This window comes from Saccostrea cucullata, unplaced genomic scaffold (genome assembly GCF_032062105.1).
Source record: "Saccostrea cucullata isolate Sc308-1 unplaced genomic scaffold, CSIRO_AGI_Scuc_v1 ctg1439, whole genome shotgun sequence".
NCBI lineage: Eukaryota > Metazoa > Mollusca > Bivalvia > Ostreida > Ostreidae > Saccostrea > Saccostrea cuccullata.
In genome coordinates, this window is record NW_026919810.1 from 93108 (window position 1) to 165196 (window position 72089).

General features: G+C 32.1%; 5 protein-coding genes across 10 annotated transcripts; 3 read left to right on the forward strand and 2 right to left on the reverse strand.

Annotated features, from left to right (window-relative positions):
- The first annotated feature begins 11938 nt into the window (after positions 1 to 11938).
- On the forward strand, positions 11939 to 13475 carry LOC134238476 (uncharacterized). The gene is made up of 3 exons (XM_062720607.1): positions 11939 to 11996; positions 12752 to 12943; positions 13151 to 13475. Exons 1-3 carry the CDS (start codon positions 11939 to 11941, stop codon positions 13456 to 13458), a joined length of 558 nt encoding a protein of 185 aa, XP_062576591.1. The 3' UTR covers positions 13459 to 13475.
- A 1491-nt stretch (positions 13476 to 14966) lies between these two features.
- Positions 14967 to 16457, reverse strand: LOC134238563 (uncharacterized). The gene has a single exon (XM_062720680.1). It carries the CDS (start codon positions 16455 to 16457, stop codon positions 14967 to 14969), a length of 1491 nt encoding a protein of 496 aa, XP_062576664.1.
- Positions 16458 to 28568: 12111 nt separating this feature from the next.
- LOC134238543 (RNA ligase 1-like) lies at positions 28569 to 32952 on the forward strand. The gene is made up of 7 exons (XM_062720664.1): positions 28569 to 28779; positions 29287 to 29441; positions 29857 to 29941; positions 30495 to 30582; positions 31547 to 31656; positions 31891 to 32060; positions 32575 to 32952. The coding sequence occupies exons 1-7, from the start codon at positions 28572 to 28574 to the stop codon at positions 32785 to 32787; spliced, it is 1029 nt and encodes a 342-aa protein (XP_062576648.1). The 5' UTR covers positions 28569 to 28571; the 3' UTR covers positions 32788 to 32952.
- Positions 32953 to 34662: 1710 nt separating this feature from the next.
- Positions 34663 to 57026, forward strand: LOC134238574 (cilia- and flagella-associated protein 43-like). 6 transcript variants are annotated; one of them, XM_062720697.1, is made up of 42 exons: positions 34663 to 34761; positions 35705 to 35955; positions 36154 to 36247; positions 37311 to 37478; positions 37735 to 37993; positions 38202 to 38322; positions 38578 to 38598; positions 39345 to 39427; positions 39694 to 39825; positions 40523 to 40639; positions 40771 to 40851; positions 41101 to 41249; positions 41471 to 41574; positions 41845 to 41988; positions 42351 to 42535; positions 43730 to 43795; positions 44711 to 44854; positions 45249 to 45376; positions 45639 to 45813; positions 46065 to 46169; positions 46345 to 46422; positions 46975 to 47100; positions 47305 to 47409; positions 47775 to 47891; positions 48153 to 48203; positions 49442 to 49514; positions 49879 to 49890; positions 51011 to 51102; positions 51395 to 51601; positions 51981 to 52151; positions 52352 to 52480; positions 52620 to 52739; positions 52940 to 53047; positions 53167 to 53342; positions 53467 to 53701; positions 53929 to 54041; positions 54171 to 54330; positions 54631 to 54704; positions 54805 to 54895; positions 55267 to 55347; positions 55797 to 55950; positions 56377 to 57026. In XM_062720697.1, exons 1-42 carry the CDS (start codon positions 34733 to 34735, stop codon positions 56544 to 56546), a joined length of 5199 nt encoding a protein of 1732 aa, XP_062576681.1. In that variant the 5' UTR covers positions 34663 to 34732; the 3' UTR covers positions 56547 to 57026. The 6 variants fall into 6 exon arrangements, with proteins under 6 accessions (XP_062576681.1, XP_062576708.1, XP_062576673.1 ...); XM_062720724.1 differs by lacking the exons at positions 43730 to 43795; positions 49879 to 49890 and adding an exon at positions 43176 to 43199 and having other exon boundaries at positions 49442 to 49526; XM_062720689.1 differs by lacking the exon at positions 49879 to 49890 and having other exon boundaries at positions 49442 to 49526.
- An 845-nt stretch (positions 57027 to 57871) lies between these two features.
- On the reverse strand, positions 57872 to 66020 carry LOC134238552 (F-box/WD repeat-containing protein 4-like). The gene is made up of 9 exons (XM_062720674.1): positions 65675 to 66020; positions 65312 to 65398; positions 64870 to 65052; positions 64306 to 64438; positions 64021 to 64130; positions 63794 to 63859; positions 63564 to 63704; positions 59349 to 59487; positions 57872 to 59040 (listed from the first exon to the last, which is right to left on the reverse strand). The coding sequence occupies exons 1-9, from the start codon at positions 65899 to 65901 to the stop codon at positions 58924 to 58926; spliced, it is 1203 nt and encodes a 400-aa protein (XP_062576658.1). The 5' UTR covers positions 65902 to 66020; the 3' UTR covers positions 57872 to 58923.
- Between the last annotated feature and the right edge of the window lie 6069 nt (positions 66021 to 72089).

Consider the following 72089-nt stretch of genomic DNA (forward strand, 5'->3'; position numbering starts at 1 on the left):
AATCATAAATGCATAGGAGTTTATTTCTAAAAAAGATGATAAGATTTTATCATTTAATTCCTATGATGAAAATGTTCTTATGAAAAAAATCGTACTGAAAATACAAGAGAAAATAAAATTAGTCAACTGTAAGGACAGCATAAATATGCAATAGATACGTATTTTGCAACGTTTGCTAATTAAAAATAGTAATCACATGTAGTTCATATAATGTAATTGATGAACATGTAGCTGGTTTATGTTCCGTGAAAAAGAGGATTTTTAATTATTTTATTTTATTTTATTTATTTAATAGTTTGTTTGTTTATTTATTTTCATCTTTTTTTGGGGGGGGGGGGGGGGGGGGGGGGGGGGTTAATAAATTTAAAGGAAAAAATGCATAATGCTATCCAACGAAATATTGCATTAGAATTGGAATTTTTAAGTTAAAAGTAAAATGAAAAACAAAAATATTTTTTTTTTACAGAAAAAAGAGATGGAAATAAGAATAACTACCTAAGCTTACAGGATCATTTTTGTAGAACTTTGAATAAAATTGGAATTTTTACGTTAAATTTCAGATTTAGAGAAGATCCCTTTTTTGAAAATACACATGAGTATATTGCTTGTGTTTCTACTTTGAAAAAAAAAGAATTTTTGACACATTTAATTTTATAGATTACAATACTTAGAATAAACGATTGTTTTATTACGTAGCTATGTATTCTCTTTACTTCCGAGATTTCTTTTATGATATTGATTCAAAAAAGAGAGCAGATGAATTTCTCCAAAATCAAAGTAAAAACAGCATGACTTGTACTAATCTTTCTTAATAATGTGTTTCTATTCCAAGGGCTATAACTCAAAAATACAACACCTTACCCATGTCCTTTTCCTCATTTTGCTTTTCAGAGCGTAAATATTTCAGTAGGTGATGCACTTTTGACAAACTTACATGTATATCATCCGTTGCTAATTGATATATTTTTCGGGGGGGGGGGTTCTAGAGAAAATCTAAGTACATAATTATTTTTATGTCTTTCAAATATTTTTACTGATGATAATCATATATAAAGATAAACCTGTAGATTAATTTAAGAACAAGGGTTGTCCTAAAAAAGTCGTAGACATGGAAAACAGTTTAGTTTCTCTTTGCTAGATTAAATTTCTTTTCTTGTCATGGCAAAAAGTAACAGTTTATGATCATGCATTTCAAATTTTATGATGATTTAACATTTAATAAGAAAATTATGAAAAAAATAAAGAAAGCATGTAAGTGTACGTCGGCGCACGAAAGCAAGCGTAATTTACGTCTCTAATTACGTCATAATATCTTTTTCTGCTTCACACGCGTCTATTATCATCCAATAATCTTTTTCTAAAGTGAAAAACCACTCCTGACTAAGTAAGGGACTTTTATTTAAATTCACTACTGCCTTTTTTATTTTGAAGGGTGCCGACTATAGTTTTTTTTGTGTGAAAACTACAATAGCGAAACTCTTCATTTTTATACAATATATAACTTACATTAACTTCAGTGTACATGCAAAGTTTGGGGGATATCTACCGTCTAGGTATTTTTGAGGGACCGTCTCAAAATACAGGTACATTTACGATATTATTATATAGGAAAATGCCAATTTTTAGCACTTTAAGCAAATAATACAAATACTACAATAGACATTTTGTTCAAACTATAATAATTTAATTTTAGTTGTAACACGTCATTTGACTGGATAAAAAGTTTTATCCTTTTTGTATATAACATATATTATATATGCCTACGTCAAAATGAGTGACGTCAAAAACGTATTACTCCGCTTGACGTTACTTTTAAGGTTGCCGACTATAGTTTTATTGTGTGAAAACTACAATAGCGAAACTCTTCATTTTTATACCATATATAACTTACATTAACTTCAGTGTACATGCAAAGTTTGGGGGAAATCTACCGTCCAGGTATTTTTGAGGGGCTGTCTCAAAATACAGGTACATTTACTATAGGATTATATAGGAAAATGCCAATTTTTAGCACTTTAAAGCAAATTATACAAATACTACAATAGACATTTTGTTCAAACTATAATATTTCATGAGTAATACTATATTATACAATATATGTAAGAAACACAAAATTCTACCGTCTTGTTACCAGAGGGGGCATCTCAAAATGCAAAAAATTAGCAAATTTTACTATTTTTATAGAGTACTACAAAATATGACGTACACAATGGATTCACAAAAACATAATAAAAATATTGGAGACATTCTAAATATTCTATGTTTCAAATTTCAAGAGCGTATGTTTATTACTTTTTCTTTAATAATATTTTTATTAACCCTTTCTTTAAGAGCTACCGATTAACATAACGTCAAAAAGACACTGCAGCGACGTCAACCTACCTATCAATTGCAAAATCGGTTAAAAAATCAGTTATATCAAATTGTAATTATATTTTTATACCAATAATTTCTTAATTTTGTTTAATTTTAATAATCATGGGGAAAAAGTTGCATTAAAACAGTAAATACGCTTCATTTTACTATGATGCGCGAAATATTGCGCAATGGAAACTATAGTCGGCCCCCTTAAGCAGATTCAAATTTCAGTGGAATTATAGTCGAAAGTTTGCCTTACATCGTACGCAGCAGAGAATACACATTGTTTGGCGTCATTCATGGCCCAGAAAGTTCCCCACTGTCTGCGTTTAACAAACAGTACTTTACTTCTTACATGCGGTAACTATTTTCGGTATAGAGTAAAAACTATCATTGAATCTCATACCATTTGAGAACAACTCTATAACAATCTAGTTGTTATGTCACTTATGTACTCTTTTTCCGTCTCTGATTCATATAAACTAGGGATAGCAATCGAATACATAATTGCTAACCGGTTAACCGCAAGACGTTCCGACCGATTAACCGGTTAACCGTATCAAAATATGTATATTCTTGACATTCTTTTTTCCTTTGGTAGCTCTATTCATATTCACAAGAAGACTATAAAGTCTACAAGTTTTCAAAATCGTTATATTTGTCTTAATTCTTGATAAGGAAGCTACATTTTATTTTAGTTTCAATATACTAGAAAAAATGAAGAAAACTACGAATCATATCTGAGAAATGAAACAAGACATTGGTGTTTTTTTCTAGGCAGATTTCACCTAGTAAGTTCATTCTGCGCTGTTACCATAATTAAACTGCAAATTAGTATTTTTGTCTTTCGCAGCTATCCATCAAATATATTACAATACAGACATTGAAAATTAAAAGATGTAATCAAAGATTACAGGACGGCCAGGTTAACGACTTGGTTTTTTAATGATAATTAACAATTCGAACACAATCCAGAGAACCATTGGCATAATTACATTATAATCAGTTTGGATGAGTGAAAACGCTGAGTTATCAACGTTTATACAGTGATTTCTTGTTTTAAATAAATAGAAAATTGCGTTTGAATTTACATACCGGTATATTTTTATTTTTTCCGACTAACCGATTACAGAATTTCTAACCGATTGCCAGCGTTCCGACCGAGAAATCGGTTAACTTAACCAGTTACAAATTGCCATCCCTATTCCCTAATATGAACCATATCCAAAACAATTTATTACATCCCCGTGCGCAGGTTTCGCGTTTGACATCATTTTCATTTAACTTTAGTCCAATAACAAATCATGATACCAATCGTCTCTTTCTAATGTTATTTATATGAAAATTTCACGTTATTGAGATTTTGATGCTAGTTTCACTGATTAAATTCTCAATTAATTTTTTTTACATAGTACCAAAGAAATAAAAGCAAATGTAAAACTTATATGCGTATTGTTCATGCGCCGACAGACCATATCGGCCTTCATATAAATCGTCCCGATATTATTAATATGAAAGATATATATTTAAGAATTCACAATTTTAACGAACATTCAATACATTATGTTTTTACAAAATTTGGTTATTATTGATTGCATTTTAACATTTTAAACATTGTCTACGACTTTTTGGGACAACCCTCGTACAGTGTAAGATCTCGGGCCTGAGAGAAAAATGAGCATTCTTGTGACTTTTACACAGTGTTTCTTTATTTTATACAAAGCTCAAAATAAAGCTCCAATAAATTGGAGAACTATGTCAATGTCACATTTTTGTTATTCCACTCTTTTCTAAAACGATGAACAATGAAAAAGGAAGGACTATAAATATTTTTTTTAATTTTATTCAATATCGAAATAGAATATATTTTTTTTTAAACTGAGAGGATAAAATGTATGTGTCGCATCATTTCAAACAGCAAGGTACGTTATTATTGGTCGATTTTCGCCGAAACTTAAAATGTATGCATTCAAATTCTTATAAATGGGAAAAAGAAATCACTTGCTGTGGCCTTAAACTCGACATTCTGAGACATCGACGACGTATTATCAACAATAGTTGTCTCCATTCATATGTCTCCATTCTAGTGAGCTTGAAATTAAAGATACTACAGAATCATTATTAATAGCATTTGTTTCATACTTGGATATTTTACAAGAAAAAGACGCTAATACCAAGCAAAAAAGCTTTATGATAAACGTGATGACTTTAATTTTCCAATCGTCAACATTTCTCACCTACGTATAGCACTATGATACTCTTATCATCTGCAAACGGGGTTTATATCTCTCATTTGCATGTTTCGATACACTAAAGCATGCTCTACGAATAAAAATATTTCTAAAAAGAGGTAAGATAGAGAAAAGCAAGTTGATGACATAGGAATATCAACAGTCACATTTAAAGTCATATCATTTCCTAAGTTATATCATCGATACAATGACCTTGATAGGTAATTGTTTACACCTGAATTGCTGATTATTTCTTTTTAATTATTTCACAATCATGACAAGGAGCACACGGTGGATGTGACAAGTCGACAGGGGATATTCACCCCTTCATGACACCTGATCGCACCTCTGATGTTTTAGATGTCCGTGTTTGCTCAGCTCTTGATTGTTTGAATCAATTTTTGAGCTTGATTCTTTCATTATGTAAAGGTTATAGACCAAAAACTGCCCATTCTTTGAGAAGAAAGAACTGTTGCAGGGTCGTTAGGCCCGACAATATTTCTTTCTTCTCACAGAATAACAGTCTGAGACCAATACTCTACTTAAGACATTTACGCTATTGTGTTCATAATGTACTTTCGTAGAACTTTTTCTCGTCTATTGTATTTGAAAGTAAGTATTGCCTACTTAATGGACTGTCTCAGATGAAGGTTATTAACAATCAAAAGAAACTTACATTTATTGTAATTGTTAACTCAGTAGACAGTTACAGGTAAGTGCAATTTTTAAATAACCGACTAGTGAATAATTAATCACAAGGCATGAGGTTCCAACACCATTTTGTTGTGATTGTAAATGTTGAAAGCATGCCTTCTAACGGGGAAGAAAGCATATGTATGATACAAAACAAATTCAGATGTGAAGCGCGATGCATATGTCATTCGCAAGGAATTTTTTGAATTTTGAGCCTAGGATAGTCAAGAAAATGAAATTTGAACCCAAAGTGAACTTGGTTTCCTTTGGTCTAGGCATGCATTTCAAGGATGCAGAAAAACACAGGGAATATAGAAAGATATCTGTAAATAAATCAGCGATATTGAGATGATTTAGAAGAGGCTAATCAGAGCAAAAATATAAACGGGCAGTTATTGTGTTCTTTAACTGACAGAGAAAATGTTACACAGTACCCAACATCGATGTTTTCATGCAACGAACAGTATTTAAGCTTTAAAGTCCATAAAACAATACAAAATAGGAGCAGAGCAAACACGGACCTCCAAAACATCATAGACGGGATCAGGTGCCATGGAGGAGTGAGCATCCCCTGCCGACCGGTTACACGAATGAATGAATGAGTCTAAATAATTGCCCAGCAATTAGTATGAAAAACGTCAGTAAGCATTTGATCAATCATAAATTGTATTTGCTGATAAGAAATAGAAAGTTTTAAAAGAACAAAAGATAATGTCCATACTAAAATCCAAATATTTCATGTTTAACTGACACATAAATTGAGAACTTTATATTTCTAACGATATATGACTTGCATGTATCTGATCACCTGTAAATGCTATAATACAACTGATTTGTGACACAGACAATGCCAGTGCCTACCTACGTTCGTTCGAATGACACATTTCACACAAAAATATATTTAAAATTCTATTTCATCTTAAAGTTATTGAAACTTCAAATTTTTGGATGGGTTTGATTGACACATCCTTGCACTCTCACAAATTTTACTTTTATTCTTAATACTTAGGAAAAGTGGCAATCTTGTTGTGTATTAATGAAAAATATTAAAACTTTAATCCAGAAAAATAATTATATTCAGAGTAGAAATGTTAGAAAGCAAAAACCATTCACACGTATCGTCATTCCTCACTACAGCTGTAAGTGTTGTGTACAGAGTTTAGCAAATTGATCACACCTATGAAACGTACACAGTTTTTGTAAACAGGGCACGAGCTCTGTTATTGTTGATGTTTACGATTCACCAGGTGCGTTCAATTGTTAAAGCCTGCTCAACACAACTGCACGGACTGACAATTTACTGTGTGTATACTTTGCTTTCGAACTTCTCTACACTGGATTTTCTGGATTACAGTTTTAATATTTTTCATTTATACACAACAAGGTTGCCACTTTTCCTAAGTATTAAAAATAAAATTAAAATTTGTGAAAGTGCAATGATGTGTAAATCAAACCCGTCTAAAAATTGAAGTTTTAATAACTTTTAGATGAAATAAGACTTTTAATATACTTTTGTGTGAAATTCTATCAAAATATTAGTGTTGGCAACGAGTACCCGGTTAACCGGGTAACCGTCGAACGATGCGAGTATCGGTTAGTAAAACTGCTATTCGGTTACTCGAATGATAAAAATCTACATAGTAAATATGCATATATAATGATTGTTTTATAAATTATAAATGTATTTACTTACACATTCCCCTAATTTTAGGTACCGCTAGTCTTGATCTAATACATGGTTGTTGTAGTGGATCAAATTGTTTTGATTAGTTTTCACAGTTTATATAATAAATAGCTTTGATTGTTTGGGGGGTATACAACTTTTGAAGGCCTATGTTATGATTACATTAACTCATTTGATAATTTAACGAAATGCCGCCACAGACAAATTAAGCTTGAGGTTGTAAGAAAAAGCAGTTGAATCAAAATATCAACAAAATAACTATTAATTACGGAGTATGTAGAAAATTATTATTCTCCTAGATAGCGACATATTTCGGGGGCGGAAAAGGAAAGCAATTGTGAGACGGTGATTAACGTCTTTATTTGTCTTCTTTGTGTGTCAAATTCCTTATTTTCTTTAATCTAAAATCAAAATTCGTTGACAATATTTCACGTGTGTATTGTAAATATAGTGTCCATATAAGTATATTTGTGTATTACTACTGCCGATAAGTAAAGCATAAGATAAATAAAAGATGTGGATACTTTTACTAAAAATCATCCGAGTAACCGGGTACTCGATCGGAAGATGAAGCGAGTAACCGGTTACTGAAAATCGTCCGATTTGCCAACACTACAAAATATATAAGTCGCGATATTATACAGAAAATATTAACTTCAAATCTGTGTCCATGCACCTTTAAAGGATTATATGTATAAAAATGATATATAGCTCTCTATTAAAAGAACCAATCGACCCAAAGACATTTTATGAATTTCATATCATTTAATTTCTATAAAATAATCGATTGTGATTGGATAAAAAATTGTTTTGATAACTGCATCAATAGAATCTGGAGTTCACTTGTAATTGGCCTGCAGCCGGAACTACTTTAGCTAACTTTACATGACTATGTATATTTCTTGCTTACATAATTTAATTACTTTGTGAAAGTAAATTGCAATACTAGTACTTTCATTGCGTCATTGAATATTATTTAATAAATTATGGTCTTTCAATATATCAGTAGTTTAACCTACTCATAATCATTTTCCAGGCAAATCTATTTACAAGCACCCGCTCTCAATAATCCTGCTACATTATGTTTAGGACCTCTATATGAACCATTTGTATATTTTTCTATTTCTCATTTTGCTGGGTTTATACAACAGAGTTTCTGCTTAATAAATGTAATAAAAATGTAGAGTAACACTTGTCTATAAGATAATAAACGAATTGGTTTACATGTTCTGTAGTAAAACTTAAAATTAATGCGCCACTGACCCATACCCATATGGAGTGTACAGATATACCAGTCCATATTCAAAATTCTCTGTCATTTCCATAATTGGACAAACAAGCAAATTAAAAGAATTTTGGTACGCCGCTTTCAGCGTCTTCGTGATTGTGAAACCATTTTTATGGCATATTGTGTCAAATATGCACGCATCATCATAATTATGTCAGGCAAAATAATCACACAAGTAATTTTTTTTAATTAGGACAAACATGAAGTTCAATGTCCAAGGCTCAAAAATCAAAACACGTTCGGAACCATCTTGTTACAAGCAAAGTACATGTCTGATATGAAAGCCCCGCCTCTTCTCTATCAAAAGTTTTAAGGAACGATAACATTTTTTGAAAGATCAAACTTCAAGATCAAGATCAAAGGGTCAAAAACGTACCATAGTGTAGTTAGAAAGGCCTTGTCGAGGTAATACAGATGTGTATTCTGAAGGCCCTACATTGTACCTCCTCTCATTCAAAGGTTATGTCCAAGGTTAAAGTTCTTGAAAAGTAGGTCAAACTTCAAGGTTAAGGTTAGGGGTAAAAAATGATATTATATTTTGAAAAGTTTTGTCACAGGTAATACACGTTTAATATGAAAGCCATCAAAACTTAAGTTATGGCACATTTAAAGTACTGTTAAAAGTTTTGAAAAGTAGTTCAAACTTAATGGTCAGGGGTCAAAATCATAGTACACATGTATTTGAAAAGGTCTTGTCACAGGTAATGCAAAATTAATATGAAAACCATGCATGTATCTCTTCTCATTCAAATGTTGAGACGAAGATTAAAGTTTTTGTGACCGTCAGTGTGAGACTGAATGTCCCCTCGCTGTCGCGAAAGCGGGGAAAACTGAATCACACAAATTTTACATTATCTGGAATTGAATCTTGACTATGAAATCATATAAATAAGGATTACTTACAGTAAGCAACCTTTGGCTTTTCAAAACAATTTTTGGACATCGTGAAATGTAGGTAACAGGTAAATGGTAAACCTTGTTTCAAAAAATAAGTTACAGCCTTGGCTTTTGAGATATCTTATTCGACGGGACAAAAGTGTTACATGAAGAAAACATGATTCTTAGTGCTACGGAACCCTATATTTTTGTCACTGGCATAAATGATCTTTCAAATTGTCCTCCATCACTAGGGACAGGTGTCATGAAATGATGAATTAAGTAATCCATCACTAAAAGATCATTCCAACTTCCGGTCAAAGGAACCATTTTCAATATTTCCATTATATTTTTAAAAATATTGTATGAATATATATATATATTTGAAATACATTAATGGTTTTTAAAAGTTTATTCAAAGGTACATGTTGACACATTGTAACTTGTCAAAATCTATTGTATTTTGTTCTTATATATATTATATAACGTGCCGCCTTCGATAATTATATATTTTGACTATAAATATTGAAACTGCATGTTAAACATAACGCTGTCAAAATGCCATAATTACTAATTAAGATGTTAAGATACTCTTATTCTACGTAGGACTTTGAAAATACATGTAGCATCAAACATGGTTATCGATGACGACAAGTTATATAAGATAATACAATTGATGTTGACCAGTTACAATGTGTCATTTACATGAACTTTTGACTTCAATTAGCAGTATATATAGTATAGACAGGAAGGGCATCCCGCTGGACAGGGGTTTCATGTGAGGCAGGAGACGGAATCACACGTAAGTCTAACTTCATGCTCATAACTTTAAAACATAGAGAATTCAGAAATAAGGAGTATTGACATAACACTAACTGAAACTGAAACATGCATGGCAAAAATATGTAAATAAAAATCATGTCTAATAGCATACTTAATGATCTATGTAATTATTGGACTTTGTAAAAGAATTCTATCTGTTGCCACCATACGAGGGCTGTTCAATAAATAATGTCCTGATGCTCGGAAAGAAGCAAAAGAGACACTTTTCAATGATGTGATCTAAATGATTTAAGTTAAATATTCTACTTGAATTAAACATGTAACATTTTTATCCAATGTCTGATTGTTTTTAGAACCCTCTTTTGAGCATAGCCCTTCGTATACTGGATTATGGCAGATCCTATGATTTCCTGGACTTGTTTCTTCTTTCTGAAAGGTGTTTTTTAAGTTTGGAAAATGAACGTAAAAAGGTGACAGATCTGGCGAATAGTATTGTGTGACAAAATATTACCTTTCTGTATATCCCCAAAACTCCTTTACTCTTCATGGCGTGTTGCTTTGGACCTTGTCATGAAGAAATTTAATGTAGTGGATTCCTAATCATAGTTCCTAACTCTCAAAATCCTTTTGATTTTTTGCAAAAACATTTGCTTTCAAGACTCTAACAGAAATTGAACTACTTTCCTGAGTAAGAATTTGAACAACACGACCGCTAATATTTGAGAAAATGGCATAAAACTGTCTTTGTCCTCGTGTAGTTCTTTGCTCTTTCACAGATCTTTGCTGTTTTTGTCAAGTGCATCTTATTGTAAAAATGTTTTAAGGGTAATAAAGCAATGGATTCAATACGACATTTTTCATTATCTGTTTGAATTTCAGACAAACGTGGATAACTACAATTTCTGAGTTTTAAAAAATAATTGTTTAGATATTATTACACGATGTTTTCACTCATTTTTCAAAACATGGGGTGACTATTGAGTACTTTTTTTTACTGTCAAATGTTTCTTTAAAATATTGTTAACTAACCCCAATGCCTATTAAATTTGATATTTGTTTTAAAGTCAATCAAACATCATAAGTGATAATTTGTTAAATTTTTGCAAACAGAACATTGGTTGTTTTAAGTCCTTGTCGCCAAGGACAGTACCCATTTTTGATGCCCATTATATCATTATTGTTCACCGAAATCCACCCTATCTCGTGTCCATAAAACAGGCATTAATTGCAGTAACTTTCACAAAAATCTCAATGAATATTTCTTTGGGATTCTTATCAAGTTTTACAGCAGCTTAAATGAAGCGTTTAATTTTACTCTATTTTACTGATTCTTTACCATTCATTTTTAATGCAGTGTCTCGAATAGCCCTTGTTTTCCAGCTTCTCACAATGAAAATATGAGATAAAAGTGATCACATTAAATGATATAAATTCATTGAAGATTAAATCATGAGAGAAAGTCGAGCTTAGTCATACCGGTATGATATCTGTGATGTATGTCATACTCTTGATACCCACGATTCTGTTCAAATTCTAACTTAAGGATATACGCAACGTACTTTACCTACATGTACTGAATATTTCAAGATATTCCTAAATTGGGATTATAGTGTCACCAGATATTAATTAATAGACAAAAAAAAATCAGCGTTCAGTACCGGGTTTTTTTAAAGATGCCAACTGATGAAAATTCTTGGATGAATCAAGGAAAAATATAAAAAATATACTAAACATATATATATATATATATATATATATATATATATATATATATATATATATATATATATATATATATATATATATATATATATATATATATATATATATATATATATTTTTGATATTTCTTTTTTTTTTAAATTGTTTAAGAAGACGTGAACAACACCATATATAGACATTAAAATATAGCACACAGATTCTTCAACTCTCTTCAACAAAAGACCAAAAAGTTTAAACTACATTGTGTATGTATATAATTCCTGTAACTCTATTATTACTTTACTCTATTGTAGGTTGCCCATCATGGACCTAAAGATTCTGTCCGTCATTTCTATATCGATAGCTTTGGTTTCTCTCCTATGTAAGTCATGTTTTATGCTTGAAATCATGTCTGTTTACATAAAGAGTATTAATATTTATATCAAATTATTCATTTATTAATAGTGTAACAATTTGGATGCCTAAAGTTTGTTGAAAAAGAAAATAAATACTTTTCATTACTTTTCTGACATGGGCATAGTTGTAATCTCTAATGATTTTATTATTATCCACTACAAGTACAAAAAATTATAATCTACTAAAAGGAATCACTGTCTAGTCAATAAAGTACTGGAGTATGCCAGGGCATTAACGATATTTGGAATGGAAACGTGGGATAATTTGCATAACGGGCTCTCATGGCTGCGGACCTATATCTTTGCGAAATTCACATTCCGGTAGATGATCAAGAAATCAGCTCTATTAACTTTCAAAGAGTTAATTCATAGAAAACAAATGTATGGAAATATTGATATCGGAGAAATGGACTCATATTATCGAATGAAATTATCTATAAAAGGTTTTCATCAGAAACTAACATTCGAAAATAGTGAAAGCAGTCGATCAATGAATTTTGAAAAAAAACATTCTAATTTTTTTTTCTAATCTAAACTTAACTTATGTTTTAAGACGTCTCAGTATCATTGACTTTTTCATTAAAAAAATGATCTATATTAATCTTTGTATTCTTCTTCTTAGCATAATTCTAAGCTTACATACCTCAATATCACAAATATTTTTATTTCTTATGGATACCTATTATCACAATTTTCTAACAATAGTTTGCAATTTATAAAGGTATTAAGTCAACATGGGCATCTTATGGAGGCGGGAGTTGTGGTCCAGTTCCTGCAGCGGCCCCTGGAGCGTCCACTTTGTGTACAGCAGCAGAGAACGGGTTCTGTCTCCTAGATACTATCGACTTTGACAAGAAACTCACTACCGGAGTTTGCTATTGCAACCCAGGTTTTACGGGGGAAAAGTGTCAAAGTAAGATATAGGATTACATATTAACCCTTCCTAATTAATAGATATTTCGGTATTGTTCAAAATGAACAATCAATAGAAATATGTCCACTCATGCAACTACTATGACGTACGTACATTTGTACGTAACAAAAAATAAGCAATTTCTCTCTTTTAGCTTAGACTTAAATTTTATTTCATTGTTTTAAAAGCATTAATATTGGACTTGTTTTCTTTTTCTTTTTTTAGCTCCGACATCAACAACAACTACCTCCTCAAGTGGAAAGAACGCAATCCTGGCTCTAGCACTAGGTGGCGCTTTGGCTTATTTATTAAGTAAAGGTTTTGATGGAACATATGGCTACCCGGGATCTAGTGGTGGTTACGGGGCATCAAATATCGGTCTTTATCCTGCAACTAAAGGCTACACTGGATCTGGTCTCTACTCGGGATCTAATATCTACGGAGGTTACGGTACTGGACTCGGATATCAAGCTGCTTACTCCCCTCAAGAAATGTTATACTTTAACAAGCACTAGAGAAATATACTGATGTAATTTTTACGTGTGCAGGGGATTAAATATAAGTTCAGGATTTTAATAAAATTTGCGTTTTATAAATACTTGCATATGGTTCTCTCTGTGTTCGCTGTTTATTCTATGTACTTTGTCTCACACTCTTCATTAAACCATGGTTTATCTTCAGTATGTTTTGAATTAATATTTCTATTTATTTTAATAGAGCTTTTACTCTGTATAATTTTACAGTATGGCAGAATCAAATCACATAAAGTTTTACTAAAATTTTCAACACATTGATTTACTTCTTCTGTGCTATCAAACGAATGAGTCAGACAATTGGAAAGCACGTCATAGTTATTGCTAAGAGTAGTATTTATCTGGAATTGAATCTTGACTATGAAATCGTATAAATAAGGATTACTTACAGTAAGCAACCTTTGGCTTTTCAAAACAATTTCTTGGACATCGTGAAATGTAGGTAACAGGTAAATGGTAAACCTTGTTTCAAAAAATAAGTTATAACCTAGGTTTTTGAGATATCTTATTCGACGGGACAAAAGTGTTACATGAAGAAAACATGATTCTTAGTGCTACGGAACCCTATATTTTTGTCACTGGCATAAATGATCTTTCAAATTGTCTTCCATCACTAGGGACAGGTGTCATGAAATGATGAATTAAGTAATCCATCACTAAAAGATCATTCTAACTTCCTGTCAAAGGAACCATTATCAATATTTCCATTATATTTTTTTTATAAATATTGTATGAATATATATATTTATATATATATATATATATATATATATATATATATATATATATATATATATTCAAAAAATTATTTTTCCTTGGTATAGGGATAAAATAAAATCCAAATTCAAATGATAAACTCAAACTTTTATCTAAAGCGTTTTCGCCCCATGCGGGCTCATCAGTAGATTTGAAATTGTAAACAAGTTACATTATGACGTCATTCTCGTGACGTTATGTAGGCAACGTTAAACATAATGATGACGTGTGAAATGCTGTACTCTTTTCATAGTAATCACAGTTAAATGAGGCGCACAGATAAAGTTTTACAGTTCATCTGATCAAACTTAAGCGCCTATTATAAATGTACAATAATGGAGACATTTTATATAAAATGTACATAATAAAATAATTTGATATAAATTCCTTTTAACAGTTCAATTTTGGTTTAAACAGATTTATAAAATATTGTTCTTTGGCTTTCCGTAATTGTTCATTTTCCTCTTTTATTTTGTAAAAAGGAAATATATAAAAATGTCCTTTGCCACAAGAATCAAAGTGTTCACTACATGGCGTGTTTCGTATGGTCGGATCCTTAATCTGTTGTTTGTGCACGCGAACACGGTCGGCTAATTTGGTTCCGGTTTGTCCTATATAATTTTCCTCACATGTAGGACACGTCATACAGTATATAAGGTTTTTAGATTTACACGTCATAGAAGATTTAACGTCAAACTTCATTCCGTTTTTAAAAATAATGGTTTGTCCGGTTTTTAAACTTGACTTGACAGGTTCCGCATCGTGGATCCAACGCACTTAGAAACCATCGGTTTCTCGGGGTTCGATGTAAATTTGGCAGTGGTAAGAATCTTTTTCAAATTGGGAGGTTGACGCCTGCTGTGTAGTATATCCTTTGGTTTAATAAGGTCCCTTAATGTTTCTGATTGTTGAATAATAGGGAAAAATTGTTTGGCAGTTTTAAAGATGTTGTGATTTCTTGGGTTGTGGGTTAGAACAAAAGGGATCTTTTCGTTGTTCTCCTCTTCGTGATGTCTAATAGTACGTAATTCGTTAATGGGTATTTCCTTTGCCTTTTGTATAGCAGCCTCAATTAATTTTGATGGATATTTTTGTCTAGAAAGAAAAATTCTTAGTTCACACAGTCTTGTATTTCTGCGATCCTCATCAATAACAATAGTACAAATTCGCCTGGCCATATTGAATGGGATGTTTCGTTTAGTATGGGAGGGATGGCATGAGTTGAAAATCAAATATTGATGGGAGTCTGTGCTCTTGTAATAGAGATCCGTTATGATTTTTCTTCCCTCTTTTATAATAAGAATGTCTAAAAATGGCAATTTGTTTTCACTGATTTCCATTGTAAAATGCATACTTTCATGGAGCCGATTTAGAATGCTGTTAAACTGTTGTAGATCTTGTAGAGATTTTGTCCAAAAAATAAAACAGTCATCTAAATAACGTTTCCAGTTTCTTTCAATGTATGTATCAAAATCCTCTCCAAAAAATGTTTTGCATTCCGAAAAAAGTTTTTCCTCCAGAAAACCTAGAACGAGAGTTGCGTAGGTAGGGGCGACTTTTGTCCCCATTGCTGTCCCTTTTGTTTGTAGATAGTACTTGTCATCAAAAAAGAAATGATTATTTTGCAAAACTATTTTAAGTCCTTCGAGGATAAATTCTTTTGAAAATCTCGGCTGGATTACATCTGGGTGCTTGTCAATCCAAAAGGAGATGGCTTCTAGTCCTAAATTGTGGGGAATATTTGTATATAAACTAGTAACATCAAAACTCACTAATTTCGTATTTTCTTCAATACTTTCTGGAATATGGTTGAGAAAATCCATGTCGTCCCGAATAAAACTGGGTACTAATTTGCAGAAAGGTTTTAGTATAATATCTAGCAAATTGCTAAGTCTCTGTGTTGGACAAGAAGGACCAGCTACAATAGGGCGTAGTTTTAAGTCTGTTGGACGTGGCAATTTAATATAAGGTTCACTCATTTCCTGTATTCCGTTTTGAATTTGTTTAGATTTATGAATTTTCGGTAATCCGTAAAAGTTACTAGTTTTTACTTCAAAATTGAGAAGAAAATCTATCTCCTTTTTGGTTAAATTATGGGAAAATTTTGAAGTATATTTTTTCATTGTAGACATCGTCTTCTTGTCTTCATTCGAAGGTAGTTCCTTGTAAAAGTTTATATCATCTAGTTGTTCTAGGACCATATCTTTGTAGTGTTCTTTGTCCATAATAACAATAGTTCCTCCTTTGTCAGCCTCTTTTATGATAATAGTATCGTCACCAGTAATATTTTTCAGTGCTGTTCTCTCAATTTTTGAGATGTTATCTCGCACACGGATATCGCTGTGATTGTTGTATGCAGATTTTTTCAAACAATTAATGTAATCGTCCAAGTGTTTGTCCCTGTTTGATTTTGGTTTAAAATTACTTTTGTTTCGAACTAAGGATTCGTCATTGTAATCCGAATTCTGGAAGAATTCCCGGAGTCTTAGCTTCCGACAAAATTCTTCTGTGTCTTTGATTACATCTACGTCGTCTTTTTTAGGCGTAGGAGTAAATTTTAGGCCCCTTTTGAGTAGTTCTATTTCATCCGTAGAAAAATTCCTTTGAGATAGATTTATAATTTTGGGGTCGACTTTAGATGTTTTTTCTACAGGTATTGGAAGAGGAATTTTTTCATGCGATGTTTGCGAAAGTGGCCCTTCCCTAAAAAAGAATTACTCCCTTCATATTGCTGGTTCATATTTCTGTTATTAGAAATGTTGTTGCTCATTTTGTTTTGCTGTTTGTTGTTCCAAGGTTTTTTCCACTGGACGTTTTCCTTGTTGATATTTGTTTGTGCTCCGTTATTTCTTTTGGTAAAAGAATTTACACGGTGTTCATTTCGCCCCACGTTCTTGTAGTTTGGTTTATTTGGTCCAGAAAAATTACCTCTTTAGATAAAAGTTTGAGTTTATCATTTGAATTTGGATTTTATATATATATATATATATATATATATATATATATATATATATATATATATATATATATATATATATATATATATATATATATATATATATGAAAATTATTTTAAATAAATAAAAACACCCAGAACGAGTAAAACATAAGCGCTTTCATTTCTTCTTCATGATGTTTTACAATACTCATGGTATTACCAAGCGCTTATGTTTTACTCGTTCTCTGTGTTTTTATTTATTTAAAATAATTTTCATATTTATCACCGACCACTGTGATTTTACTTGGATCTATCTATATATATATATATATATAAATATATATATATATATATATATATATATATATATATATATATATATATATATATATATATATATATATATTTGAAATGCGTTAATGGTTTTTCAAAATTTATTCAAAGGTACATGTTGACACATTTTAACTGGTCGAAATCTATTGTATTTTATTCTTATATTTTGTATAATGTCTTACGTGTCGCCTTCGATAATCATATATTTTGACTATAAATATTGAAACTGCATGTTACACATAACGCTGTCAAAATGCCATAATTACTAATTAAGGATGTACAACACACCTACCCAAAAAAATTCCTGTCGTTTAATTTTCGTTATTTTTGTATATTTAGTACATGACTATATCTACTGCATGTATGCATATTTTGGACAAAATCGTTCGAGTGGTTTTTGAACAGGAACTTCCGAAAGTTACCCCCCTTTAGTTGTTTACAAGGAGAGAAAATTTTATATCAATGAACTACTTAAACCTTGATTTTCAATAAAACCAGGTTAGATATAAGTGTCAAATTTCATTGGCTTATTCTTTTAACCATTTAACACAAAAACATAGTCATCTTTTTGATATACATATCATCAAAACAATTTTTAAAGACCTTAAACTGAAAAACTATGAATTTTCTAAGCCTTGAAAATTGCGTATTTTTCAAATTCAAAATTTTTTTGTGAAAAAACCTGTCGTTTAATTTTGGTAAAAAACTTTCTTTAGGTAGCTGGTAGTAAAAATAATCTTCATAATTTTTTGTATAATTTTTGTACGACCAGTTTTGATTTAATAGCGGAAAATTACTCCCTCCCCCTTTCTCAATAAATCACGTTCCCGCGCATCTTTCAGACGGGGGTCGATCACTTTGTTATATGAATCTACAAATACACATTAAAAAAATTAAATTGGAATATTGCTTTTGCTTCAAAAATATATTAACTTACAAATTTAAAAGTTCTCATATGTAAAGCGTATTTAAATGTAGATTTTTGGGCAATTTTTGAATATCCCTACCACCCCCACCCCTTCCTTTTTTGCGTCGCAGACCATTAGCGTTTGACGAAACGTCGTTTACAGTGCAAATATACTGGTATTTCGTCAAGAATCCCGGAGCTATGCATTAGTTTTCAAATTCATGAATGCAGAATGATTGACTACTCTTTTTATATGTATCAGGAAAAAAATTACTGAAAGATTTTAGTGTTTAGTCCATATACGTATGCGTTATGCATTCCATATCACATCAAACCTGGATACGAATTCAAGTTTTGTTGAACTTGAATATGTTGATTTTTAATTTTATTTCTTTAATTTTATTCATTATAAAAATGGTGTATGTTCAACTCTCCTGTGATATAAATGGAATAATTGTAGTTTCTTTCATGTCATAATTTCAAACGAGACAGTATTTGGCCGTGGGGATACATCGACATTTGCATTAGATGTACGCATTTCTTTCAATGTCGTCGCTTCTAAAGTTAAAATGAAAATTCCGTATTCGTCCACATTAACTTCAAAATATCAAACATTAACTCTTCATCTATTTCAATTTATATCAGATCCCACATTGATATTTTTTAAAATCTTATAGGCTACTTTTTTTTTTGATTCGAGGAAATGCGAACCGACATTGTTGACAGAAAGTCAAAGTTACGATTTGCTGCGATAGGATATTCATAAATTCATGCATATTTCAGTACAAGTGAACAATTCTTTTCAATTCTATACTTACATTGTGTAGATGAGGTCTATAATATTCAATTCTCGGATTTATCAGGTCTTGCTGTAAATGTATCTGATTCTGTGGAAAACCGTGACTAAAGGGAGGAAAATAAACATCTCCTACATTTTCAGAGTTGTTCCTCTTTGATCAGTAAGGGTCTGAGAACAACATCGATTTTACATTGTAAAAAGTTTATTGTTTATTTACTGTTGTTTTATTTAATTAAAAAAGAAAAACAATATTTATATCGTGTATGCACAAATTGTAATGAAGACCATTAATCGGAATGTTATATAGCCAATTGTACAAAATGAGAATTTCGGCAATGTAAAATAAAATTTTCAGAATAAAAAAAATGCTGCGCTTTGATACAATTTATTGTACATATGAAATGAAATAAACATTAAGGGATGGTATTTTATGTCTTGCTTTTTACGGAGTTTAATCGGGTTAATTAAAAAAATACTTATTGATTGAGTATGGTACGCACAATCACAGGCAAGCCCCATATCCCAATTTTCTTTAATGATTGATATACATCGGGATCATTTTACTCGTCGTTTTGACGCTTTATTTTTGACGTTAAACTTGACGTCACGTCAAACGTTCAATTGAAATCGCAAGAGTTATCTCCCCCAGTGTGTTGTACGTCTTTAAGATGTTAAGATAATTTCTTTTTCTGCGTGGGAATTTGGAAATAGCATTATACATGGTTATCGAAGGCGACAAGTTATATAAGATAATACAATTGATGTTGACCAGTTACAATGTGTCATTTACATGAACTTTTGACTTCAGTTAGCAGTATATATAGTATAGATAGGATGGGTTTTCTGCTAGACAGGGGTTCCATGTAAGGCAGGAGGCGGAAACACGCGTAAGTCTAACTTCATGCTCATAACTTTAAACATAGAAAATTCAGAAATGTGGAGTATTAACATAATACCAAACTGAAACTGAAACATGCATCGCAACAATATGTATATAAAAATCATGTCCTAAAGCATAGTTAATTCTATGTTTCTAGAAAGTAATTATTGGACTTAGTAAAAGAAATCTATCTGTTGCCATCATTCGAGGGCTGTTCAATAAATAATTTGAAATTGGTTTGGACCTTATCATGAAGAAATTGAATGTAGTGGATTCCTGATTATAGTTCCTTATTCTCAAAATCCTTTTGATTTTTTGCAAAAAATTGCTTTTAAGACTCCAACAGAAATTGAACTATCTTCCCGAATAAGAATTTGAACAAGACCATTAATATTTGAGAAAAATGGCAAAAAGCTGTCTTTGTCCTCTTGTAATTCTTTGCTCTTTTCAGACCTTTGCTGTTTTTGTCAAGTGCATCTTATTGTAAAAATGTTTTAAATTTAGGGTAATAAAGCAATGGATTCATGTTTCATTATCTGTTTGAATTTCAGACAAACGTGGATAACTGCAATTTCTGATTTTTAAAAAATAATTGTTTAGATATTCTTACACAATGTCGTTTTCACTCATATTTCAAAACATGGGGTGACCATTGAGTACTTAGTCTTAGGTTTTTTGAAAGATATCAACTGATGAAAATTCTTGGAAGAATCAAAGAAAAATATAAAAAATATACTAAACATATATTTGTGATATTTCTTTTTTAAAAAAAAATGTTTAAGAAGACGTGTTCAACAACATACACAGACATTAAATTATAGCACACAGATCCTTCAACAATTGTAACGCTTCAACTTCATGGAAAAAGACCAAAAAGTTTAAACTACATTGCGTATGTATATATAATTCTCGTAAATCTATTATTACTTTACTCCGTTCTAAAGATTCTGTCCGTCATTTCTATATCGATAGCTTTGGTTTCTCTTCTATGTAAGTCATGTTTTATGCTTGTTTATGCTTGAAATCATATCTGTTTTACATATACAGTGTAATATCATTTTTATCATTTATTCCAGCTCTCTGATTGGATTAAACTTGATCACATGATTAAGTATATAACAGCATAAAGACTTGAGTTACTATTTATAGAATCTGAAATGCATATCGACTTGATGTTTCTTAAAATTGAGATTATTTATTTTCTGTAAAACAAATATAGTACTGATTTCACAATTATAGCTAATACGGTGTATGACTGAGAAAAAAAAATACTTCAACTTGTATTAATATTTTTTAATGTTCTGTAATTGATGAGACATAACAATGCCATGAATTAGGATCTACTTCATATTAAAACATATTGAATATGTTAGTCAATAATTGATAAAAATAAATGTAGTATTTTGAATGAGTAATTCCTCTAAATTTTTCCGTCAATATATAGGAAACACCATTACATTAAACAGCTTAATTTATTTTGATAGTCTCTAAGTGTTAAAGAGAGAAAACTTGTGCCTTGTTTTCATTATTTTCAAATTGTGCTTTGTCAACCTATGTAAAAAATAAAACAAATGTAGCCCTTTTATTCGGTCAATCCATAGATTCGTGCTCGGTCGATATGCTTTTCTGTGAAGTCGATATATCTATGGATCGACCTCATCAAAGGGCTATATTTATAGCGAGCGCAGCGAGCGTCGCGAAGCGACGCTCGCGAAGCGAGCTCAATAGACTAACGTGTAAGAACAGAGGAAATTCGGATTGAAATCTGTACATACGTCAGCCAAATTTCTCTGTGCAACATTCCCAGAATTCCTGCACTACCCAATGTCCTTTGCGCGAATATTGCCGAATAAATAAATGAATAATAACGTAAAGCATATATCAGACTTTAAGTTTGTAGAAATCTTTCAAAGAAACAAGAAATAACTCTGCAATGTTTTTTAACAAAATTTGCACTAGTTCTATAGTTTCAAACAGACGCTCGGCTGTCTCCGTAAGCTCCGACGAGCTTTGTGACGTCGTATGACGTCACAGCTAGTCGAGAAGTCTCGTGCGGCTTGACGTTCGAAGTGGCTGATCTCAATTTTTTTTATGGTACAACTGCGCTCACCCCAACGGTCACACCGTAAAACATATTAGCGAGCGCAGCGAGCGTAATAGACTAACGTGTAAGAACAGAGGAAATTCGGATTGAAATCTGTACATACGTCAGCCAAATTTCTCTGTGCAACATTCCCAGAATTCCTGCACTACCCAATGTCCTTTGCGCGAATATTGCCGAATAAATAAATAAATAATAACGTAAAGCATATATCAGACTTTCAGTTTGTAGAAATCTTTCAAAGCAACAAGAAATAACTTTGCAATGTTTTTCGACAAAATTTGCACTAGTTCTATAGTTTCAAACAGACGCTCGGCTGTCTCCGTAAGCTCCGACGAGCTTTGTGACGTCGTATGACGTCACAGCTAGTCGAGACGTCTCGTGCAGCTTGACGTTCGAAGTGGCTGATCTCAAGTGTTTTTGATGGTACAACTGCGCTCGCCCCAACGGTCACACCGTAAAACATATTATATTAATATTTATATCAAATTGTTGATTTATTAATAGTGTGATAATTTGGATGCCTAATGTTTGTTGAAAAGTTTATAAATACTTTTCATTTCTTTTTCTGATATGGGCATTATTGTAATTTTCAAGTGATTTCATTATTATCCACTACCATCTTCGCTAGCCAAGGGTTTCCGATCCGATACCTACTCTACAACCCTTGGCAGATTTGGCCGAAAATTTTAGAACTCGCGCAAACGAATTTGATTGGCTGCGAAGTCCGAGTCTACGCAAGGTTTTTACTAATCGACGATTTTCGGCTGAATTAAAGTCTATTCGTGTTTTATGCAAAATAAAAGTAATATTTACAAGGGATGAAAGTTAGGACGTGATCTATGCTTAAAAAAAAACAAGGGATTAATTAATTTGAATTTTTTTCTTTTAATTATATATGTTTTGAAGAATTATTGAAAGGACCACATAAGTCCGTGTTCCGCATTTTAGATGCATCAATTTAAGCCAATCAAATGTCACGGCTCATTGATAATAATTGATACGGCAACAAGTAGAAAGTAGTGTCAAACTCTTGACTAAAAATCCACGAAGAACGATATTTTCTACCACTTTTGAGGTGTGCCCACTGCCCACAGCTGTATGAAGTTGTTTGGATATATTCCATATGGAGGTCACCATATTGTTTCAAACGTCATATTGAATTACGTATGTTTAATACAGCTATTTTCATTGGACAAATATTAAAGAGCTTCAAGGGACTTAACTCAATTACGGCGATAGGCGGCGCAATCAAAGTTCCCGTTTGATAGGGCTAAATCTGCTAAGGGTTGTAGAGTAGGTATCGGATCGGAAACCCTTGGCTGGCGAAGATGATGAAACAAATGTAAATAGAAATATTGATATCGGAGAAATGGACTCAAATTATTGAATGAAATTATCTATAGAAAGGTTTTCATCAGAAATTAATATTCGAAAATAGTGAAACTAGTCGATCAATGAATTTTGAAAAAAAAAAAAGTTTAATTTTTGTTTTCTAATCTAAATTTAAGTTTCAAGACGTCTCAGTATCATTGACTTTTTCATAAAAAAAATGATCTATTCATCTTTGCATTCCTCTTCTTAGCATAATTCCAAGCATATACATGTATATCTCAATATCACAAATATTTTTATTTCTTATGGATACCTATTTTCACAATTTTCTAACAATAGTTTGCGATTTATAAAGGTATTAAGTCAACGTGGGCATCTTATGGCGGCGGAAGTTGTGGTCCAGTTCCTGCAGCGGCCCCTGGAGCGTCCACTTTGTGTATAAATTAAAGAGCCATGTAGCGCATATGACATTTTTGCCTCGGCGCCTGTGTCTCTAGACTCATACATTGTTTACCCAAGATTTTGTTATACAATCTTAGTTTATACATGCGTAAAACCAATAATGAAATTTCAATGTTAATAGTCCGTTAATTTTTTTTTTATTTTGTACTGAGTATATATTTAATATTGAGGTATCCATCTGGAGTTGACAAAGTGCTGCCAAAGACCACCCTTTAACAATTAAGAAAAACAATTTGTGAATTTCATGTATTTTATTTGTGGATATAGCTGCACTTCATTACTTTTAAATAATTTTGGTTAAGGGGGCTAGGGGGTCAACAAATTAACATGATTTTTTTTAGATATGATATCTTAAGCTGTCAACTATCATTTGGCAAGAAAAATTAAATAAATTTTAGTTTTAAAATTTGATCATTTTAGTATGTCTTTATATGGAGCTCTTCTCCTAAAGGAGATCAAATAGTCTAAAAATAACAACAACCACCCAGCCCATTTAGATATGGGGTTTTCGTTTTCAAAAAATGGCGAAAATTTCTTCTCTTTAGCTTTAAATTTATACATTCGACAAGAATGACTTTGTTGGTACATTGGTTTGATTACTGTAACGTAAATTAAACATAAAAAAGAAAAAGGAAAAAGATTACTGAAACACAAATATGGTGATTGCTAATTCGAATCCCACATTTTTCTATTTATGCTTAACCTTTTTAATTTTTTAAACTTTTTTTTAACTTTTTTTCTTTATTATATTTTATAATATGCATAATTTCAGAAAATAATAATAATACAAGTAAAATAGAATTTGAAAGTATCTAGGAAAATTTTTCGTATACACAGGGCATCCTAGCTGACTTAAGGTAAGGTTTGCGTCTCCCTCCAACTCATATTTTTTTTTAAATCTGCACACATGCTATATATCAATTTATTCAGGGAGATTAGCTTCATCATTTAATATGATTTTCAAAGATATTGCCCGTCCCATTTTTTTAGTAAAAGACGCCAAATTTAACGTATTTCATATTTCACCTCAAATATTATTTTCATTGAAAAAATTGATTAATTTTATAAATTATCAAACTTTTATAATAAAAATGACCTGAATTAGTATAATTCATGCTTCTGTTAGTTAAACTTTTAATTTTCCGTTATCAAAAATGTGGAAATTTGGGTAAAAAAGCAGATTTTTCAATTTTCCTTGATAAAGTGAAACCGTTGCCATGGCAACAAAAATATAAAAATCAACGTTTTACATATCTACCGATTCCATCAAAATCCATGAAGTTATTTATTTGATCATTTTCATTAATTTGAACTAAAAAAATATGTATGTCCCCAATATTATTTCCATGGAAACAGGGGCCATATTATGGGTTCGGAACATAAAAATCAGGCTTTTTCTACACTTTTAAAGACAACTTTGATATCACCTGTCATGGTAAATGTAAAAGACTAAATGTTATTTCTGGTATTGATTTCAGGCATAAATTGGCCAGAAATATTCAAAATAAAACTCCTCCTGTGCTACATGATGGTTTAAAAATTTATTCCATGGAAGAACTCTAGTATTCTTGGTAATCTTTCCATCTGAATATTCTGATGAAATTGTCCATGAATTATACTGCAACACCTTTAGAAGTACGTGTATATGTATATAAACATACTTCAGAACATGTTGCAACAAAACCAATTGAAAGCCTATGAATTTGACCTCATGCTGATTTAGTTATTCCAACATGTAGTAACTTCTAGACATCTTTGTAGCAAAATGTCTTTATTCAGTTATGGCTGGTGACTGTCATTATACATTTATGCCATTTTTTGAGTGAAATGTTGTAAGCATTGCATCCACGAAGCTGCTGTTTTTATAATTAAATGATTTCTTTACTTTGAAGAGTAGAAATGCTATCTTTAAAGTAATGTTTGTTTGCCCTCTGTTGACTCAGGGTAAAATTATTGGGTCGGTAGGTGAGAAAATCTTCAACAACATTTTTTAAGGGGGATAAGAGGAATAAAAAAAATACGACACTGCATTGAAAAAAAAGTTTGCAGTCTGGTCATTTTAGTCAGTCTGTCTGGAGAGGCCGACAACCAAACATTTTTTAAAGATGGCCTATATCTACACTTAATAGACATAAGCTCATTCATTGGATTAGGTAGTCTGAGAATCTAAAATGAAATATCAGACAGAACAAAATAAAGATGAATTCTAACTAACATCAATTCATACTTTAATGAGTTTACAGAGTACTTCTGATTTCAGAGAAAAGGCAAATTCTGCAAAATGACATAACACTGTCATTAATATTTGTCAAGAACAGGGGAAAAAAAACAATGCTACAGTGAAAGATATATCTCCTTGATATCCATGAAATAATAATTTAAATATAACAAAATTTTCTCCTTTTGAAAATCAAAATACAGAAAAAAAATTTAAAAGATTATAAATGTAAACAATTTTAAAATAAACTACGTGTATTTGTGAAAGATTTTAATTTTAGTAGATTACTAAACTTGTCTTATCATTCCTACTAGATTAACAACCTTACAATTTCCAAGTGTCATGTTTTAAACTGTAAGTAGATATAATTATACATGTTCACTGCAGCTTATGTACAAACTCATCAGTTTTCAGAAATACTTATTTGAGCATATTAGGTCCTGGTAAGAACAAAATTTAATGAATAAAAATATTAATCTTAATTGTTCATGTATTAATTTTACAAACCCTTTTAAGAAACTTGTTACATGTAAGTATAAAAAAAAAAGCAACCTTCAATTAATACCAATGATGTTTTAATTACATTAATTTTACTGAAATTCAAAGATGGACAAACAGAGCATGCACTGCAATCATCACATACAAATATTTTCTAAATATATGGAAAACAGCATGTATTTTACTTCTCTATATCCAAATAAATGGTGTAAACTTTATCTGGAGTCGTTCTTGCCACCCATACTGAATTCGAACTGCCCTAAGACCCCGGGTTACATATATACTAGATACGATGTTGTTAAACATTAAATTTTCTTCTATAATCTATAGACATATAAAAAATATGCATTGGGTATAACAAGTCAGAAGTTCTTCTCCAAATCTCCATTGATTTTGCCATGTCTGGTTCAACATCTTAGGTTGATCCATCCAACTTTCTTTTAATATTCTTGGGCTGAGATGGGGTGACCTGTACTTTGATTGATGGCACAAATCTTTTAAGGAAACACTGAAGTACTTTTTTTTGTTCTTATCTTTTCCAATTAATGACCCATGATCTGAAATCATATGTGTTCATTTTTACAATAACATTTAAGGAATTGCATTTTTGGAATTGCATAAGGAATTGCACTGAGTTTCATTCACTCAATGAAATGAATAAATTTCCAATATAATCAATGAAGAAACAATGAAATTATTGTAAAATTTACAGATTGAATTAGTGAAATGCAAATGCTTGATCAAGAAAATTATTAATTAATGTTCTTGTCATGCACCATCTGTATCTCTTTTTAATTAATTAGAAAATGAGATATTAATTAAAATCAAACCTCATTTAAAAAGGTAACTTGAACAATTGAATACCTGTTCCAATAATGTTACAAATATTAGGCCTAAAAACTGAGTAAAAAGCAAGGATTTTATTTTTCATAGTTTCTTGAACGAATGCATTTTTAATTTTTTTTGGCTGGGATATAAGTCACATCCTGACATCCTTGTACCGTTTATTCATCGTTTTTAAATCCGTAATCAGTAGTCCTAGATCATTCATAACTTTCAGTAAAATGAATAGTTAAATAATTACCTGATGAAAATACTATCAACAATCAAACTTTCAACATCATAATCATTGGACATGGTCAAATGCACCGTGACTGTTCTTCCCTGTTCGGACTGCATATAGCATAATACTTTACAGGATACTCTCAGGTCTTTTTTTTCTTTCCCATTCTCACTTAAAATTTAAGTGTAGTGGTGAAGCGAGAAACACACAACAGCACAATGCGTCAATGACTTTCTTCTGATCGGAATGGCCGTACAACTTGCCACGTTCCGTATCGAAAATAAACATGTCCTCCTTTATTTGTTCATCCACATGCATCACGCTAATGTCAAAGGCTTCCAAGATTCCTATGCTTTGATTTGTTATATGACTTTTTCCTGAAAACGTCCTTTGTTTTTACTCCTAACAATAAGTGACAACAAACATCAAATATGACAGAGGAAATTCGTTACCGAGATGCTTAGCATCGCTTGTTTGAATTTGCCTGTTTCAAACGCTTTGGTGATTCGCAAGAGTTATCTCCCTGTAAACGCAAACCTTACCTTAAAATTTTCTCATAAAATATCTTTTCCAAATTCATAGCTACTTGTATTTCTAATTATTTTTTTCTAAAAATCTATGACTAGGAACAGGTGATTTCCTTATAAACGCTTGATTCGATCGTGTCGTCGGTTAGACTGCCGTCGGTAAGGCATCTTTGCGAAAACAAGGAATAACGTACGAAAGGAAAGTGAATGAGTTACTGAGTGACGTTTACACCGGAAACGGTGAAGGTAAGTAGCAAAACAAATGCTTGAATTTTGAAATGGAGAAGTGTGGGAAAGTTCAACAGAAGGTTTCTTGTATATTTGAGACTAGAGTAATTGATGAACCAGCTAGTAAGAGGAAGTTTCAAGGCTATAAAGTGATTGCAACTGATTTAGTTAAAAGTGCAGCAATCGCAAGCAACATAAACGAATCAAAAGCTACTGAAAAGCTGGATGGGACATGTGTATTTATTGCAGAGTGGCAGGGTAATGTTTCATCATCTTATTTTTAACATGAAGATGGAGAAGGATTTATTATCATAATGCCATTAACTCAAAATAATATGCAAATATTTGAAAATATGAGACATTTCATTCATTGCTGTTTTCTTGAACACCACTCTGAAATGATTTTGAAGAATACAAAAGGAGTTGGGCTGAAAATAACAACCAAACTGTTCAAAACAAACCTTTTTTGAGATTGTATATGAAGATGAAAATTCAACTAATTTCTCAACGGTTTTTCTTACTTCAAATTTACCTGCCATGTGTATAATAATTGCACTATTTACAGTGTAACAAAGGTTATAAAAATGATAAAGAATGTCTTGGCTGGAAATTTGCATTTAAAAATGACATTTTATAGAAGAATTTTTTTTTAACAATCACTTATAATAAAACAATACTATTTATTGTCTTATTTTCAAATATAATCAATGATTAAAATAACACTAGCAAAATATATTTATTTTTGTTTTATCATATTGTTTATAGGTGAACCTTGGCTGTGGGCTCGATTAGACAGAAAACCAAACAAAGCTGGTGATAAAAGATTCAAACAATTCCAGTCGCTTCATCAAAAGTGGGAGCAAGGACCAAAAGATATATCTGAACCCTCATTTGAGTGGGACATTGAAAAAGATTTCAAAGTAAGAGAAAAACGCATTAGGAATAATCTAAGAAAAAATTACATTGACCCTTGATATCTCTTACAATTGTACGTGTATAAACACTGTACGGTATATTGGGTAGTTTAGTATCTGGCATTTTTGGCAAATTTTAAATCAGCTAGGAAGTTGAAATATTGGTATTTTATATTTAGGCAGTTTTCAATTTTAAACAAAAATTAAAACATATAATTTTATAAAAATATCTCTATAAACTGTGGAATTGTCAGTTCTTTATATTTTGGTGAAATTTTTTTTATCCCCCCTCCCCTCAAATTCTAACTTTTGCAGAGTGCTAAAATTAACCCAGTATACTGCATGTTTCTAATACTAGTAGGTAGATAATGTTTGTTAATGTTAGCTTTGACTTACTGGGTTGTCTTTAATTCTGTATAAGGAGGTTCCTGAGCATTGGGTGCCAGCCTCTGATGTAAATCTGGTGAATGGTCAGCCTCAACCAGACAAAAGTCGACACATTCCAGGTAAAAAATGAAAATAAATTACTCCTATTGGATGGATTCAAGATGCTGATCGGGGGGAATTTAATCTAACAATATAAAAACAGAAATAAGAAGTCAAAATCCCTTTGAACTAAGTTTTAAAAGAGGATTAAAGATGAAGTGTTTTTAGAAAATATGGTCAATTTCATTATCTTGTATCTGATGTGTCCATGAAAAAAGAGACTAGAAATGGAGGTAAAAATATATGAAGAAAAATTTTTGAGGCTTCTATAGTAGATAACAAAGACCAGCTGTATATTGACTGAGTTTATTGTGTACAAATGGAGTTACTGTAAAATCACATATTTTCGTCGGGTCAAATTTTCGTGGTTGAAGGAAAATTTTCGATTCGTTGAGATATGATTTCGTGGATGAAAAACTTTTAAGTGGTTGTACATAGGAAAATTTAGATTTCGTGGTGGACATGAATTCATGGGTCTCTACTTACCACGAAAACAACGAAAATTAAACCCCCACGAAAATTAGTGATTTCACAGTAATTAAAGCATATTAAGTGTATTTTTGTCACTGACAGGTTGGGTTCCGCTGGAGAAGAAATCCAGACAGTACTGTTGGCTTGAGTCTGCGGTGGACTTAGACAGAGGGCTGGGGTTGTTTTTAATGTAAGTGGAACAGGATAAAACACTTGTATTTACAATTACATTGTAGACATACAGAGATATATGTATATGTAAAGAATGATGAAGAAATTTGGGAGGTTTTGAAATATAATCCATTTGCACTCTAAAAAGAAAAAAAACATCATGTACTGTTTGCAAACTTTCTTCTAATTGAGCATGTTCTATGAATTGCACAAAATCATGATTCCTGTATTGTCACTGGATAAAAAATTCTTCACATTTGTTGAACTTACTTGCACTTAGTTAAGTGTGGCAGCTCTTTAAATATATAGGAATGCGATGAGACTCCAAAGTCCAATGGTCTGCACCAATCCCCAATGGTGCTGAAAACAATTAATGTTTATGACGTCATAGTACTAATGCTCCAAACTACAATGTCTCACCATGCCAAGGTTTTAAATAAGTATTACTAATTATTATTATGTGAAAACTAACCCCTATCTCTCCAGTCTCTCGCATAGGTCTGAAACTTACCCAGGTGTGTAGACCAAACAACTATATAGATATCTAGATATCTTGGGTGGGTGCAATACTAATACTAACCCTAATAACTCGACTAGTGTGCTAGGACTAACCCTAAATCAAAACAATTAAAAGGACTAATCCTAATCAGTTGATTGGTGTGCGAGGACTAATCATAATATCTCTGAAACATGTAAACAATACGCAAAATAAATAAAAGTATTTGCAGGGATGAATTCGGAAACGAAGGCATTTTAATGCAGAAAAACGGCGTCAATGATTGACGTCGGTTTATTGTGATGGCATAAACGTCAATTGTTTCTCCACATCTCATTGGATCATAATTGGACCATCACACTTTAGCTCAGCATGTCTCATAGGAACCATCGGGGTTTGTCAAGATCATCAGACTTTGGCGTCACCCTCGGACCTTGGAGTCTTACAAATACATACTACAAATCTCATATAGAAGTGATTTTTACAGGCAAAAAGAAGGTTGTCCACAGTGTCTACAGATACAAGCTTTGCCTCTACAAAATTTCCTGGGTTATACAGCGGAGCTGATAGGAACACATATTAATGGAAATGCCTATAGTAAGTAAACAGTTTACATGCATGTTAGAAGTTGCTGGAATTACCTCCCTTTAGCAGCAGCTTTATGTTATCTAGATTAGTTTTGTACCTTGAGAAAAATTACTTTGAATGGATTTTAATAGCAACTACACTATATACAATCATGCATTTATTTTTAATGAAAGAAGTATACAATGTAGTTAACAAATTGCTTTCCTCCATACAGTAATATTGTCTTAAAATTGTTCATCACAGGTATCGGCAGCAAAAGAAATCCTGTCCACTTCCTGGTGATTCATGGTTCCATAGCTCTCTCAGAACCCCCGGGAATTTCCCTGACTGAGATCCAGAACTGGTTCTCCTCCACTCAGGAGGGGCTTGTTGAGGGGGTGGTGTGGCACTGTCAAAATGGAAAACTGTTTAAAGTAAGAAAATGGTATACATATGATACTGTAAACAAACTTTTATTCATGTGCGAGAAATTTTCAAGAGGTTCATGAGAGCCACTTCATTGTGAATATTTCTCGCCACGAACTGGTCCTTAAAGTCTCTGTGTCTATTCAAAACAGATCAAAAAAAGGCTTGATCACAAAAAATAATTGTCATCAACTAGTTTATCCTAGGTAAATCATAAAATGAAGTCGTCAAGAATAAAAGTTGGTTTACAGAATTACAGTGTATCTATGCTAAGGCCTAATTAAAAAATAGTATGTGTTTCTTGTAATATGCATACAAAAGTTAGGGTAGGAAAGTTGCTATATATGATATTGATAACTATTTTTTTTAGAAGAGCTAGGTTTAGTTTTTCCTTAAAATGACCCCACCCATATATAACATGTAACTGACTATGGTAAAGCTTATGTACTATTTTGAGGTTTCCTGTTTCGGTACACTATGTTCTGTTGAAATGTTTAATGCTTGAGGATATATTTTTTTTAGATTCATAGACATCATCTAAATTTACCATGGCCACTAAAGGACACAACCCCAGTTTTCTCTCAGAAAGGAGTGGAGATTCTGGTGGACAGTTCTAATTTTGAATCAGATGAAAATGTTAATCCTGTGTTTCAGAAACTGGGTAGACATTTTAACAAGAAATGCGATTCTGTATTAGACTTGGATCAGCTGTTAGATATTGCAGAGGAAAAGTGAAAATAAATGTATTTGAAATAAATCTTTATTCCTTTATTTTCATTTACTGTAGAAAAACAAATTTTATGGGGATCAAATTTAATTGATTTGTTATCTAAAATAGCTTTGTGAGCATAAAATTTTGTCATTTCGAAAGTAACTCTATTCAATATATAGTCATGTGAAAATTTCATGAGGGATTTTAATTTCGTTGATAATTGTAAACAACGAAAAAAGAAAAAACGAAATTAAATCCCAACTAAATTTTCTGCTTTTACAACATCATCTTGAATTGTAACATTATCAGTTATGCTCGTTATAAATTCAGTTATATTGATAAATATTGTATTTATTTTTTAGCCTGTAAATATAAGTCATAATATTAGTACTACTGAGTTTCTATTCCTTTTTTATATAGGATAAATTATATGAAACATATGGAGATTTCAAAAAGTATTCAAGATCAAAGAAATAATATGGGAATTAAGACCCTTTCTGTGCCTTATTTTCACTACATTCTAATATAAGCTCAGTTGAAATCTACAATTTAGAAATCAATTTGTAATTAATACAAACAATATTTACAATTAAAGGTAAATTTAATGAACACTGTATACTTGCATTTTCAAACAAAGTTCCATAACTTCCAACTGATAATATTGCACTCTGTTATATATAGATCTACTAGTAATAAAATGAATAGCTGGAAAAAATAGAAAATTATTCTCAAACACAATAAGAGATTCTACATTAAAAATACTAGTACATACATTGTACATACATGTACATTAAAGGAGATAATAAACAAGGGTTGATCCAAACGTTCGTGGAATTTTCTTCATATTTTATTTATTTAATTTAGTGAAATCAAAGTGATTGAAAATTACAAATGAAGAAGACAAACATTTGTTGAATATTTTTATATGTATGATTTTTAAAATATTACTTATTAAAGTAACACTTTGGCAGTTGTCCTAGAAACGAATGCTTGGAAATTTGGAAGCGACATTTACCTTTCATTTACATTTCAATTCTTAAAACTAAAAGTGAAGGGAAAAACGTCCTAAGTGGCATATAAAACGAAAATTATGCCATTATTACGATTGCTTGGTCTCTCATACGTGCGAATTATACTGATTTTAATGGATATTTAGTTTATCAGATGATGAAACACCCCCCCCCCCCATAATTTTGCCAATGTATACAATTGATGTACAATACTATACTGAGAAAAACTAAGCTACTATATGTGTCTCCTCAATAATGAAGACCTAGGAGCTTTTTTTCTTGTCAATTTTTGTGCCCTTAATTGAAAATGTTTGGAGCCCTGTGCCTTCGAACACCCTCCCAAACTTCCTACGGGTCTGTAGTTTACAAATTGATTTTATCATAGCTCTGACTTTTTTGTATACACATTTAATCATGAATTATTAGCACAATCATTATACTTCGAATAGAATCTTCGTGGTTGTACATGTACATATGAAATTTTGTGCCTTAATCATGTTGAGTATAAATTAAGAAAATAATATAATTATACGATTAACAAAAAAGAAAAATGATCGACGTCGGAAGATTTCCTTTGAAATAGGATGTTAAAAAGAAAATTTGGTTAGCATGTTTGCCTTTCTTATTTTTTGCAACTTTTAAAAAAATTATATTGTTGAGGGAAAAAAGAAAAATACATATCAGACTGTAGTATTTGGTGTTTAAGTTATTAATTCTCCCCTATCACAACGTTCTTTTACATCTTCTTTTTCTCTTTGTAAAACTATCTTGAAAATTTCTCAAAATATTTAGATTTCCCCCATCTCTAGGGTGTCTAAAAGAAAATTTTATGAACGAGTTAACAAAGTCTACGAGAACGAGTCTTCCCGGCCCGCGAGAGTTTATCAACTTCCTTAGCAACGGTTGGTTTTCGGTGGCAAAAATAGATCATGGTTTTGATATAAACATTTAAATAGCAATGGATGCTGTCGGAACTTTAGAATTATCGTAAGTTAAAATTGTTTACCGATAAATTATGCTACTAAAACTCATTCTAAAAGGGAAAAAAACGATAGCTCGACAAGTCAACAAGACTGCATAAACACTAAGAAAATTGTAAAAATTAACAAAAACTGGCACAAAATGAAAGTCTTGGCCGCACTCTAGTTCATTCAAAGACTGAATTAGAATTGCCGAACAATTTCCAAAATTAAGGGCATTTGAGATTATACTTAATCGTGGTAATGCTTAGCTGATGGTGATGCAGTCAGCAGTCGTCTGTTTTGCTTGATTGTGATATTGGTATCGATACAGTAGGGTACAAGTACAGGGCATAGTTTGGGTGTAATTTTTCAAATTCTGAATATAAAGTATTAAACGTATTTATTACCATATCTTAAACTTTAAGTCTAAGGATGGCATAGATTTATACTATATTTACAGATTGAAGTTGGAAGGTTTCAGGGTATCCCAGCACACATGCAATTATGTACAAAATGTGATTTAAATGAGGTTGAGGATGAAATACATTTTCTCTTTAAATGCGCTAAATTCAAAGATGAAGAGAAACTTTCTTAAAATCTATCTCAGACATGTGTACCAATTTCCCTAATCTTGATTTTAATAAGAAGCTAATATGGCTTTTTACAAATGAAAATGAGACAATCTTAAGATTACTAAGTCAATTCATATCAAAATATTGTATATGATGTTTGAACATTACTACATTGCTAATTTTTGTAAAGTATAATTGTGCTCTCTTTGCCTATCTACATAAGACATGAGGAGGAATGCAACCTTTTATTCATTTTAGATATTTTACTTATCATTATGTACATTGTCTATTTTATGTAATGATATACTTGTATCTGTGTTATGCCCCCAGTGGGACCATGATTGGAAATAAAATCTATTCTATTCTATTCTATATGTATTTTATATACTGTAATAGGTGGGCACAGGGGTACAATGGTGGCAAAATTGGCTACATTGATAAGGATGTGATCTGCTACCAGGCAGGGAGTAATGTGAAGTTTATAGCCGAAGACGGAGCAGAGACTGTGTTCAATTTCAAAGGAAATGGAGTCGGGCCATTTGCAGTGCATCCATCTAATAAATGTTTTGCCATTGCAGAGCAATGCCTCAATCCAAAAATTACTGTTTATGTATATCCCACATTTAGACAGGCTGCAACTCTGGAAGGTTTGTGATAAATAAAAATTTTCTAATGAATATTACTGACACATTGGATTGCAATATAATTTAAAAATTTGATAACTTGTGTAAATGCAAATGGCTATAACATTGCCTTGCATGTAATTCACATTAAAGATAACAATTTCATGAGATTGATTGAAATGCAAGTAAAACATCAATTGATTATGAAATTGCTTTCTGCAGATGGAGCTAAACTGGAGTACAGAACAATGACTTTCTCACATAGTGAATATCTTGCTACACTCACAGGAATTCCTGAATTTCAGCTCATTCTGTGGTGAGTAATACTTTATGTTTTCTTCTTTTCTTACTTTGGAAATAGAATACCGTAAATCTGGAAATTTTTACTGTAGATAAATTTTTAGCAAATTTGCGCGTGCATTGCATTCGCAAAAATATTTTTCTTAAAAATAAATCAACATGTGAAGAATTTTTTTCTGAGAACTCGTGTCTTTTTTAAACTCAGTGAATAGGCGTCGGTAAGCACTGGTCATTTTCAAAAGAAACCTGTTTACACTTGTATACTATATAACTACAAGTTAATTACCCGTGCGTGTAAATTGCCCTCATTATATGCAATATCGTCAGATGATTTGACAAGCACTGAGGCGGTATGTCCCTTTTTAATTATTTTCATCAATTAATTTGCCAATAAAGAGAGAATTGTCATTTTATCTAACCGTATATCAACACGGGCGATAACTCAAATTCAGTGCATTTACTAGAAAGTTCCAAATGTAAACGCGGCGTGTCAATTTTAGGTGAGAAAAAAACCAAACGTTGAGTTAGTTATATTTTTTCTTCATTTGGATTATACTTTAGGTTAAAAGGCATACACAACCTCTAAAATGTTTGTTATAATTGATTTAGAAATTATTTTTAGTGCAAATCCTTTTGTATTTTTATCAAAATTGTTTGGGAGCAATTTTGCAATTTCTTGCCACGTTGCGAGTATATTGGTGGTACCTGTATTCTAACTGGGCATATTATTTGAAAAATAACCTGATATAAAAATCTTCAGTGATTTTTATTTTTAGCACCAGTGACAATTCGCAAAAATTTGAAGCGTAAAAATTAATCAACAGCTTTTTGACCCAAATTCGCAAAAATAAATCGACGTAAAAATTTCCAGATTTACGGTATACAAATATTTGTAAAGATTATGCAGAGGACATAGCTGTTTTATAAACATACCACTTGAAATCTGTTATTGTTTAATTATATTTGCATGGTTAAACACTGATATGTGATATTAACTAGTACATGTTATTTAATTGTGAAGAATTTTCTGTAATTTGGCATTATTTATGTGTACATGATTTCTTTTCCTTGTATTTTAGGCGCTATACAGATGGAACTAAGTTAACAAGTGTAGACATTACATCAGATCCAGTGACTTGTTTGACTTTTAATCCTGGAAATTGGAGGCAACTTTGTGTTACCACAGAGAAAATGATGACGGTTTGGAACACAGAGCAGAGTGATAATAAATATGTCCTACTGCCTCAGTAAAGATTTCCTTACTCCTTTATTGGATGTTATAGTATCCTAAATCATATAAATGGATAGCATAATATATGATAAAAAAGAAAGAGAGCATTATACTGTCATATAAAAATAATGAAATAAAAATTTTGATAGTTACTAAGTAACACCAAATTATGAAAAAGGAATCTATACTTGCTTGTAAACTATGATAATTATATGTGCTTGTATGTTATGTTTGGTAATTTCTATAAGCATAAATATATTTTTTTAAAATAGAAAAGTAAAATTGCCAGCTGAAAATCCATCTCTCAACTTTGATGACGAAAAGGAGAGAGACATTCCCACCAGAGCATCAACAAGGATGACCAGATACACTGTTGATCTTCCCAAAGCAGCTATTGCTGGGCTCATAGGGGAGAAAGCTGAGACCTTAGAAGAAATCCAGGACACTACTCCCCGTGTAGTCCCCCTCTCTCATACCTGGTCACCCAGTGGTGATGTCTTTGTTGGATGCAAAGGAGGTCAAGTTCTAAGGGTAGGAATTGCTTTTGAGTGAAAACTTACTGTGAGTTGCATTTGTATACATGTAAGCTAGGAAATTTATAGTTTACCCAGAACATGAAAAGATCCAAAGTTTCAGATCTATTCAGTTTTGTTATCAGAGAGATGGTATGTCATAATTAGTTAAGTATTAACGATATTAATTAATGACTTATCAATATCATTCTTATCATATTTAATAGGTAGATGGTGAGATTTACAAGGCCAAGGTTTTGTACTGCCCAATTCCTCCAGCCAGTGCCCCCAATTCCCGCGCCACTAGTGCTGCAAGTCGATACAACTCACAACTGGACTTACCAACAGGTAATGACCTAAGAGGTCAATAAAGGAGTTCAAGGTCATTGATTTTGATCTTTATTTGTAATAAAGCCTACTATGAAGATTTTCACTGTAGTTTTTTTTCTGAAATTGATAATGATTGGTATGAAATTGATTATTTGATTTTTTTCTAAAGCTGGTAAAACAGCACTGTGCAAAAGTGTTAACATTTTAATATCCAGTAGAAATATTTCTATACACTTATATTATAAATATTTACAATGGTAAATAAAATTGCAGTCAAGAAGAAAACAAGATATGGTGAGATGGTTGTTATTGTGTTTGTGCTAGTAATAATTTACTAGTTATACATGTGAATAGAAAAAATGGATTTTACTAATGTCAGATCTGGAAATGAAGTTTTTGTGTTATTGATAATCATTAGAAAGTAGATATTATAGATACTAGAAGTGTGAATTCAAGTCAGTAAAAATACATGTAATCAGATGAGTGTGATGTCTGGAACAAAAAACTTCTAATATAATTAGAAAACATATAATTTTTGTAGCCATATGTTGTAGGGATGATTTGTATATATATTTACATTACAACAATATAAAAAAAATTGGGACTTTGGAAGTGCCTGTATTTTCTCAATTTTATTATTTAATTAACCTTTAATTTTTTTAATAATATGATAGGGGCCAGTCCACTTTCTAAATGACATTGGGAATGAGTCAATACAAAAACACCCTAATAACATTATTTCTTCATTGATATTAATGTGTGGAAGTGATTCATTAGTTTAACCAGTGTTTTAGATGCCAAAAAAGTAAGCGCTATTAAGACAGCATGCTCATTCCATTATTTATAAAAAAAAAAAAAAAATCATGCTTAAACTTACCAATAAATTAAAACCAAATAACTGAATAATAATTCAAAATTTTGTTTATTAGATTTGTGGCATTATTTACCAGGAGTTTTTTTTTTTTTTTTGGTTTCCTCTGTGTTGTATCAGTAAAGCTTGTAAACACTATATAATTGGCATGTTTCCTTTTTATTTACAGCTGATGAAGTGAAGGACATGATACTGGAGGGAGGGGCAGATTGTGTAGCCCTCCACAAGAAGGGGCTCTACGTGGCTGGACAGGTAATGCATGGTCACGTGGTGTTTTATACTTAGCACAAAATCATATGTGGGCCTTAAATTTTTCTCTCAGGGAGCAGCATATTTAACATTTTTCTGAGATCTTGACAAACTAGAATAATCTACCTTAGACTATTTAACAAAAGAAATCTCATTTGTTATGACAGAAGTCTTCTTGTCAGTAATGGAAAAATCAAAGTCTTCAGTTTTAAAAGTGTACATGTACATATAAGGCAAATAGATTGATATTTAATTTTTTTCTTACACAGGATGGTATAATAAGATTAGTGGACCTGAAATCTGAGGAATTTAAGGTTGTGGAACAGATTCCCATTGGAAATCCTATCACTTCTATGGCCTTCTCCCCGAGTTACAGACATTTAGCTTCAGCTACAGGCAAGGTAGGTTAACCAAGGATGTCAGAAGGCAAATAGCACTGATTTACAAAAATTGCGTAACCTTTGAAATGTACTGTCACTTTAACAATATAAGCTTGGATGAATAGAAGACTAATATTTGATTGAATTTGTTTAATGGTAAATGTTAAGACTAAATGAGTGGACATCAAGGTTGCTTATGTACAGTAAAACTCGTTTAGTACGAACACGGATATAGCGAATTCACGGATAAAGCGAAGTTTTCCTGGGTCCCTGGCAAAATTGTTAACAAGTCTTTGTAAAAATTTACGGTTATAACGAACTCTGATACAACGAATTTACGGATATAGTGAACTGATTTTGAGTCCCGTTGAGGTTAAATATGATGAAATTTACATCTTTTATAACGAACTTTCCAAGATTATAAAAAAAATTGATAAATTGAACTGACTTTATTTCCTTTTAGCATTTGTATATAAAGTTCATTTCATAATAAAACCTTAGTTATCAAAGATATGTTTTGTAATATTTGCTTCCCTAACATATTTGGTAGTAATACCTGAAGGAAAACATGCATATTGCGAATTCGCTATAATGGTTATACGAATTCGTTATACGGATATAACGAATTACGGATATAGCGAATTAAATTCACAGGTCCTGAAGACTTCGCTATAACCGAGTTTTACTGTATTTGATCTTATCTCTTGTTTTTGTTTAGGGAACTCTCCATATCTATGATGTGGGCTCACCACCAGATTCTGTCAAAAATCTCAAGAACACTCACTGGGGCAACTTTGTTGGTGTGTCTTGTCTCGCTGGAAATGAATACTGTGTGGTAGGTTTATAGAAAATGTTATCCCTTTATTGTATTAATCACTATTTCAGAAAATTTCTCAAGTGTTTGCATTAAATTATATTTTGTTGACTTTTGAACCAAATGACATTTGAACTGTTTTAACCTTGCAGTCCATAAGAGAAGATGGAGAGCTTCAGGTTTGGACAATAGACAAAGGTCAACTCATCTCATCTGTGTCTTTGGGAACTCAGGTAAGCTTGTGTCGCAGTGCAGTGGCTCCTAAAACTTGAAGAAGACAAGTGAAGGATTCAGTATCATGTTGATTGTTTTACAGTTTTATAAAAAAAAATACAAATAATGTAATCGTTAACAGAAAAGAAAATATGTTTCCTTATATATTTAGTATCAATAAATAGAACTCCTTGTCTTGTCTATTCATGTCACTTTATACAGACAATTGCAACATTTACCAATTAAGTGTTATTTTTTTCTGTTCATAGGCTCTGTGTCTGTCTTGTTGTCCTATGGTTCATGTTGCTGCCGTGGGAACCATCAGTGGCCATGTTTACTATGTGGATCTGACTTTTCCCAAGAAACCTAGGGTTGTCACAGCAACCAGACTGTATCAGGGACCACTTACACACCTCATGTAAGTTACAAATAAGAAAACAGTAAGTTTATAAACTGAAATTTAGATGTTTTTCACTACATGTACCACTGGGGTAAAAGCAATGTGAAAGATAAAACTTACAAGATTAGTCTAATTTTAATAATGATTTAAAAAACAATACTTTCAAGGATATGTCTAAAAATTGTATTACCAAATCAGTTTGTGTGTTCTGAGATTATACCATTTTATTTTCACTTTAGGTATGAATCTGAAGGGAAATACCTGGTGACTGGGTCAGATGATGGGCATGTGTTTGTTATAGATGGTAGAGCTTCAGTCAACTTCAAACCCATAGGATACACAAGTAAGTTTGCTCTATAGAAACACAATATACTTCCCTCTTTTGCATTACTGGAAACCAGATGGCATCCTATTAACAAATGGAATCTGTTCTTATTGCTTTACATATGTATCATAGAGGCATATTAATTATCATTGAAATTTAATTTGAACACTTCATATATCCAAAGGCACAAGAAAAGAATTCTTTTAAAAAATATTTATTGAATTGTAAAGATAGCATTCTAACATATCATTTGAGTTACTTATGATAAAAATAAATTTCTTTTTTCAGCCATACCTGGAGATATTCAATGTATTGCTACCTACACCTCCAACACAGTGACAAAGTTTGTGGTCACATCTAACACCAGTGGTAACAAGAGGAACGGAGCTGATACAGTGCTGTATTTCCAGGTTACAGATGACTTAGTTAAAGGTACAACACATCATTTCCATTATCAGAGAATTTCATAAGGCAGACTGGAAATGGTAGTCTAGTGTTTTATAGCAAGAAATTGCTTCATATCTTTGGTATAAAGAATTTGTGTTCATCTGTTTATTGAAATTGTGAAGCATTTCTATGCAATTTTTTGAGACAATAACTTGAACAGAATATGAACTTGTCATATTGTTTAGAACTCAATATGACTGGCATGAGTTAAAACATTAACTGGATTTCAAATGCAGATTACTGCTATTGCAGGAAAACTCCGCACAGAAGTACTGTGAAGGTTAAGGAAGATATGGGGAATATCCTTGATAATTCTGTTTCAGAAAGTTTTCTTTTCCCTTCCACAGATTTGAGGAACAATGTCAACAGCTTGAAGTACGACTTTAAGGACGTTTCCATCAAGCGGATGATTCTGAAAATGCCCATCCCTGGATATGGTGCTGCCTTGGCAGATGAGAATACATTTTTCAGTATGGGACAAGTTTCTAGAAAACTCTATCAGTTCTCACTTCCTGAAGAGCTTCCAAAGAAGGTACATAATCCGAAGTGTTCATTTAACTTTGATATTTATTAAATAGAAGAATATTTTAAGATACTTTTCTAGATGTCACAATTTTTTTGAAATGACAATTATATAAACTGTAGTGTTATATAGTGATTTTTGTAATTTAGATTCAATATTATAGTTTTACATTAGGTATCAGCACATGATCCTTAAAGTAATGTTTTCTATTATTTGCAAGATAATTCATCGGCTGATTTATATATATAGATGAAAAACTGTTACAGTATTTCTCTTGGAAAATTCTAAAAATGAACATATCAGGCATTAAAAAATTCATTTGTTTAAAACTGAAATGGTCATAATTTTCCCCAAAAGCGAGAGGTTGAAATTGTTGAACATGGAGTAAAGAAGACAATTTTGGTGGAGGTAGAAAACTTGATATTGTTTAATTTCACACAAGTGTCCGAAATTCCCATATGTCACTGAAACTGTACATATGCATGTCACTATAACATGTTTGGCACACAATTGTGTCTTGTACAAATCACTTAAATTGCCCAAAATTCACTTGCATTTAATATTTGGTTTATATTTCATAAACCTACATTTTGTTTTCATCTTAATTTTACTCATATTTTAATTATAATATTTTGGCCATGATTTTTAGGAGGACCATATGCATATTCACATGGTTTGTAACTCGACAGAACTTGTTCATTGTTCATTGAAGCTTTTGAATACATTGCAAGCCAGTTTGAACTTGGTGTTATGATGAATTTATAGTATATATTCATTTATGCTTTATATGATTTTGGGCTTTTTTATAGATGCTAGCAAAAAATATTATGGGTTATTTATAGGATCACTTTAATTGGTATAGGGAAATGGTAAAATGTGATAGGGATAGATCAAGCAAAATGATATAAACAAAGTTCATACAGGCACTGTCAGCAAAATTGGGGATGTAAGGGACACCTATTTAAAAAGCTATATGTTCATAAATCCCAAAGTAGATTTTTCTTCTACTGAGATATGAAACACATCTTTGCATAAGAAATGCCTACACAGCCTTAGTACTTAGACCTCATGCTTTTGTTTTGTGAGCTGCCATAATTATCTGTCCAGAAAACTGATCAGCACTATTTTGTTAGTTTAGAAAAAAAATAAATATGAAAATTTTTTTTTCAAACAAACATTGAATTTGATTGTTTGACACAATAGTCAGATGATACAATCCTGGAGGAAGATGAGGAAGAACTTATTGATAGCGAAACTTTGTTTAAGAGGGTAAGGTGAAGCTATGGCTTTACTAAGTGTTCTCAGCAACTGCAGTCTCATGTAGAGATGTCTTGTGACTTAAATCTGTGTCATGTGACTTAATTCTGTGTCATGTGACTTAAATCTGTCAATCTGCTACATACTGAATAATAAACAGATTAATGTTTTAATGCAGGTGCCAGGAGTTGCTCTCTTATTCTAATTCTTAAAAAAGCTAATACTAGCTGATTCATGACTGATTTCTTAGAAAAAAGAATAGTATGAAGAGTATATTTGATAATAAAAATGCTCATTAAATATTTTTTAATTATAGTTACTTAGTATTTTGAGGGACCTTGGATATATAATGATTAAAAAAAAAATAAATGTATAGAATATAACCTGAGTGTCTGTGGCCTCAAATAATCATGAGGTGAATGTATTATTGATAACTGTAAAAGCAGAAATATTCATTGGGGATTAATTTTTTTTTATTTAGTTGTTAACGATTATCAGCGGAATTAAATCCCGCTAGAAATGTTTAATTTGCTATATATTATTTATGTAAAGTTATTTTTAAGACACTACAGAATTTAATGCCAACAAAACATTTTTAGATGACAAACTAACAAAATTTTGTCCCCATGAAAATTTGTGCTTTTACAGTATGTTTCTCTGTGTTTTACTAGTATGTTTTTCTTAACCAAGCAGAAAATTAACCAACTTCTTTAAAATTAATTTAATAAAGTTATATAATCCAGAGAAATTTTCACTCCTTTGTTTGCATTGCATATTATCAAAGTCATATTAAAAATAAAATCATATATATGCATAAAGTTAAATGTTTAATACATTGTATATTTAAATATTAGAAAGAAACAAATTATTAAAAGATTGGTACTATAAAAATGATGAGCCATTGATGAATAATTCCTGTTCTTCCAGGGGAAGCCAAATGAATTGTTTCCTGAGGCTGAGTTTGATTCCCATCAGTTTCCTGGAGGCAAGCTACAGTTGTCTCCTCATGGAAAATGGCTGGCAAGCTGTGGTACAGATGGTGCTGTACAGCTCAGGGCTATGGGAACCTTAGTAAGTTTTATCGAATAAACTGTATCAATTTATTGTAGTTATGAACATCTACAAGCTAGCTAGCTTAAGGGGACAACAATTGAATATGATTTTGTTTTGTTTTACTAATTCTATTAATAAACAGTGGAGGACTTGACAACTTTGATCATTCCATTTGGCTCTGTCAGTTGAAATTGCTATAATGGCGTGAACATGTATACATGTTCTTCACCTGAGAACCTGTTCAACGGAGCAAACATTCCCAAGCACTCGCCAAAATTCCTTATACATCCAATAGAAATGTTCACGAGCGCTCGCTCTGTTGAACAGGTCTCTGGTAGTCTGATTTTTTTCTAGAAGCAGCTTAGATCTGTCACACATTCTAAAGAGCTCACTGTGAATCTTGATTTTACAGGACCGGTTTGTGGTTATTAACCCTCATGACTACCACCTGGGAGGTGTCAGGATCGTGGCGTTTGCTGAGGATGCCCAGAACATATTTACCACAGGATTTGATGGAGTTCTTTGTTGTTACTCATGGAAGTAAGTGAAACCTGCATAAAAGCTTTTAATTAATGCAAGAAAATTAACCTTATTTAATGTCTTAAAAATTGCAACCATTTCATGAAGCTAGTATGAATAGGTATCATACAATATCATTAAACTGCATGAACATGTTAATCTACTCTTGTAGTAAATTTAGACAATTGTGTAGATGCAGATTACAAGATCACATTATACATGTGTCCTCAGCTGGTACCATGATCCAAAGATATAAATTAACTTTTAATTTATGTTGCTTCAGCTTCTCTTCCACTGGGATAGGAAAGGCCAAGTCAGCCATGGAAGCAGCCAGAGCACGTAAGACAAGATTGATGCAGATCCAGAAAGATGAAGATGAGGTCGTTAGAAATTTCCCAGAATACACTGCTCCTTCCACCTCTAGACCTGTGTCAGGGGAAATAACTCAAGCAGAAAAGGTACCTTTACAGTCATGGGCTCTGTATTAATTATGAGTTGGCATGATTCCCATTTCCATGAGAGTGTAAATTTTCGGGTTTTGTTTGACTTATAATGTCTGATTGAATACTCTGTCTCTCAAGCTGGAATGGTTCATCCCCTCCCCAGTATATGCAATTTCACTGAGAGAGGGAAAAAGAAAGAGGAAAGATATATCATTCTAAATAGTAATTAATATTGCATATACATGTAATATGTATCAAATTTATAGGAGAGAAAAGCTTTGGAGAAGGCCCTTGAGACTGATGAAATTTATCGCACCCCCACACCTGTGGCTCCTAGTGATGCCACCTGGCAGCAAGTACAGGAGTTAGAGGTAAGTCCCATAACTTTCTGTGATATTTCTTCAGCTTCCTAGAAATAAACACGAGTTTTATATTCAATGAAACGTATGGAGATTTTCATAAAAACTGTTACAAATATTTTTTAAATTGGACAACAACAAAAAAGTACAACAAAATTTTACTGCAATCATGGTTTTGATATTTCAGTCAATAAAAGAGGAGGACAATGAGTTTGCCAGTGTCAAGCAGGACTTGAGGGTTCAGATCAGGGACATGAGGAGAACGGTGAGACAATTCTAGACACATAAGTACAATATAGAGTTAAACCTTGCATGCTTTATCTTACAAATGTTCAAAATCCGCAATTTTATAAGTATCAAATATAACAGCATGTGTCAAATGTCCGACAAGTTCCAAAAATTGTCACCATTATAGTTAAACAGTGGACAGTGACCACTTTTAACCACCCAACCCTTCCAAAAGAGATGGGTCCCGTTTTACAAAAGAACTTACGACTAAGACCAAAAACTTAAAATGATTGTAAAATTTTGCAATATTAATAATTCTCTGAGAAATTGTTTGTGTAAAAATATCTTACCACATTCCTTTTAAAGGGTTTAAAATAATTTTCTATATAATGATAATTCAAAAGTTATATGAATAATTAACTTTGGTCTTAAGTCGTAAGTCCTTTTGTAAAACGGGCTCATGGTCTTTTGACTATTCATTGATTCAAATCTATTGAACTTGCATCTATGATTTAGAGATTGAAGCAAGTAAAAAAAATACTATTTTAATTTATTGCTTTATATTGATATTTTACTTCCTGGATTTCAGATTCAAGGGATGCTGAAACAAAATGAGACTCTGCCAGATATTGAGAAACTAGGTCGCCATGAGTTTGACCTTGACATTGAGGAACAAAATCGTCTCCAAGCAGAGGCTGATGCTGAGGTCAACAGGGTAAGTTCAAACTCTCACCTGAATCAGAGTAAACAGTTGAATAGTTATGTGGTTGAAGTGATTTCTGTTAAAATAAAAACCTTTTTTTTTTCTTTTTTTTTTTTTAAATTTTATATACATGTATTTGCAAGGTAAATACAAAAAATTTCTTCTTTTGTAAAATCTAGAAATCCTATCTATGTATACTTTTAATTTTATTTTTAGGTTAGAGAAGAAATAGAATTTGAAAACTTGGCCAAGATTTATTTGAGGGAAATGATTAAAAGAGAATGCTGGGATGAAATGAATGTCAAAGGTCGAGCTATTCAGGTAGTTTTAATTTTTCGCCTTCTCAAAGACTATTTTAATTTTTTTATAGACTTGTGCATTTTCTTTCAATTATCTATCCTTTTGCGTGCCTATTCTTGATGTTGAAAATCGATGTTTTCATACTAGATATTATAGGCAAGCTACAGGTTTCACGGAAATCACAATATAAACTGTCAAATATTTGACGTTATGTTCCTTTTCCTGCCCTTAGTGATATGCTTATGTTCAGGGAGTGGAGACTTAGATATGAATGATCCTTTAATGAGATAAAATTCTAAAATTTTAAATTTATAACAAGTTGGTTGCATCATAAACATGTAAGTCAAGTTTTAACAGTTTCATCCACACAGTTTGAAATATTTTAGGCATTTTTCACATCTCTGGAGGTCAGCAACTTTCCAATGAGGAAAAGATCAGCTGCTGCAGAAAAACAGTTACAAATTGTTACCACGCGCAGAAAGATTGAATTAGCTGATATCGCAGTAAGTATTTTATTTACCAATGTTTTAGAACTTGCCAAAAGATGAACTTGCTAATGTTTTTAAAAAATTCTTGTTTTTGCAAGGATTTTTCAGTTACCTGCTAAAATATATACATGTATTAATTTATGAGTGAATGAATGGAAAGATAATGTTAACAAAATAATACTTTGAATAAATGTTGGAAGTTGTAACTAAATACAACTGGGTATTTGTTTTAAAAGGTTTCGAGTACTTGAAATACTTTTTGACTTTTGTTTATAGGCTCGTAAAGCTGAATTAGAGGGCACACAGAGGCCGGGCATGACAACAGCTGTAAGTGTTCTGTCATAACATACACGTGTACCTATTTACTCATTCCTTTTTCCTGAAAAAAATTAATAGGTTTTGTCGTAACAGTAAACTTTCTTTTTCTTGATACAAGTAATTTTCTGCATCATTTCAATACTTATAATCTGCATTTACCATATGCTTTTGAAGCTATAGCATACGCATTTCATTTAAGAAGGTAGTCTCAGTAATAGCCATGTTCTACTGTAGATGTTACTTAGTATGTTACATCAGCAGAATTATAGACCAGTGAGTAAATTTCACAATGTCAGTTGCTTCTCATTGCAGATTTTTTGTGTTATTTTGTATTACGTTCTTTTTCAGCTTTGTATTACTTTTCAGTTATCTTTTCTTATTTGCAATGAATGAATAGAAAAAACACATGAAAAAGGGCGAGGGAATGGGAATAAAACCACAGGAAAATGGGAGGGGTGCTTTTTACAATACATTTGTATTTTATGTTCTGCTTCCAGTATTTTGGACTACACATGTGTTCTTAAAAAATATGTGTATTGCCTCCAAGAAAAGATTGTACATGTTTCACTTCTGAGCCAAAGGCTCCATTGAGTTTTCCTGATCACACTTTGTCCAGCGTCCATCTGTCTGTCTATGTTTAAACTTGTCACATTTTCTACTTCTCATTAAGAACAACTTTAAAATTTTCAACCAATTTTTCCTTAAAGCATCCTTGGTTAAAAGGGATTCAAGTTTGTTCAAATGAAGGGCCAGGTGAACATTTTGGTCCATGGGCCTCTTGTTGAATCAGAAAAATAAGTCCATTATAAAACATGCATGATGTATTTTGCAACTCAAATCAAAGAGCTGAAATCACTCTCATTGCAGACAGTTTACACTTGCATTATAAACTTCAAGGATTTTATTAGTTTTGAATGTGAATTTGTTTTGACATTTTTATGTTTATTTAAATATTCACATAGTTACACATGGTTATACAAGCAAAGATAGAATAGTGCTCATGTTATAATACTATTACATGTATATGTTTGAACTAATTTACAATGTTCGGATGTATAATTTACAGGATTTGATGTACAAGTTACAGGATTTAGAGAAATATTTTACAGGGTTTTGATGTATGATTTACAGGAATTAAATGTATAATCTACAGGATTTTGATGTTTGATTTTACAGTATTTTTGAAGACAGTATAATTTACAGGGTTTTCATGTATCATTTACGGGATTCTGGTGTATAATTTACAGGATGATGAGACAGCTGACATTGATGAAGGAGAAGAGGGAGGTAAAGAGAAACCCTCCACCACTGGCAGTCTGGGTAAGCATTATAGTGTCCATAGACACATTAACTCTGACAGTATCGCTCTCAATGACAGCCATAGGGAAAGAACATTTAAGTATAGTTTTATTGCATCTTAATGTTGAAGTTTGTTGTTTTTAAGAAATAAAATTATTTACCGTATTTTGATCATTAATCTGATTGATTTTATAACATGGTGATGTACGTGTGATGATTTGAATATTTGAAGACCCGTTTAATTTTTCTGTGCACTCACACCAACTAATTGTGATTAAATGATGGCTTAATGGAGTTTGAGCATGTTGACGTTTTATTTTGATGATTGGGATTTAGAGGAGAAAATAACCAGTAAATATAATATAAACTGATAATTTACTTCCAGATCAGGGAATGAGTATGTTTTTGTTATGATAAGTATTAGCACTTGAACTTTTGAGCAAGTCATATCTCCATTTTAAAATGAAAATACATTTTTGATCTACCTCACACAAAATTTTATTTCTGATTTAATGACATTCAAAAAATTGCAGAGTATAAATTAATATTCTGTATTGCTCAAAAGTTTTACTTTATAAAAAAACAATCGACTCTCTCAGAATATTAGCTACTTCATTCAGTTTCCTCAATCTTCATAAAAATATCTCTTTCTTCTGTCATTCAAGTCTCATTTTCATAAAACTTCAAGGTTTATGGCATGTGGTTCATCAGTTTATATTCAGTACTTAATATTAGGGATGCACACAGCTAGGAAAAAAATTAAAATTAATTATTTATGACTGTTAAAGATATATATATATTACTACATGTATCATTGTTTTGCACATTGACTGGTTATATTGATCAGAATGAATAGGAAGGTGCCATAGGGGCAATAAAGTTACCATTGAGTGTTCTAAAGACGAATGTTTTAATCAGTACAGAATCATATAGCTAAAAAAATCTTATTTTGGAAATGAAATCTTTTTGATAAAATATAATTCTGTTCTAAATACCCTGAAATATTTAATATACAATCATAGTTAAAGACAATCTAAATCAGCATGAAGATAATTAGATGGTTGTTTTAGTTCACACTCTGCATGGCAATTCTTTAGAGATACAATACAATAAGAAAATGCATGTTTGAGTATAATGTACTAATACTGCATGTGATGTCTACTTTATGTCAATGTACCTTAATAATGTCAACTTTAATAGGGACAATCTGTCCATAAGTTAGAAACCTTGGGTACAATATGGGCTTAATAACCAACTGGTGATGGCAGAGGCTTATAATTTTACTGTGCACTCTGTACATGTCTTTGATAAAAATGAAAATATGTAATATCTGTTCTTGGACTAACTCTTCAGAATTTCATACACTAATACATGTAAATACCTGTAACGAGTTAATCAGTTTTTTTTTTTTTTTTACTGAACTCAAACAATTATATTTTATCAACTTGGAGTTCATGTGGATATTCTTTAATCTTACCTGTATATATTTTTTTATTTGTTTGTTTTTGTTTATTTAGGTGCTATGTATGGTGGGGGCAGTGACCTCTTTTTCAGTCAGTTTGACCTTCACACTCGGGACCAGAAAGTCAGTCAAATCGTTCTATTGGAGGTAATTATCTCCCCTGTCACACTCTCTAGTCTCTTACTGCTCAGTATGATCTCTCACATAATGTATGACTATAACTGTCTGCATTCTTGCATCTCATTAAATGGTGAAGTCATGCACACAGACCAAAATATTTGTAATAAAATGAAGGACATTTCAGATTGCTTATCCATTGCCTATGTTTTAAATTTACTGAATAAATGTGTAAAATGTATATGCATGTAATTTCTTTACTTTATACATTAGTAAATATTTATATACATATGTTGTATATGTTCATATTCTTGTTTTGTAGGATGCAATCTATAGAATTAAGAATACATTTAACAAGGAATTTGATGAAGTTTATCAGAAGAAACTGTCCGAGATTGCTAAGATTAAAGATAAAAACAAGAGGATTGTAAAGATTCTACAAGACCTTGACCTTCAGGAGGACATGGTCAGCCCCGAGCTGTCTATTTATGAGGATCCAGAGTCCCTCCTCAAAGTTGAAGATCACGAGGTAAATTTATGGGGGTAACAAGGAGAGATACACATGATTTATGGAAAATTAGCAATTTAAATGCTAATAATTGTACATATACTATTACAATTACCTATCCAAGGGATTTCATGTATTAAATGTATACATGTGTATTGTAGATATGTGGCTTATATAAAAAGCATGGTTAAGATAAGAATGTTATAAGGGGAAAAATCCTAAAACTTAAAAAAAGCTAAGGAGATAATAAAATGCTGAAATATGTAATTAAGATGCATACATGTAAATATAAATATGTCATTAAAATGCAGAAATAGTATCATATTGTGAATGGACGAGTTTCTATGTAAACGATTCATTGTCGTATTAAGAACTTTATCAATATATTCTTTTTTCCCAGGTGAAAGTGGAGAAATATTTGACAGCTGAACAGAGGAAAGAGTTGGAGAAGAAGGAGAAAGAAGAGGAGGAGAGAAGAATAAGGGAAAGGGGAGATAATGCCCGGGAGAGAGGACTGGACATGATGATGGGGGGAGTTCTGGAAATTAAGAAAGAGGATGAACTTAAAAAGGTAAAATTGTACACATACTTGTAGAAGTCTCTGTTTATTTGATGGAGTGAATATCATTAGAATCAAATATCTCCATCTCCAACCTACCCTCTTCTCCTCCAACCCTCCCCCCTATTTCCCAAAATAAAAATATTTATCCCAAAGCAATTTTAAGAATGGGAGTGATGAATATGAATAGACATTTTGATTTTCTTTTTCAGGATGTTCCCAAACCATTGTTTATGTCCACCAAGGAGCCCACAGACTGGACAGAAGATGAGCAGAAGTTGGCCAAAGAGTACGAAAAGAAGGTCAAGGAACTACAGGAGGAGAGAGAAAAATACAGAAAGGTCAGTGTCAAAGGTCATATAACAAAACAAAGAGTGTTTCTAGGTACATAAAGGACAGTGTCAAAAGGTCATGCTACAGTATAAAGAGTCTATCTTGTTACATAGAGGACAAATACTGATTAATGGTTGTCTTCTACAGCAACTGGAGACAGAATTGAGGAAGCTCCAGAGCATGATCCAAGATGGAATGCAGGGATTTGATGATGTCCTGACTCAGTTGTTCATGAAGAAGATTAAAATCATGATGGTTATTTATCAGGTGAGCTCATATAAAATCCTGTTTTTTAAATTATCATAATTTTTATGAAGTATGTAGTCTTATCAATGTGAAACATTTTGACTGTTTGTAAAATTCTTTGCTTAAAGATGGAAACAAGGATTCTTTCAATCTTTTGATTAGTAGAACCTACCTAGTATGCAATTAAAGTGACTTATTAAAATGGTGGTTGACATTTATAGGAGGAGCTTAAGATTCTGCGTCTGCGTTATTCCCTGTTGGTGGAGGAAGAATTGGAGACAAGAGAGAAGGAACTGAACCGACTCATGGAGCACAAAAAAGCCATGAAGGTACACTGGCTCTTCCTTCATTATCTACACTTGCTCTATGCTCATTATCTGAGCTAGCTGGTTTCCTAATTAGAAGTTAAAAGAACTGTATTTTTAAGTTTTTGATTTCTGTTGTTCAGGCTTTGACAGCAACTGCTGTGATGGAGTCTAAGAAACACATGGATGCCTTCAAGGAGCAGTATGACATTTTGAATGCTGAGGACAAGGTCATGGACAAAGCGTTCAAGCGGGAATTCCATGACGTTACGGCCGTACAACAAGATCAGCTTTACAGGCTGTTTAGAAAGAGACCAAGGTATGAGACACATACACAAAGTAAAAACACTCTCTAATGCCTTTATTACTTATTTTTCCCAAAATAATGAACAATTTATTTATCTTGTAGGTGTATGTTAAATTCATGTTTATATTTTTTTCAGAATACCAAGACTTAAGGGTTTTGACACCCCTGCTCCCTCCACAGCTGATTCCTCCCTCCCCAATCCTTTTGCTGATCGCCCCTCCACGGCCAGACAGCACGCCCAGGCCAAGGCACAGCTGGACGCTGCCATTCAGGACCTGGACAAAATCTCCAACATGCCTGATGGAGTGGACGAAGCAGTGTGGCAGAGGCTGTGTGCTTATAGAAGGGAGAAGATAGAGAATGATTTATTGGTAAGTTACATAAATGATACAAGTGGAAGACTAGTTATGTAAAAGCTTATTTAAATTTGAACAGACAAGATCCGTCTTTCATGGACGCATTTTTTGTCAACTTTATGCTTAAATTTTTTTATCATATCAAAATTTTGAGATGACCTTGTAAATGTAAATTTTCTAATACATGTCAAGTTGAAATGAAAACAGACAGACTATTTGATATCCTGACACTTGTGTTACAGATAAAACAAAAAGCCTTGGTCCTGGCAGAAATGGACAACTTTTATAAGAAGAGAGTGGAGGAAGATGAGGGACTGAAGAATGAAATAGAGGGAATATTTGATACACTCAACAAGTAGGTTATATCTGAAAATTTACTTTATCAGTCAGCTGTTGACAAATAGATACAAATTACATCCATGACATATAACTATAAAGTAAACCTCCAAATTCATATACTTTGAATTCCTACTTTGTTTCTTAGATTGCATGATGACAGAATACGATTTAACCTTAACCTTGAAGTCCAGTTAATGCTTAAACAAGGTCAAGTTGAGGTGGATCCAACAAATTTCATCCATGATTATAAAGACAGTGCTCTGATCCACAGGAGCGTGGTAGAGGAACTCAACAGTAATATCAAGGTACGTACCTCAGTACAATAAAAATCTGTATAATACATGTATTTAGTTTGGACATTTAGTGGCATGACCTAATATTTCAAATACACTTCAGATATCAATATACAGTTTTTAGTACGGTCAGATGTTATCTAAATTTGGTATTTTTGGTATGCACCCAGGATATATGAGCTGCATTTGATCTTTTAATTTTTTCATGTTTAACCCAGCTTTTCATATACATGAAACTTTGGTTTGAGATAGTCAAGTTTGAAAGGTTTTGATTAAATTATAATAATTCTCAATATGTACATTATTTTGTAGCAATTAGGTGAAAGCAAGATAACAAGTATGATGGAGAGTAAGGACTTCAGGAAGGGAATTATACAGCTAGAATGGTTAGTAAACCTTTAGAGTTTACAGTGATTTATTTTTAATTTGTTTTCATTGTACCAATACATGTACTTGTTATACCTTGTTCTTCATCACTCTTAACAGGGAGCAGAAGAGAATGCTGATGCAGATGGAGGATCTACAGAATAAGATGAAAGATATTCAGTTCATGAAAGTCACCAGAGAAATCCAACTGGTAGGTTAACTTTTATATGAAACGATTTATAGAATCAACTGTATGCAGTCTAATCAAATTTTATTACACTTCAGTATCTACCCTAAATTATACAAGTTTCCTTCAGCAAGATTTTGAGAGACCCTATAATTTATAGATGATTAGCATACAATTTGTAATGCAATCATAACAGAAATTTAAATAATCTTAAAAAATACCATTCCAACACACATTTATCATAAAGTCGAATAAAAGAGATTACTTTCAAAATATTCAAAAAAGTTAATGAATACATAAAATTTAGACTAAAAATAATCAAGTTTTAATCCATTATCTTCATACAATGCATTAATATATTAATATATAGCTTAATACATGTGTTTTTGTTGTAGTATTTGTCAAATGAGGATTATGAGGGCAGAAAGGCAGAAGAAATAGGAAAATTAGAACAGACAATTCTCACCCAACTAAAGGTAATTAAGCTAACCCTTTAACATGTTTAGCAAATATTGTCAGAAGCAGCAGCAATGTTAGTGACAAGAAATAAAATAGACTAAACATATTATATTTGGCTATGCATTCTTTTTAGCGCTTTTGGCGGGAAGAAATTTCAAGTACAGCGTTAAGTGACTTGCACATTATATACATGTAAAATATATATAAGAACTCCAAGAAATGTGCTAAATCAAATCCACACTAACTTATTATAACTCAAATTTACGCTAGATATTGTACACACTAAAAAAATATAATACATTAATTTACAGAAGACTGTTATTAGTTTACATTAAATAGACTTAATTAGTATATATTCATGTGTATAATTGGTCCAAAATATATATATATCCACAAACATTTAATCAGTTTATTATCAAATTAAAAGAAAAATGAATTCTGAAGACAAAAACAATTGTTTCTTCAGCATCATGAAAAGAATGTCAAAGAGAAGAAGAAAATAATGAAAGATTTACAGAAGACAATCAAGTCACGAGATTCCGAAAACTTCTCCATGGATAATGATCTGGCGGAATTGAACGTCACAGTCAACGAAAGGAGACTCATCGACCAAGTCAACGGTAGGGCGCATTTCTCAGAGATGAAGATGCTTGAAAATTGTACCTCAGTTCCATAGAAATTTTCAAGTCATTATATCAACTCACTTCAAATGGAAAATATATATTTCAAGAAAGTTTTTAATCAGTAGTACTTGAATTGATATTTTTCATTTTTTTTGAAATGTTCAGTGTAAATAATAAAGACTTTCATTATTTGAAATTTCATGCCACTGAGCAACATGGTGCTAATTAATGGAATTTTAACATATATAAACCTTTTGAACTTTGAAGTATAACCTTGAAATAAAAGTTCTGATAGAATACAAACATCTACCTGGTACTTTAAAATAAATTAACTGTACACCAATATAAAATACGTGTAGTATCATAAAATATTGCTGCAGTCTCAACCTTTTTACATAATAAGGAAAACTACATTTATTTCAGCTGAGAGGAGATCTGACACTGGAGCAGAAAAGCGATATCAGGAAATTGTCCAGCGACGGAAACTCGTGGACCTAGCCAAAGCCCAGGCACAGGAAGTAGCTGTGTTACGAGCGGAAGTGGAGCGGTTACGAATGAGAACTTTCCCAGCTTTAGTTCAAGTGGAACACTAGCATTGGCTGAATGTGATTTTGTTTTGTGATATCCAACAGTTTTGTAAAAAATCAGTGATTTTTGAAACTTTGATCTGATATGAAACTAAATAATCATGTAATTTTGAGGCACATTTGGCAATCTTTCTTTATCTACGTTCACAGATAACATAAGATCAGGAAGTGTTTATTGTTGAATGTGGACCTGTGAATATTAAATATTGTCATGTTTGAAGGAAATTGTAAACTTAATTTTTTATTTAATTTTTTTTTTGTACTCTTTTTTTTATTTAAAGATAACACACCAATGTGCTGTTTAGAAGGGAATATATTCTCTGATGAATGAAATGGTATACATTATTTAAAAATCTGTGATATAGTATACATGTACATGTAGAAAGAAAAGTGCATCTTATTTTGTTATTGATACTATGTAATATCACGTATCAAGCCATGTTCTAATGTGTGAATGATACATATTAAAATGATGAAATCAAGGGTTTTCTTAGAAAGTCTATCTTTACTAAGTAAACCAAACAGCCTATATCAGAAGTGTGCTCAATGATGTAGCTGCTTCATAGCTTGATCCCTTGTTTTAAACGTTTTTCTACTATAAATTTGCTACATGTATAATCTAGATCATCTCTCCTGATTTTGAAACATCTGCATTTTTTTTTAATTCGAAGAAAGAGTAAACATTTTTTTTTTTTAAATGAATTTTTTTTTAAAAAGTTCCCTTTTCTAATGGTGTTGCTTCATTGTCATTTCAAAATCCATGTTGTTTGTGTAGCAAAGACAAGAATCAGTCCAGAGCACAAGAATGTTTTTTTTTTTGTTAAGTCCTTGCATGGAGCATTTATCATATAAGCATGAAAAATATAAAACAGATCACCAACACTTCGTGAGAATGCAGCAATAAATTTATTTTGTTGACCGGTTTTGACCTGACGGTTGTCATCATAACAATCAATCATGTAAATTTATCTATTGAAAAAAATAAAGTAAAAAAGTGGATGACACTGCCATAAACAAAATAAAATGCGGACTGTAGTTTGTTTACAGCAACGTCATCCACATTTTTTACTTCAATAGATAAATTTAAATGCTTGATTGTTCTAATGTCACAGGTCGAAACAGGTCAACAAAATAAATTTACTGCTACATCCTCACAAAGTGTTGATGATCTGTTTTATATTTTACGAGTTTACAACAGAGTTACATACCCTATTGAATACCTTTCTGTATCCACACATAAGAATCTTCTGCAATTTTAACAAAAAGGTGTTGGTCTCCAGCATTTCTTTGTTTAATATTATAAGTAATCAAGTCATTTCCAGCTTAATTTTTACCGATTTATTTGAATTTTAAAACAGATATATTTTGACAAAGTTGCATCAAGAAAAAAAATTTTTCCAACTTAAATAACTGAAACTTCAATATACATGAGTAATTGCATTTATCTTGCATGTACTGTAATTTAAGATAAGGAGACTGAAGCACTCCAATTTGACAAGGTATTTCAATGTAAATGTAACATTTTCATATGTGTATTACTTTGTTAAGTCTGTCCAACTGTAGTCAGAAAACCAAACCACCTATGTGGCTGGACATTTAAACTGTATTCATACACTGTTCCTGCAGATCACACACCAAATACAGCATTATAAACAAAAATCAGTTTAAATTAGTTCAGCTGAAGCTGATAATTTTCAGAAAATAACATGCAATGCACAGCAATGGACAATAATTCTTAGCAAAAAGTCACGTGTGACCCAGGAGACACAAAAAATATATTAAAGGAATCACAGTCTTGTTTGTTAGGGATGCCAGGGCATCAACAATACATGTAGTTGGAAACGTGGGATAAATATCCCAAGTTTCAAACTATCATTGATGTCCCTGGCATACCCAACAAACTAGACAGTGATTCCTTATATTTACATTTCATTGTGAAATAAAATTGTAAAGATTTAATCTAGTAGACTTAAATTACACCAGGCCTCCCATGTCAATTTCACTGACGTCAAACACGAAGACAGGCACATGAGATTTACATGCATATTAGGCCTCCTTAGCTCACCTTCTGATTGGCGAAATTTACATTCCCATTGAATTATCAAGAAATCAACTTGCCTAACTTGCAAAGAATTATCACAGAGAAGACAAATAGGAATGGAAATATTAAAAGTTCAGCCACAAGGACATAGAGTATATAATTAACCCTGAGTGAGATAACATACATTTATAATGTATTAATAATAACTTATTTCACTGATAACAACTGAAGTCTAGTGTCTTGACTTGTAAGTCTATTATACTGTATAGATAACTTAATTCACCGATAACAACTGAAGTCTAGTATTTTGAATTGTTAGTTGATTATAATGTATAACTTGATTCACTGATAACAACTGAAGTCTAGTGTCTTGACTTGTAAGTCCAGCGCAGCATAGAGTCTTTTACTGTCAAACGCCAAAGAATACACAGGACTGTTCTGTCGGCCTATATAAAAGGTCTGCAACAAAAAAATCAAGTGTAAAACATTTCAACATATAGTGAGTAAAAGGAGAATTTTAAAATTCAAATATTCAAACTACTTCTGGTAGAAATATTCTCATGATTTAACAACCATGTAAATATAAAATGCATCAGTGCAAGCATATATCATTGATCTGTGAAATAAATCTTTTTTCCACAAGATCAAAAAAAAAAAATTTCCCCTTATTCCTTTAATGCAAATATTGAACCAAAAAGCAAAATATAAATGGAGTTCAAGATTTCTTCAATATTTGATAAAGAGGTGGAATAAAAATAAGGCTTTACCTGGACAGGTTTTTTTGTTTGCCTTTTGTCCCACAGATCAACCAATCCATGCCGCGATGCTCCAGCGAATATGTTCATGTGACCATCTGACTTGAGACAGTAGTATGCCGAGTCAAACCTTTGTTCCCAGGAACAGACACTGTCATACAGATTTATACAGAATTTAAACATGCTATGCATACCTCAGAAAATTAAAGGCATTGTGAATACTGTCATGATATTTAACAAAGAGAAGCCCAAGGGCTCAGAAATTAGTTCCGTATTGAACAAGAGGCCCACAGGCCTTATAGTTCACCTGAGTATTGTGTAACAACCTTCAAACAATTAAATTTGGTTCGTGTTTTAAACCAGAGGCCATGAAATTCACAATTCACAATTTTGAAAGAGGCACCATTGCTTATCATAATTATTAACTTAGCATGCTTACTCTGTTTACTTAATACCCAGAGGTAGATCAGAGTAACAAAGAGAAAATGCACTTCCACTTTATACCCAGTTGTGCACCTCACTCCAAAGGAACCCCTGACCCAGGGGGAACATATTTCAAAATTTTGCAAATTTTATCATAAAATGGTTAATTAATACCAAAGAGCAGATTTCAAAGCATTAATTTTAATTTTCAGACTATGTAACACCCCCCCCCCCCCCCCGACCCAGGGGCATGAAAAACCACTTTGCTAGATGCACCTTTCTTCATCATAAATATATATACTTGGATCATTGGCATAAAACCCAGAAGCAAAGGAAAATATTTTTGAAGAATTAATGTATTTTTACTATATAATCAATAGAGCTCCACCCTAACACCAGAACCCCCATCCCTGGGGCCATAAAATTCACAATTTGGAAGAGGCACTCTTGCTCATCATAACTATGTACTTAGTTAGTTTATTTAATACCCAGAAGCAGAGAAGAAGATTTTCAAAGAATAATGCATTTTCACTATACAATCAATAGAGCCCTGCCCTAACACCAGAACCCCTGACCCTGGGGCCATAAAATTCACAATTTTAGAAGATGCACTCTTGCTTATCATAACGATGTGCTTAGTTAGTTTATTTAGGCTGTTTAAAGTTAATTCTACGTTTAACGTCACATCTAAAGTTCAAAACCTATGAGGGAGGGAGGAAAAAAATAAACAAACAAAATTTTCAAACAAAGGTGAATTTATTCAAATTAACCTATTCAGTACATTAAAAACATTAAAATTAAGTAATATGAGCATTTAATTGATATGGCACCTAAGATTAATTTTCCTAGCAGAGTTTTTCCTTAGTGTGTAAATCAGTTTGAGTGCTATTGTTAGCGAAAATGTAGTCTAAAACTGAATGTGCAGGAAAGTGGCTTTTAACTAGGCCTCAGTTGTCCTTTGGATTTGTATTGCCACACGTCCATGGTACCCTGGAGGCAAATGCTTCTTCTTGTGGAAATAGTTGCTCAATATCTACAATTAAAATTATTGATGACAATATTTAAAACTGTTCATGTTGAAATATCCTCAAATTGAATTATGTCGTATTTTTTCTTAGTACTAGATCTACTAGCATTAAGTTTTGAAAGTGTGAATACTAATATTTGGACCATACTGATAGCTGTTAGACTATCTTTAATACCTTGAATTCCACACAAAGGACATGATTCTTCACTTCTTGGAATACCTCAAACCACTTTCCTTACTCTCCTTCACTTGAAAGGCCCTATCTTCGGTAAGCTTTTCCCTGCTCAAATGGTTAAGACAAGTATTATCTTTTCCAAAAATTGTAGCTATTTGTACTGGTACATGAATATTATGAAGAAATCAATTATCTTACTCATTACTGTTCCTTTCGATTTTTACAGAATTTTTTTTTAATATTAAATAAATTAAATAAGATTTAAATGATGCTTTTCACTGTTTATAAATATTGGTTTTTGACACACTTTCCACTCAGTAAAAAAGTTTTTCGATTGTCTCCAAAATACAATGAAAAGTTCAGCCAATAATCACGAACTGAGAGTCTGTCAGTCTGTACATGTGATTCGAAGACTGAAAAAAAAATCAACAAACTAGACTTTGTCATTAACTTCAATCATAAAATCATCTATTTTTTACTTACATTTATGGTCCCAAGCTCTTTAATTCACTAGTTTTCTTTAATAAGACACCAACTGCCTTTTTACCGCGACTATCAAAGCATATTTTCTGTCACTACGGGAAGCAGAATTTAGTCGCTAATTGTAGAACCAAACCGGAACGGACATACGGAATTCCGAATTGTTTGTTTTTTTCAAAGACGAATTTCTCATAAACCTACGCGCGCGGGTGACGTTAAACATAGTTTTAATTTTAGACAGCCTTAATACCCAGAAGCAGAGATGAAGATTTTCAAAGAATTAATGCATTTTCACTATATGATCAATAGAGCCCTGCCCTAACACCAGAACCCCTTACCCTGGGGCCATAAAATTCACAATATTGGAAAAGGCACACTTGTCCTTCATAACTATGTGCTTAGTTAGTTTATTAAATATGAAGAAGCAGAGAAGAACATTTTCAAAGAATAAATGCATTTTCACTTTATAATCAATAGAGCCCTGTCCTAACACCAGAACCCCTGACCCTGGGGCCATAAAATTCACAATTTTAGAAGAGGCACTCTTGCTCATCATAACGATGTGCTTAGTTAGTTTGTTAAAAACCCAGAAGCAGAGAAGAAGATTTTCAAAGAATTAATGCATTTTCACTATATGATCAATAGAGCCTCGTCCTAACACCGGAACCCCTGATCCTGGGGCCATAAAATTCACAATTTTGGAAAAGGCACACTTGCCCATCATAACTGTGTGCTTAGTTAGTTTATTAAATATTCAGAAGCAGAGAAGATTTTCAAAGAATAAATGCATTTTCACTATATAATCAATAGAGCCCTGCCCTAACACCAGAACCCCTTACCCTGGGGCCATAAAATTCACAATTTTAGAAGAGGCACTCTTGCTCATCATAACGATGTGCTTAGTTAGTTTATTTAATACCCAGAAGCAGAGAAGAAGATTTTCAAAGAATTAATGCATTTTCACTATATGATCAATAGAGCCCCGTCCTAACACCAGAACCCCTGACCCTGGGGCCATAAAATTCACAATCTTAGAAGAGGCACTCTTGCTCATCATAACGATGTGCTTAGTTAGTTTATTTAATACTCAAAAGCAGAGAAGAAGATTTTCAAAGAATAAATGCATTTTCACTATATAATCAATAGAGCCCCGCCCTAACACCAGAACCCCTGACCCTGGGGCCATAAAATTCACAATTTTGGAAGACGCACTCTTGCTCATCATAACTATGTACTTAATTAGTTTATTTAATACCTAGGAGCAGAGAAGAAGATTTTCAAAGATGTAATGCATTTTCACTATATAATCAATAGAGCCCTGCCCTAACACCAGAACCCCTGACCCTGGGGCCATAAAATTCACGATTTTGGAAGAGGCACTCTTGCTCATCGTAACTATGTACTTAATTAGTTTATTTTATACCCAGGAGCAGAGAAGAAGATTTACAAAGAATAAATGCATTTTCACTATATAATCAATAGAGCCCCACCCTTACACCAGAACCCCTGACCCCGGGGCCATAAAATTCACAATTTTGGAAGAGGCACTCTTGCTCATCATAACTATGTACTTAATTAGTTTATTTAATACCAAGGAGCAGAGAAGAAGATTTTCAAAGAAATAATGCATTTTCACTATATAATCTTTAAAGCCCCGCCCTAGCACTAGAACCCCTGACCCTGGGGCCATGAATTTCATAATTTTGGTAGAGGACTCAATGCTCATTACATTCATGCCAACAGTTTGCCTGCTTGATGTCCAGGAGTAAAGAAAAAGATTTTTAAAGATTGCAATAATTTTCGTGGTTTTGGCCCCACCCCTCAGGTCCAAGGGGGGCCGGGAACATGAAATTTACAATATTTGTTCCCCTTCACCCATAAATACTGTATACCAAATTTGGTTGAAATTGGTTCAGTGGTTTCAGAGAAGAAGCTGAAAATGTTCAAATGTTAACACACGATGCACAACGGACGACGACGGACGAAAACGGATAGCAATAGGTCACCAGAGTTACTCAGGTGACCTAAAAATTCAATGTTATCTTTGTAATTGACAAATATATACTCAATAAGGAGTCTAAAATGGTCAAAATGACCTGAAAAAGTTTTGGCTAGATCTCACCTTGTGTTGATTCTAAGGTCCCACATGTGTACAAAAGTGTCATATCCGCAACTCAGCAATGTGTTTTCATTCTCATAGTGCAGGTCTAAGACACCTGCTCCAATCTTGTGTTGTGTGCCTAATTGGCCAACTGCACACTTTCTGAAATCAAACACAGATTTACGATGGTACAATGGATTTCATAAACTTATGATATGCTGTTAATAAATGTGTGAAGTTTCTGTACATACTTATTTAAATCCACCAAAGATATTGGGGCATCTCCTTCACAAAATGCTGTTCCACATGCACAAAAGCTGAAAGACATTTTTTTAGGTGAATCGTTCATCCATATGACTAGAGTTATTCCTCTGAATACGTATTTTAAATGTTTCCAAAGGAATTTGAATCACAATTACCTATTTTTTTTTAAAAAAAATTGTGCTTCAACAACTGTAAAATTAGTTTAAAAAACTACCTGCCACACTGAGAGAGGGTGAGAGACCAGACCCTGTCCCCAACAGGGAAGCAGCATTTCTCCTCCACTCCAATGATTCCACTGTAATTATCTAACTGGAGCTCAAATACCTACACATGGCAAAAATAAACAGGTCATTACATCACATTGGTAGATATACATTTATCATGCTAATGATTTTATTATTCAATGCACATTTCTGAAGACAAAGTTTATGGTTTTTCGTGTTGTTTAATATAAACACTTAATAATTTGTATTTGCTGTGGTCATTTGAATTAACATGCCTTTAGAGTTGCATCCCTTGAGCCAGAGACCAGGATATTGTTATGACAGTCCACAGCCTGTGTGTCTATAGGGTGGGCCTTCTCCACCACTGTATGAGTACCCCCTTCTTCCCATATATGAATGCTGCCATCCCTGCAATCAAAAACAATTAAAAGTGTCTTCAAACAATTGTAGACATTTAAACAGGCAAAGATAAGAAAGCCAGAGATGCAAAACTGCAATCAGTTGGGTTAAGGTTTATGGTTTGAAGTGCATTTGTCAAATTTTATCACTGATCCATTAATATAACAAAATACATACATGTATATCACAATCATTAAATGTTACCAATATGTTCAATTTTCCTGCAAACAAATTCTTACAGTATTGTTTAGTCTATTTCCTACAAATGATGCAATCAGAGAGCAGGACATTGTGTTATAATGTAAATGTACCAACATATCCTTAAATAAACACATATATCCTCTTTCATGATATGGCTTATCTGAACTGAAGTTACGGAAAAGGAATTAAATGTTCAAAATGGTAAAGAACTATGAACAAACAACACTGATAAGACTTACAAACATCCGCTAACTATCCTGCCTTCTTTATTGACAAATTTTGTTACATCTCTCTGAAGTTTGTATGGATTATTCTTTTTATTGACCCTTGATTGTTTGCCCCTGCCTGGGCTAAAGGACTGAATCTCATTCTTGGATGAGACCCATAGGTTCCCATTATGATACTGCATCCATGGCATTTGTCTGAAATACACGCTTTTTGATTTAACATTGTTTAACTACCTAAATTTTATTAAATAATATATAAAACTATTTCATAATCATTTTCCTATAAAGAATCTTTAATATGAAAAAAAACAGCTTTTCTTAATTTCAAAGCTTTTTAGATTTAATTAAAACAAAATAAATTAAGACAATAAACTTAGAAACCACGCTGTGTGATTTTTTGCAATACTAGGCATAATACATGTAATTCAGCTTAAAAACATCATACTTCCTCTACCTTTTGGAAAAGTTGGCAAGTAGTGACTCCTGGTAGGCTCCCTTTTCTCTGTTGTGGGAAATCCTGAATTTCTCTTTCAGAGGAAGACTACAATCACATACTTATACATTACTGTGGTCATAATGAAAATTCACTTTCAGCATACTTCTTCGCTTCAAATGGTGAATGAAACTTTACCTTTATTGATAACTTATAATATAGTTAAAAACATTTGTTCTTATTTGCCTAAAACCTACCAAAATTTTGTGCACACCCCTGCTTGAATTTTTTTTCACAGTTGTCATTTTGTCAGATGTCAAAAATTAATGAATTAAGATATTGTATTTTGTTTTAATGGCATAAGCCAAGAAATGTTCAACTCACACATCTTCCTCAATATGAATGACATTGAAATGTTGAGAAAAGATCATCCAAGCATGATCGCTTCTAAGCAAATCTTTCAATCTGCAACAAACGCGACATAAGATGGACAGGGACTTGATGTCCAAGTGTCTAAAAATTGAAAACAACACATCATCTGGAAGTTCACAAAAGTTTATGATCCTCTTGTTTAATTCCTTTTCATCCGATTCATTTGCGGTACCAATCATTTTTAAAGAAAATATGTGTAAAACACCAACAAATTATGTCTTTTTCAACAGGATTTCGCATTTTAAAGATTGTGAAATAACCAAGTTGCCATCAGGATTATTTTTATCAATGTAGAAATGGATCTTGAATATATGCACTACGGTGCACTGTATAAAGCGTTTAAAAGACTAGTAAATAAAAGAAACCATGATCTGATGGAAGAAAATCATCCGGAATATCCCCGGTTTGTATAAAAATCATCGTCTAAAATTATTTTCATTGATTATTAAAAGTATATATTTCGTTTTCAATTGAGAAATGTTTAGATTAAAAAAAAAACTACATCACTGTAGTCGATGAGTGTGATGGTTATTCTGATCAGGCAATAAACTATATGAGGTAAAGTTATCTCTAAAAAAAAAAAACTATATATATGATAGTTTATACTAACTAAAACTAACTAAAGTTTGACACTGAAATTTACAAATTAAACCATAATTTATGAGGTAAATGCAAATATTTATTGCCCGAACACGGTTAAACACTTTTCACGATATAAGGGGACGACCATTTGATTCTTGGCAGATTTTGGAAATAAATAATCTGTCCCTGCAAATGTTGAAAATAAATAATATGTCCTCCACTACAGAGAAAATAAATAATCTGACCTTGACTTCTGATAATTAAATATTGTAAAAATACCTTTTTATTTACGTGTAATTTAATCTCAAAAGTCTTCAATTCAAAAAAATTTTTCGCTCGCCATTTTATTAGAACCAAATAGTATTTAAAATCAAATTACCAGACTGGATACTTTAGTCAGTTTATCAACATGACAATGTGCACTTAGTAGGTGTGATGAATAACTTTAAATACAAACCAATTCTTATACACCACAAAAGATAAATTTTCTTGTCGAATAATTATACTTTCCAGATAAATTAATACAAAATATACACTGGCGGATTTAAGGGGGACGTACATGTGTACGACCCCAGGCCATCCCTTAAAATTTCAAAGTATGATACGAATAATAATAATGCCATACTTTGGGACAAAACCAATATTTTTGTGCCTAGTTTTACTCTTAAAATACACAAAAACCTGAGAGCTTTAGGGGGCTTCGCCCTCTGGGCCCTTTTTATTCAAGGTATGATATGACTTATTAATGTCATACTTTGGTACACATCTAACCAATTTCTACAAAAGCTTTACTCTTACACATATTGAAAAACCCAAAAACTTCAGGTGGCTTTGCTCCCTGAACTTACTTCATTCAAAGTACGGTATGACCAGTATTAATTATGTCATACTTTGGTTCATAATAACCAATACCATTATAATAGTGCCTGGTTTTACTCTTAAAATACACGAAACCCCAAGAGCTTCGGGGGTGGGGTGGGGGTGGGTGTACTCCCTTGGCCTCCACCAGGGCTTCGCCCAGGACCCACTGGGACCCTTACGGCGGCCCCAGACCTCTTGCCTAAACAAAGTTATACCTGTCCCCTCCTCAAATCCTGTATCCGAATATGGTATTATAATGATTAGTCTTTTAGAATCAATTGATCAAGATATGGTGAAACATAGAAGAAAATAAATAATCTGTCCTTGATAATCTTGAAAATAAATAATCTGTCCTCGACAGGCATGAAAATAAATAATCCATCTCAAAAAAATTTGCCCGCCCCCCCCCCCCCCCCCCTCAGGATCAAATGGTCGTCCCCTAACTATGGCACCGTGGCGCCATTAATTAATTCACAAAAATGAGCTAAACATAGTTTCACAGTTGAAAAACTAGTTTTATCGACTGTAAACTATAGTTAACAAACCGTAAACTATAGTTAACAATTCGTTTACTATAGTTTCCATCTGCAAAACAATATATTTAACGGTTGTTAACTATAGTTTACGAATGCTAATCTAAGTTTATCTGTCTGTTATGGCACGCCAAATTCACAAAAATGAGATAATCATAGTTTCACAATCGATAAACTAGGTTTATCGACTGTAAACTATAGTTTACAAACCATAAACTATAGTTAACGATTCGTTAAGTATAGTTTTCATCTGTAAAACTATATTTAACGGTTGTTAACTATAGTTTACGAATGCTAATCTAAGTTTATCTGTCTGAAATAAGCGTTAACAATAGATTTTGTTGATAAACATAGATTCACGTTTGTAAACTATAGTTTACAATCGTAAACTATAGTGAAGAGTTGTTTCACAAATCGTGAAACTATATTTATCAGATCGTTAACTATAGTTAACGGTTTGTAAACTATGGTTTACAAATTGTGAAACTGTATTATCAGATTATATATGTTTTGCAATCGCAAATGATTGTTTTCGGTGTTAAGTATAGTTTACGCTTGTGAAACATAGATTATCGCGTTAACTATGGTTTACAGATGTAAAATATAGATTAACGTTGTTAATAGTTTACAGTCCGTAAACTATAGTTTACAACCGATAAACCTAGTTTATCGATTGTGAAACTATGATTAACTCGATCATTTTTGTGAATTTGGCGTGCCATAGTCTGTAATAAAACGTTAACAATATATTTTGTTGATAAACATAGATTCACGTCTGTAAACTATAATTTACAATCGTGAACTATAGTTAATAGTTGTTAATCATAGTTTCACAAATCGTGAAACTATATTTATCAGATCGTTAACTATAGTTTAGAGTTGTAAACCGTAGTTTACAAATCGTGAAACTGTATTTATCAGATATTCTATGTTTTGCAATCGCAAATGATTGTTTTCAGTGTTAAGTATAGTTCACGGTTCTGAAACATAGATTATCGCGTTAACTATGGTTTACAGACGTAAAATATAGATTAACGTTGTTAACTATAGTTTACAGTCCGTAAACTATAGTTTTCAACCGATAAACCTAGTTTATCGACTATGAAACTATGTAAAGCTCATTTTTGTGAATTTGGCGTGCCATATATAGCACATAGGCGTCGGAACCGGGGGTGGGGGTGGGGTAGAATTTAGTACTACCAAAAGATGTTCGATCCTAACCCCTCCCCATTTTGCGATATAAACGATAAGAGTCAACTCAGGAGGCTGAGGGGTCCACAAATTCACCAGATTTAACTTTTTTTTTTTTTTTTTTAGATACGGTAACTTAACCTGTCAGCTATCATTTGGCAAAGAAAAAAATCATACATCTTAGTTTTAAAATTTGATCATTTTTGTATATCTTTATATGGAGCTCTTCTTTTAAAGGAGATCGAACTAGTCTGAAAATGGATGCCACCCCAGCCTCTTTGATAACTAAAATATATTGCAAATTATAGGATGACTTTAAATTAGCTCTTCCATCGTCAACAGTACATGTAGTAATTAATATGTCATCATCTGCCATTATCTGCCAATGGTATTTAAATGCTTCCCAACTGTGATACACAAGACCTGCGCAATGTAGCTCTGAGTAATATCAAATTTCAACCCGGGGTAAGCTACTAACAAATAATTTCATGTCACAAGGATTTTAACGACCCCGTTTAAAGTCAACATTTTGCAATTTCTACGATCCTTAAAATTAATGAACTTGTTTGTTTTAGGATCGAGATGGAACTAAACTTGACTTCGGAGTACTCCGTTTTCCTGATCAATACAGAAGGCTTGCTTCAGGTGTGACCACCAAAGGGGATTCTTACTATTCTAAGACTCCCGATCCAGTTTCTGGTGTTGCCCAAGGTTCCATGGTTTTGGCTTTTTCAGTGTTACGTTTACTGAGTTTCTTATACTGATTACTCTCTCCGTTATCTTCACCGTTTACCAGTTTACATTGAGGCACTATATTACACAATATGTGGTACATGTATAAAACAAATTACAGTCCGTAAACTGCAATTTAGAGTCAATCTAGTTTAACAACTGGTAACTATGTTCAGTTTTTTTTTTTAATTTTGCTATCCAAGATAGAGCTTGAATTATGCATATATATGATGATCAAAAGTCAAAATTCAGTATTCACGGGGAATGACATACATGTACCCGCTATGCAGGAACTCAATATTCTGCCGATGTAACAAACACACTAATTTTTATCTTGACTTGAATTAAAGAAAATTTCTTGTTTAAAATGTTTGAATTGAGGTACTTTGTTTATTTGCATTTTTAAAAGACTTTGAATACAATGTATTAATTGACATTGGACCGCATTTTTAAGCCATGCACTATTAAAAGGTTGTTATTGTAACAATACTTTAAAGTGATACTAGTTTTTAATATAGAGTGTAGTAAGGAAAAGCTGTAAGGAAAAAATGATATATATGTATATCAAAAGAGCTGATTTTTTTCTTCAAAGATTTGAAATCGATGCCATATTTATGAGCATGAGTAGATTCAATTTGTTAAGCGTTATTTGAGATGAGAAGTCTGAAGGACTCATTTAACACCACGTAAGTGTCATGTAAAAATACCATAAATCTGAAAAGTTAATGAAATATTATATCTTGCTAATCACAATTCGAGATAACTTGACAAACTCTTAAAATTTTATATTCTTCAACAGATGTGGGGACAAACAAGGTATTGAGGGTGTAGGGATTGAATTACAGGGTACAAGTGTACCAAAGTTTGATGACAATTTTTTACTGTAAAGTATCGAAAAATCTCTCAGTTGTTGTTGAAATATTTGATAAATTTGGGAGAGAAAAATTATTCAGGATTTGTAGAGGAAGAAATAACAGAAAACGTAATTGTAACACTCACTACATGGTGATAATTATATAGGAGCTACAATAGTGAATATATTACTGAAGGTCCCCATTCATAATTTTTTTTTTCATATAACTACATTTATTTCCGAATGGAATGCTAAAACTCAATCAATCAATCAATCAACAACTACATTTGTTACATTTGATACACGGAGCCAGATTACCAGTTTATTAGTATCTCTTTGGTTGTTATTTTATAACAACATAGAGATCAAGGCAACATATTACAATTATAACAATATACATATTGTGACAGGCCCAATCTTCCTTGTCACAGATAGCAGTTTTATACACAGTATGACTTTGACGTATAATTTACATATATTGACACTAAGGTAATGTTGAACCGTCCATCAACAGGTGTTAGACAGGTGTTTCAAACAGAAGTGAAAAAAAATTAAAGGATTTCAATTTTTTTATGGTACAGTCTGATTTAGCTTAATTTTTTTTTTACTGTACAGTTTTTGTAATTTAGATACCCATACTTGATTTGGAGGCTTGAAATTCTTTAACATCACCTTCTATAAGATTTCAATTTTAACAGTAACAAGAATGTACATACAAATTCAAACCATTTATGTAAATTAAATAAGATAAGAATCGTTCACTCTACAGGATTTTAATTATACGCTAAAAAGAATTCTAAAGAAAGTAAAATACCCAGTTGAAATCTGTTCAGTGGGGGACAAGTACATGTAATGTATGTAGACATTTTAATAAGACGGATTTGAAATCTTTCTTTAATTTGAGGTCATGTTGTTTGAATGATTCTTATTTTTGTTACATTTTTTTTTCAGAACCTTAACTTTAATTAGAATATGCCGTGTTAAAATGCTGTAAATTTCTTCCATGTGGAGACAATTTTTTGTATATTTACACAAATAATCCCCAATCCAGAAACACGTGATGATTTTATAACTTTAAGGCCATTCTACAAATGTGGGAAAGTGATAGCTATAGGGTGGGAGGGAGATTATCTTACAGTAAAACTTCTGAATTTTTACCTTGATCATGGTTTAATACACATTCAATGAAAACTATAAACTTCTCAAGTTCACCGAATTTTGTGAAATATTTTAGAAAGCAAAGTAAAAAATTTTGCGGGAAAACATACTGAAAAAATATCATTAGTTAATATTGTCAAAACAAGAAGAAAAGATGTACCGAGACATTTGCTCTTGGGCATTTCTAATTTCATACCAAAGAAGAAAGTACTTAGAATCAGGATATTTTATTTAACGTCAGATTTCTTTTTACATCAAACTCGAGTTGCATAGAGCTTTTGACCAATATGTATTTAAGATACCATTTAGATTTTCTCAAATCTGAGCAAGTTGGATTTTTGGGACAAATTTTAGGAAACTACACAAATATTTCCATCGTTTGTGTTTGCGGAAAAAAAATTAACAAAAAATAATAATGATAATAATGTTTAAATTTCACTTATAGTTTGGAGTTTAA

Coding starts and splice junctions, on each gene's coding strand:
- LOC134238543 (XM_062720664.1), top strand. CDS start 28,572: ATGGAGAAGTGTGGGAAAGTTCAACAGAAGGTTTCTTGTATATTTGAG. Junction 29,942..30,494: donor CAAAAGTCGACACATTCCAG/GTAAAAAATGAA, acceptor TGTCACTGACAG/GTTGGGTTCCGCTGGAGAAG. Junction 30,583..31,546: donor GGGCTGGGGTTGTTTTTAAT/GTAAGTGGAACA, acceptor TGATTTTTACAG/GCAAAAAGAAGGTTGTCCAC.
- LOC134238476 (XM_062720607.1), top strand. CDS start 11,939: ATGGACCTAAAGATTCTGTCCGTCATTTCTATATCGATAGCTTTGGTT. Junction 11,997..12,751: donor AGCTTTGGTTTCTCTCCTAT/GTAAGTCATGTT, acceptor CAATTTATAAAG/GTATTAAGTCAACATGGGCA. Junction 12,944..13,150: donor TACGGGGGAAAAGTGTCAAA/GTAAGATATAGG, acceptor ATTGGACTTGTT/TTCTTTTTCTTTTTTTAGCT.
- LOC134238574 (XM_062720689.1), top strand. CDS start 34,733: ATGGATGCTGTCGGAACTTTAGAATTATC. Junction 41,989..42,350: donor TACAGATGACTTAGTTAAAG/GTACAACACATC, acceptor TCCCTTCCACAG/ATTTGAGGAACAATGTCAAC. Junction 44,855..45,248: donor TCAGGGCTATGGGAACCTTA/GTAAGTTTTATC, acceptor TTGATTTTACAG/GACCGGTTTGTGGTTATTAA.
- LOC134238552 (XM_062720674.1), bottom strand. CDS start 65,901: ATGATTGGTACCGCAAATGAATCGGATGAAAAGGAATTAAACAAGAGG. Junction 64,439..64,869: donor AGGATAGTTAGCGGATGTTT/GTAAGTCTTATC, acceptor TTTTGATTGCAG/GGATGGCAGCATTCATATAT. Junction 63,860..64,020: donor ACCCTCTCTCAGTGTGGCAG/GTAGTTTTTTAA, acceptor AATGTCTTTCAG/CTTTTGTGCATGTGGAACAG.
- LOC134238563 (XM_062720680.1), bottom strand. CDS start 16,457: ATGGACAAAGAACACTACAAAGATATGGTCCTAGAACAACTAGATGAT.